The sequence below is a fragment of the Salmo salar genome, chromosome 27 (genome assembly GCF_965601325.2).
Source record: "Salmo salar chromosome 27, fSalSal1, whole genome shotgun sequence".
Lineage (NCBI taxonomy): Eukaryota > Metazoa > Chordata > Actinopteri > Salmoniformes > Salmonidae > Salmo > Salmo salar.
This window is the reverse complement of record NC_138317.1, coordinates 3,077,519-3,149,607: the sequence shown is the minus strand read 5'-3', so window position 1 is coordinate 3,149,607 and position 72,089 is coordinate 3,077,519. Positions and strand designations below refer to the sequence as shown.

At 43.8% G+C, this 72,089-nt stretch overlaps 2 protein-coding genes across 2 annotated transcripts; both read left to right on the top strand.

Annotated features, from left to right (window-relative positions):
- Positions 1 to 41,908: 41,908 nt before the first annotated feature.
- LOC145864352 (adhesion G protein-coupled receptor B1) lies at positions 41,909 to 50,335 on the top strand. Its single transcript, XM_082970064.1, has 12 exons — positions 41,909 to 42,812; positions 43,702 to 43,851; positions 43,988 to 44,086; positions 44,296 to 44,466; positions 44,742 to 44,906; positions 46,755 to 46,919; positions 47,079 to 47,243; positions 47,396 to 47,497; positions 47,645 to 47,751; positions 48,062 to 48,256; positions 48,441 to 48,509; positions 50,174 to 50,335. Exons 1-12 carry the CDS (start codon positions 42,095 to 42,097, stop codon positions 50,333 to 50,335), a joined length of 2,268 nt encoding a protein of 755 aa, XP_082826190.1. The 5' UTR covers positions 41,909 to 42,094.
- A 4,517-nt stretch (positions 50,336 to 54,852) lies between these two features.
- LOC106588194 (adhesion G protein-coupled receptor B1) lies at positions 54,853 to 64,497 on the top strand. Its single transcript, XM_014176942.3, has 13 exons — positions 54,853 to 54,979; positions 58,347 to 58,450; positions 58,569 to 58,671; positions 58,821 to 58,971; positions 59,257 to 59,326; positions 59,451 to 59,517; positions 59,721 to 59,978; positions 60,097 to 60,195; positions 60,318 to 60,354; positions 60,654 to 61,318; positions 61,562 to 61,669; positions 62,010 to 62,060; positions 62,426 to 64,497. Exons 1-13 carry the CDS (start codon positions 54,977 to 54,979, stop codon positions 62,621 to 62,623), a joined length of 1,914 nt encoding a protein of 637 aa, XP_014032417.3. The 5' UTR covers positions 54,853 to 54,976; the 3' UTR covers positions 62,624 to 64,497.
- Positions 64,498 to 72,089: the final 7,592 nt, after the last annotated feature.

The following is a 72,089-nucleotide window of genomic DNA, read 5'->3' as shown; positions in this document are numbered from 1 at the left end:
CCTGTCCGGGGGTATCATCGGATGGGGCCACAGTGTCTTCTGATCCCTCCTGTCTCAGCCTCCAGTATTTATGCTGCAGTAGTTTATGTGTCGGGGGGCTAGGGTCAGTCTGTTACATCTGGAGTATTTCTCTTGTCTTATCCGGTGTCCTGTGTGTATTTAAATATGCTCTCTCTAATTCTCTCTTTCTCTCTTTCTGTCTTTCTCTCGGAGGACCTGAGCCCTAGGACCATGCCTCAGGACTACCTGGTATGATGACTCCTTGCTGTCCCCAGTCCACCTGGCCGTGCTGCTGCTCCAGTTTCAACTGTTCTGCCTGCGGCTATGGAACCCTGACCTGTTCACCGGACGTGCTTGTTGCACCCTCGACAACTACTATGATTATTATTATTTGACCATGCTGGTCATTTATGAACATTTTAACATTTTAACATTTTGACCATGTTCTGTTTTAATATCCACCCTGCACAGCCAGAAGAGGACTGGCCACCCCTCATAGCCTGGTTCCTCTCTAGGTTTCTTCCTAGGTTTTCGGCCTTTCTAGGGAGTTTTTCCTAGGGAGTTTTTCCTAGCCACCGTGCTTCTTTCACATGCTTTGCTTGCTGTTTGGGGTTTTAGGCTGGGTTTCTGTACAGCACTTTGAGAATATCAGCTGATGTACGAAGGGCTATATAAAAATAAATTTGATTTGATTTGATAAGCAGAATTTAGCACAGTTTAGCTTTATAGTTATTTTACTCACTCAAAATGCTATCTTGTGTTACATCATGGATACTCCTAGAGTCTTCCTTGAGTGCACATGTGTCCAATAATAACTGATGAACATGATGTAGCACTTATCTGCTTTAAACTATTCACTTTACTTACAGTGCCTTCGGAAAGTATTCAGACCACTTGACTTTTTCCACATTTAGCTACGTTACAGCCTTATTCTAAAATTGATATTTTTTTTAATCATTCAGCAATCTACACGCAATATCCCACAATGACAAAACAAAAACAGGTTTTTAGAATTTTTTGCAAATGTATAAAAAATAAAAAACATACATACCTTATTTCCATGACTTGCCTAGTTAAATAAAGGTTAAATAAACATTGAAAATTAAATCCAAGGACCTGATGGTCACTCTGACAGAGATCTAGAGTTCCTCTGTGGAGATGGACAACCATCTCTGCAGAACTCCACCATTCAGGCCTTTATTGTAGAGTGGCCAGACAGAAGCCACTCCTCAGTAAAAGGACAGCCCGCTTGGAGTTTGCCAAATGGCACCTAAAGACTCTCAGACCATGAGAAACAAGATTCTCTGGTCTGATGAAACCAAGAATGAACTCTTTGGCCTGAATGCCAAACGTCACGTCTGGCGGAAACCTGGTACCATCCCTATGGTCAAGCATGGTGGTGGCAGCATCATGCTGTGGGATGTTTTTCAGCAGTAGGGACAGTGAGACTAGTCAGGATTGAGGCAAAGATGAACAGACCAAAGCACAGAGAGATCCTTGATGAAAACCTGCTCCAGAATGCTCAGGATCTCAGACTGGGGCGAAAGTTCACCTTCCCTAAGGACAACGACCCTAAGCACACAGCAAAGACAACGCAGGAGTGGCTTCGGGACAAGTCTCTGAATGTCCTTGAGAGGCCCAGCCAGACCTCGGACTTGAACCTGACCAAACATCTCTGGAGAGATCTGAAAATAGCTGTGCTGCAACGCTCCCCATCTAACCTGACAGAGCTTGAGAGGATCTGCAGAGAACAATGGAAGAAACTCGCCAAATACAGGTGTGCCAAGCTTATAGCATCATACCCAAGAAGACTCAATGCTGTAATCGCTGCCAAACGTGCTTCAACAAAGTTCTGAGTAAAGGGTTAGAATACTTATGTAAATGTGATATTTAATTTTTTTTATTTTGTATAAATTAGCAAAAATGTCTAAAACCCTGTTTTTGCTTTGTCATTATGGGGTATTATGTGTAGATTGACGAGGGGAAAGAAACAATTGAATCAATTTTAGAATAAGGCTGTAACATAACAAAATGTGGAAAAAGTCAATTGGTCTGAATACTTTCCGAATGCACTGTACATGTTCTAGGAACCTCTGCTGCAGAGTAAAATGGTCACTGTGTTTTATTTTTCCTCCGTTTTTTTGGCTTTGCAACAGGCTTGTGAATAACATCTTTGCAGCCATTTTAATAGATTAGTCCAATAGCATTATCATGTTGCTCAGTAAGAGGTTCATACATAGGCTAGACAAATAATTTCCCCTTTCCATAGTGGGCTTTTAAAGAGAGTTCCCCATTGATTCCGTTCATTCTGCTTTCCATTTCATCCTACCTGTTCCACAAATGGAAAAAGCCATCCACTCAGACAAGGCTATGTCAGGCATCGTATTGTCAGATCAAGTTTTATCTATCTACCATCCACGCAAGTCCTAAAATTACACATCTCAATACGATGGCCAAGATTAAGTAGCTGAACTCATGCATAAGATACTAAATAAAGGGGCTGCTATGTTTATTCATGCTATTTATGGACCAACTGAGGACCATCTTTATTGGACAGCATAGCAACAACAAATTAGAAGAGCACATTGTTGGATAAAACCACAACTCAGATACTACTGCTTGTCATCACAGTTACATTTAATTTGATCTACTGTATCACTGTAGATAACTCATTTACTGCTTATTTCCATCTGGATGTCATGGGCAGGATTGGCCCAAAACTTTCAAAATGTACTTATTGATTTTGCTTCAAGCCAAGTTCTGTCACATAATGGAATACATTTGCAAAAAACTATTAGACAGAACATAGAGAGAAAGAGAAGGGTATTTTTCTTGTGGCCATTTGTTGTTGCCTGTGAAGGGAAATAGAGTCAGTCAAATTATTAAAACAGAAACAACCAGGCTCTCTGCATTTTGTTTTGTATGCTCCAAAAATGAGTCGATTAGTCATTAGCCAACAGCATATTTAATTTAAAATAATACTTTGGTAATTGCCGACAGGTATAATGAATGATAAATGCATAATGATACATAATGATACTACATAGAGAGACATAACATTATAAGGCATTATAAAGGCTCATAAACACTGTGTGAAAAACATTAGGAACAGCTTCCTAATATTGAGTTTCACCCCATTTTGCCCTCAGAACAGCCTCAATTCGTCAGGGCATGGACTCTACAAGGTGTCAAAAGCGTTCCACAGAGAAGCTGGCCCATGTTGACTGCAATGTTGTCAAGTTGGCTGGATGTCCTTTGGGTGGTGGGCCATTCTTGATGCACACGGGAAACTGCTGAGCGTGAAACTCAGTAGCATTGCAGTTCTTGACACACTCAAACCGGTGTGCCTGGCATCTAATACCATACCCCGTTCAAAGGCACTTACATCTTTTGCCTTGCCCATTCACCCTCTGAACGGCACACATACACAATCCATATCGCAATTGTCTCAAGGCTTAAAGAGTGGATTTAACAAGTGACATCAATAAGGGATCATAGCTTTCACCTGGATTCACCTGGTCAATCTGTCATGTTTTGTCCAGTGTATATTCAAGTAATAAAGCAAGCATTACACAAATCAAATCAAAATCAAATCAAATTTATTTAGAAAGCCCTTCTTACACCAGCTGATATTTCAAAGTGCTGTACAGAAACCCAGCCTAAAACCCCAAACAGCAAGCAATGCAGGTGTTCGAAGCACACCTGTCAGAAGCATTAACAATATTTATTTTCATGTCTTTCACTAAAGGAATGGAAAGTATTTACGAAGGAAAGATGGTCTTTATGTCAAAGGAAGAAAATTAAAGAAATGTTGATAGAAATGTGGAACACAAGAAACAACCTTGCGAGAATTGACCTTGTGGAAGACAGGAAAGGACCTAGTCCATTAGAGCTCAGATTACCTTCACAGGCTTTCATTGCACTGAGTGTGACTAAGCAAACGGAAGCTGCAGCCCTTGAAAGGGTTTCCCCGTTGGGGAGGGTGTGCTATCCTTACACCTTTACACCTTTGAAGGGGATTGTGAGAAAAGGTATAGCCATACAGCACATTACTGAGGAGCATTACCCCCATGCTTTGTTCTCATAATGCCCACACGTGTAAATGATTATTCCTGTTTCTCACATGGTCTGCAATTTGCCTAGTTTCAGAGACTACAGCTGATGAGACCATTCAGACTGACTTTTAGCTCTATCCTCCATTATGGTCGCCCTGTGGTGAGCTAATGGCTCCTTCACAGCCGTGTGCTCTGCTGCAGGGTATTTCCTGATGATGATGATGGGGCTTCTCCTGGAACCTGAATGTGTGATGTCACACAGGAAGATGACATCAGCGGGAGATTCCTGGAAGACTGCCACCCTGACTCTCCCTCACACTCCTCCGCACAGACTGCAGCAGCATGATGGAGTGTGTGCCCACTGCTGAAGCTCTCTTTCATGTAGATATATGGATTCCCTCGCTCTCGCTCTTTCTTTGTCTTTCTTTCTCTCATCATCATACAAACACACATTCCTCTGGAGCTTGGGAGACTCTCTTTTATAATACACACTCACGTGTGCACGTGCGCACACACACACATAGCTCCAGATAAAGCATTTGATCCTACCCCCTCTGAAAAAAAGGTAACCCCTTTGTAACATCTGTGCTCCTGGCATGCCCCACAGTCTGGCCCGCATCATCTCTCTTCTCTCTTACTCCATCCCCTCTACACATACAGAGCCCTCTGTGCTCTCATGAGTGTGCCCACATAGGGCACACTCATGAAGGAAAACCCGCACAAGAATTCTGTTATAGTTAGAACACATCCATGACAAATTGCACAACAAATAGGAAAACACCTCATGATAGAAAAAAGAGAGAATGGAGGAGGGTGTGAAAAAGAAATAGAATTTGTGAGGAGGATATACTGCGAGACCGGATGTGCCTTTTAAATGCATTCAGCTCCTCCACAGAACTACTGTTGAATAGAAAATGACTCTGCGTGTGGGATTTCCTGTGGATCCTCTTTGACTTGGTGTTTCAGATCGATTGGGAAGCAGGAAAATACTGGAATTGTGTGGAATGTAGAACGCAAATTCCAGATCGTGGTTACATCCCAAATGGCACCCTATTCCCTATATGGTGCACTACTTTTGATCAGTGCCCTCTGGTAAAAAGCAGTGCACTGTCTAAGGAATAGGGTACAATTTAGGATGCAGACAATGTCATGGTCATACATAGCCTTACAAATGTTATCTAAGTGAGTCTAGTAAGCACAAGTTGATTGAAGGTAGACACACTCCTTCAGTGCTTTCATAATGTTTTTGTCTTAATCTATTTTAACAAACAGAACAAATTAGCCTAACTGACACACACTGCTACCATTGCATTATTTTTCTCATGGCCAAAGCAGAATCGTAAGGTTCTTGCGCAACATGTCTGTAGTAGTAAAAGTCACTTGCCCCATAAATAATAATAATTATTCATAATAATGATTTGGATTTACATAAATAGAAATCTTAAGCTTTTGGGTAACATCATGTTGGATAAAGTGATGCAATCTACCTCTATTCTTTTATCCAGCAAAAACCACAATGACACAGATCGTACAAACAGATTTAATTGGATAAATCCAATAAAAAGTGAGTGGAATTGCATAACAGAAATGTAAAAGGACACTATTCATCTACCACTCAAAACATAAATGATCCTATTCGCTATTCCATCATGACCGTCATCATGGGTCTTTTAGGGCCTGAGGTTTCAACAGAAGTATAATGAAAAGGATTGTTTGTTTTGAGTGATACATTTCTCATCATAACCAGCAGAGACTATAGGAACCCCCACAACTGATGCTGTGTATCTCTGAATGCTACTTATATTTTCCTGAGGGAAGTTTGCAAGGGAATAAGGACATTACCTTTATTGATTGATCTATATCTTGAGAGAATGCCTTCTAACCATGGTATAGTGCCGACAGGGCTTGTACATGGCAATAGTGTAGAAGGCAAAAGACAGAGAAATAGTAATTATTATTATGTTGCTATATTTCATTCTGTCGCTATATAGTTCCCGGTCTCCATGGGAACGTAGGAACCTGTGTTTCAACGGAGTCAGAGGGAGTACTTCGGGTGTCCATGGCAACCTCTGGGGATTGAATTTAAAGGAGGTGGGTGGGTTGGACATGGAAGCAAACTTATGATGCAAGGTCAGGCAGTAGAAAAAGGAAGTTTCGATGGTGCGCTGTGGATGAGTAATTACTGTGGGAAACGTATTCCTCACGTTGAACACAAGACCATTAAAGCAGTAACTTCAACCTCCGTCATACTGCTGATGGCATTGCATGTAGTACGCTGTAGTATTAATCTACTGTAGAGAAGCTAGCTAGTTATTGGATAGAGCCCTCATCGCCTCCTCAGAGGCTAATGGTGAATGTAGTACACAGTCCAGGAGATTCACAAGGGGCTTCGAGGGTCATCAAAACATTATGCACAAAATTCAAAGATCACACAATATTATATACATTCAGATATAGCTGGCACTAACCACGTTTCCATCCGTTTTTTGTGTGAGTAAAGTCATACAGTGTAAAGAAAAATCAAGACAGCTGTGATGGAAACAGGAAGTTCCGGTACAATTTTATAAATGCCGACAGATAATTTTTTCATTCAACATGGTGGGATCTTTTTGCATCTGTCAAATGAATTATGTGAGAAATGGCGGTGGAGACCCCTTTATGCGTAAATATTGATATAATAACCATCATATCAAAGTAAATTGGGTTCAGGCAATGATATGGTGTGTAGTCCTCCCACTACGACTCAGGAAACCATGCAGTTTATTAGGCTGTTTATTAGGCAGTTTATTAGATTAAGGAAGTTATGTACAGTGATGAGCTTGATGCTCCTTTCCAATAAATATTGAGGGTCTTATTCTGGGGACATGATGATCGATGCTTGACTGCCATTTGACCCGCTAACAAATCTTGCTCTTACCCATAATAATGTCATCATGTAGACTAGCCTAGCCACATAGCCTACCTGCACTGTATCTGTGAGATGTTGGCTAGAGTGCAGGTGCCAGGACCAGAGTAGGGACATTTGCTACTTAACACAACAGTTTGTGATAAAACTATCAGTAGAGTTGAAAATGCCATGGAAACACATTGAACTTTACATTCTTATTCGGTGCAAGAAAACTTAAGCACTACATTATCATTCACTGATTTTTATCCGCAACAAGTCCGTTTGGTGGAAACTCACCACAGGTGGGAAAATGTGTATATTTACATAATCTAGATTTTTGGTTTTATTTGCATGAAAATCTGTCGCCAAATGAATGAAAACCTAGCTAATGATAACTCATTATATCATACTGTGACTTCATTGCAAAGACTGCTAGGCTACATCCAATCTAGTTGAAAAGTGGATTGTGTCACAATCTCTAAATGTAAAGACATGAGACACCTCGTCATTTTTGTAGACATGAGAGTGCAGGAGCAATTGCTTACTACCTGTAGCCTAAACGACTTTAGCTAGCTAGCTATCCATCTTGGCTGACTGTGGAGCGAAATGTAACAGGTGTGACTCGTTTGCATGCTAACTAAACAAAGCATTTCTAATGGTATATTGACAGATCATGTGATCCAAACTCTGTATTTAAAGCCCCCGGCATCCCAGAAGAAGTGAATGCATTCCGGAGGCATCCCGGATCCTTTTGTGCAAAGCATTTGAAAGCTGCGTTTGGTGAAAGCACATGGTTAATGGAGTTTGTAAGAACTGTGAAAGTAGTATGGGTATCTGCCTGCTGGACTGCACTGTCTTTCTGTGCCCCTTTTTGTTTGGTTCATGTTGGTTTGTTCTTTGTGATTTTAAATAGAATAGTTTTTTTAAATTAAAATAAATAGAATGGAAAGAAACTCCTACTAAGAACTGGAATGATGTTGTGCATTGACAATTTTAGTTCAAATATTGAGAACCGCTCGTGGACAATGCCATGTTTACAAAATGCTTTTTTTTTTTACTTTCCCTTTGTTGTCTCCCTCTGCTTCACTCATCTTGCTCAACCCAGATCTAGAACCTGTCCATTTTCCACCTTGTGACAGAAACAGAAATGTATTTACAGTTGACTATAGTTACAGTAAAGCTCTTTGCTTGCACGCATAAAGCGATTTCCAAAACTGAAAATGTGTCTCTTCTGTTTTTTGTTTTTTTGTTTGTGACGTCTCCACTTCGAAAGTTACTCTCAGATTGTTTCACACCGTTGAACCTTTAAGGGGTGATTAAAAAACAAAAACATTATGTAATCCCCCTTGGCCTTCTGCAGGTCAACAAGATCGAAAGATCCAAGATATTATAGATAGATCATTGTCTTCCATCATTTCATAACAGTCAAACAATTTCAGAAGGTGAAGTATTTCAAAGACTACAAAACAACAATGGTAATGTCCCAAATGTCACTCTATTCCCTACATAGTGCACTACTTTTGACCAGAGCCCTATGGGGAGTTAGGTGCCATTGGGGATGCAGCCCCTGATATTCCTTATGGAAGACTTGTCTGACTGTATAAACAGGGACTGTGTTTTTTCACTGTCAGTTCTCAAGAGTCATTGGTGCTCCAGCTGATTCGGTTGACTCAGAGACTTATCATGAATTATCATCTGTGTTATCGCTGCATGTGTTTTCTTCATTAGCTTCTGTTTAGCCAGGCTGGATTTGTTTTTTTGTCCTCACAGGACAGTGACAGTGTTTAACGTCACACATTAAGGAACCACTAAATGTATCTGTTTTTACAGATAGTGTTAATATGAAAAGAACATCTGTATCATAGAATTGACAAACCATGGTTTATAAATGGAATGTACCGCTATGGTTTCGGAAACAGGGAATTTTATGTCTAATCCTTCTATATCCCTGACAGTTTGCAAACTCACAAAATAAGGCCCTAATGTTGGGCAAGTAACTTATCTACTATCTTATGTCACAAAAAGACATCCCTCAATTAAACCACTACTGAGGGTCTATTCCAATGAACAACTGTGTGTAAGGCCTGACACAAATTTCTAGCATATTAGGCTAAACGAAACAAGGACCACCTGTATTCAGTCAAACAAAATAATGGTCATTGATTTTCCTTCGAAACATCCCAAAGGAAAACGAATCGTGAATCCAGTGCAGAAATAAACAACTCCATTATGATTGAAAATGTGTGCCTCGCACCAAGCCGAAAGTCACGAAGTAGTGAGGGTGTGGGCACCGAGGCGTCAGCTCATTAGATGTTTTTGATACTAACACCACGACCTATAATACCTGGGCACAATGGCAACAATCTACAGGTAATCTTGGCACAAAGACTCAGTGTTCACCAAGGGCTGCCCTTTAGGGGGCTATGTCCTCCTCAACCCAGCTTAATTTCTTGCTCTCATTCACATTTGGAATACATGAAATTACCAGAGTGCTTCGTGCACTTTGGTCTCATTGGCTCTGCACTGACTCTGTACAAAGGCAACTGGTAAAACTGCAGGGAGAGATGTAGTGAACTGGACACTTGGTTCAGGTTACTTTGACCATATACGTTTTTATTAAAGTGGTCAGTTTTTAGATATGAAAAAAATGTATTATCACAAACCAAACACCCACCAAAATGCCTGGAGAAAATCATTATTGTGAGCATGTATTTATGTTGACATTTGAACCCTAATTGTTTTGTATTTCTTTATTTTGTGAATTAAATATTATCTTGTGCCTGACAGTTTGCTGTGTCAACATCAAAATGTGAATTTGCATTTGGGAGAAAGCAGCCAGCTGAGAGCCAGGAGGATCATGGGAGGTTATGCTGCTAAGCTGTCTCCAACTGTTCAACTTTCTCTCAGTCAAACCAATCACTCTTGTGTGTGTGTGTGTGTGTGTGTGTGTGTGTGTGTGTGTGTGTGTGTGTGTGTGTGTGTGTGTGTGTGTGTGTGTGTGTGTGTGTGTGTGTGTGTGTGTGTGTGTGTGTGTGTGTGTGTGTGTGTGTGTGTGTGTGTACGTGTGCGAGAGAGAGAGAGAGAGAGAGAGAGAGAGAGAGAGAGAGAGAGAGAGAGAGAGAGAGAGAGAGAGTGAGAGGGCCTGGTCATATCAGCATAATAAAAAAAATGTGAATTATAGTAATAAAAAATAAAACAATTATCTGCTCAAGACCCCCCATCCTCTGCTTGAGGCCCCCTCATAATAATAAGCTTTTCTACCTTGACAGAGTTCCCGTGCGTTGTTTCATGCAATATGATTGCAAACGTGACTTTCATTTAAAGTCGGTTCTGTCAAAGTGGAGGGAAGGAGGACTTCCAGATAGATGGGGAGGCACTCACTCTCATTGCCATGATGACCCAGGACCATTACCGAGTGAAATTGGGCATCAACTGAGACCTGGGTTGCACAGTAAGTCCACAGGTCATACATTTTTTTTTTCAAAAACATATTTTCCAATTGATCTGATCTCTCCCCTTCTCCATTTCCTCCCTGCCTCTTTCTCCTTCTCTCTCTGCAGATTGTTCAGATGCAGGATGATGTCATCATGTTTGTGTTCCTCTCTGATGAGGTCACTGCCAACATGACCCTGGTGGAGCCTGTCAGCCAAGAGTTTGTCCAGGACCTATTCATAGGTTGCACTTCCGTTACTCGGTCGTGTAATGCCACTGTTATGAACATTCTCAAGCCGCCCTCTGTCGGCGGCACCATAGTGGGTCCCTAAACTGGTGACAAGCTCAGTCATTCTGGACGGAGGCTAACTACAGTTTAGTCTAAATTACACACAAAATTACGCCTGGAAATACGATGACATTGCTAAAGTAGTCAAATCTTTAGTAGGAAATAACTTTGCCAGCATTAACATGTTGTCTACTTTAGACAGATGTTGTCATTAGCTAGCAAACTTCGTCCAAAATAGCTAGCAATGCCAACGTTAGCTAGCTTAAATCTTGTGGCCTCCCCAATCTTAGCTAGCTTGCTAACATTATACTTAATCTAAAGTCAAAAGGTTTTCCTACAAATATTTGCCTCCTTTTTAATGTCATTGTATTTCCAAACCACTGTAATGCACTTGCGATGAAATCTTCATCAGCGCTCACTGACGATGCATTGAGTAAAATGCTCAGTTGGGCATCAGTTCAAAACGAACGTTCAAAAATATTGTGACGAAACATGCCACCCATGAATCCATGACCCTTTAGCCTGTGCAGGTGGCCCTCACACTGCCTGCACAGAGTTCAGCTACTCCACTGACCTGCTGCCTCTGTACACTGACTGGGTTGAGTACTCATTCATCCCACCTCCTCCTGTCTTTGAGTTACTGTCTCCCTCCTCCACTACCCCTCTATTCTCAACCCTTAGGACCAATAAAACAAAACTTTAGAGTAAAGTAACTATTATAAAACAAAATTACGAGGGAAAATTGTAATGAATCAATGCATTCACTCCATTCCAGCCATTATTATAGATTTTGTTTTTCTTGACAAGTGACTTGTGACTCGACTTGACTTGATCTTAGAATGCACAACTTGGACTTGACTCAAGTCTCAATTTGAGACTTGGACCTTGTGACTTGTGACTCGACTTGACTTGATCTTAGAATGCACAACTTGGACTTGACTCAAGTCTCAACTTGAGACTTGGACCTTGTGACTTGTGACTCGATTTGACTTGATCTTAGAATGCACAACTTGGACTTGACTCAAGTCTCAACTTGAGACTTGGACCTTGTGACTTGAGACTCACTCGTGACTCGATGAATAGTGACTTGGTCCCACCTCTGACAGGAATACAAAACACAATCATAGACAACAAACACATTATTCTGTAAATAGGTCCTCAATCAGCAGTCTGAATTACCCTAGAGCAGGGATATTCAACTAGATTGAGCCGCGGAAGATTTTTTTTCTTGAGAGGATGGTCAGGGGGCTGGAACATAATTACAAATAATTTGTAGACTGCAAATTGGCAGCAAGAAGCTCAAACAGATATAATATTTGACTAAAACATAATCATTTTAAACCTTGCTTGCATTTGTATACAATCACATACACTGAGTGTAGAAAACATTAGGAACACCTGCTCTTTCCATGACATAGACCTACCAGGTGAATCCAGGTAAAAACTACGATGCCTTATTGATGTCACCTGTTAAACCCACTTCAATCAGTGTAGATGAAAGGGAGGAGATAGGTTAAAGAAGGATTCTTAAACCATGAGACAATTGAGACATTGATTGTGTATATGTGCCATTCAGAGAGTGAATGGGTAAGACAAAAGATGCCTTTGAATGGGGTATGGTAGTAGATGCTAGACACACCGGTTTGAGTGTGTCAAGAACTGCAACGCTGCTGGGTTTTTTCACGCTCAACAGCTTCCCGTGTGTATCAAGAATGGTCCACCACCCAAAGAACATCCAGCCAACTTAACACAACTGTGGGAAACAGAATCAAATGGTCCAGCATCCCTGTGGAACGGTTTCGACACCTTCTAGTCCATGCATTAACGAATTGAGGCTGATCTGATGGCAAAAGGGGGTGCAACTCAATTTTAGGAAAGTGTTCGTACAGTCTATATTATGCGTGGGAACGCTTTGGAACATATTTAAACAAATAATGTAAATCACTTGGAGCTGATTTGCTGGTGTTTTTACAGTCTTTTATGTCCAACAATTCAAAAAAGAAATACGAACTTGGGGGGCAAATACTAGCCAGTTGGGGAACCCTGCCTTAGAGGTACCAAAACATCACATTTTTGAGAATTTGGGAGATTATTACACAGGTAAGGTGCTAAACACTGATTTACCTTACGCAAGACCGAAATAATTTCCAGAGATAGCTATCCCTGTGACTCGTCTGTCTAAAGGTTATAAATTATGTTAGGTACAGCGGGAAATGTTGTAAAAGTGATTTATATACTGAACAATAATATAAATGCAACATGCAAGAATTTCAACGTTTTGTCACGTCCTGACCAGTAATAGGGGTTATTTGTTGTTATAGTTTGGTCAGGACGTGGCAGGGGGTGTTTGTTTCATGTGGTTTGGGCTATGTATTTAGGTAGAGGGGTGTTTGGTTTATGTGGTCCGGGGTTTGTTAGTCTATGTTCTATGTTAGTATTTTTCTATGTTCTATCTAGTCTTTTGTATTTCTATGTTGAGTTAATTGGGGTTGGACCTTCAATTGGAGGCAGCTGGTTATTGTTGTCTCTGATTGAGGGTCCTATAATTAGGAGTTTGTTTTTGTGGGAGATTGTGCTTGTTTAGCTATGTGCCTGACAAGACTGTCCAGTTCGTTTGTGTTTTGTATACGTTTACTGTGTTTTCCGTCTTCACCAAATAAAAAGAAGATGAGTATATATATTTTCCCGCTGCGTCTTGGTCTTTACCCTACGACACCCGTGACACGTTTTTTACTGAGTTACAGTTCATATAAGGAAATCAGTCAATTTACATAAATTCTTTAGGCCAAATCTATAGATTTCACATGACTGGGTAGCGGTGCAGCCATGGGTAGGCCAAGGAGGGCATCGGCCTACCTACTTGAGAGGCAAGCCCACCCACTTGGGAGCCAGGCTGAGCCAATCAGAATGAGTTTTTTCCCAACAAAAGGGCTTTCTTACAGACAGAAATACTCCTCAGTTTCATCAGCTGTCCAGGTGGCTGATCTCAGACGATCCCGCAAGTAAAGAAGCTATATGTGGAGGTCCTGGGCTGGCGTTGTTACACGTGGTCTGTGGATGTGCTGTTGGAGGCGGCTTATGGTAGAGAAATTAACATTAAATCTATGGCAACAGTTCTGGTGGATATTCTTGCAGTCGGCATGCCAATTGCACACTCCCTCAAAATTTGACACAACTGTGGGATTATGTGGTGTGACAAAACTGAACATTTTAGAGGATATTTTATTGTTCCCAGCACAAGGTGCACCTGTCTAATGATCATGCTGTTTAATCAGCTTCTTGATATGCCACACCTGTCAGGTGGAGGGATTGTCTTGGGAGAAATGCTCACTAACAGGGATGTAACAAATGTAAACAAATAGTGCCTTATTGCAAACAGGATGCATATTTTGGAATATTTTTATTCCATATAGGCTTCCTGTCATTTAGATTGGTATTGTGGCGTAACTACAATGTTGATCCATCCTCAGTTTTCTCCTATCACAGACATTAAACTCTGTAACTGTTTTAAATGGATGAGACTGACATTATTACAAAAATTATCCTATTTACACTCTGCAGTCAATTTTGACACTAGAATAAATATTTCTGACTAATATCGATGCCCCATAGGCTGCTTTCTATCAGAGAAGTTGTTTATTGCCTTCAGTTGCCCTTTAAAAGAGTTTATCATCTATCCAGATGCCCAGATATTTATAAGCATGGAAACGATCAATGTGGAAATCATCCAATATGCTTAAATCGTTAGTCATTTTTGTACAATCTAAAAAACAACATATAATTTACCCACATTCAATACAAATTTAAGGTGAATAAGGTTTTTCTGTAAAACAATGAAAGCAGACTATAGTTTAGATAAAGCCTGGTCCACCGTGGGGCAATAACATGCACAACAGTGTCATCTGCATACAGCTACAGGTATATATATTTTATACAGTCAAACCAATATCGTTAATGTATACACTAAAAAGAACTGGACCCCTGTATGACAATGAGTGATGAGTGATCAACAGTATCGAAGGCCTTTGATAGATCTACGAAGAGTGTAGCACAATGTTGCCTTTTATTCATACAGTTAACCACATCGTCAATAATCAGGGATGCAGCAGAGATTATTTTATTTACTTTTCTTTATTTAACCAGGCAAGTCAGTTAAGAACAAATTCTTATTTACGATAACGGCCTACCCCAGCCAAACAATAACCCGGACGACACGGGGCCAATTGTGCGCCGCCCTATGGGACTCCCAATCACGGCCGGTTGTGATACAGCCTGGAATCAACCCAGGGTCTGTAGTGACGCCTCTAGCACTGAGACGCAGTGCCTTAGACCACTTGCGCCACTCGGGAGCCTATGACCTGGTGTATAACCAGACTGATGAACATACAGAATACATTTCATGGATAAGAAAGATCTTAGCTAAAAATTAATCAAGGATAATAATAGTTTTGATTGGCAAGAATAAATCCTAACGTGTATTCAATAGGCACGACCGAGAATGTTTTGTTTCACTCCAGAATCTTGTGCAGAACAGGGCCTTAGGTGTCAACATATTCATCTCAAAGTGTCATCCACAGACATGGAATTTCCTGATGCCTTCCTATCTACATTTACATTTTAGTCATTTAGGAGACGCTCTTATCCACAGCCACTTACAGTTAGTGCATTCATCTTAAGATAGCTAGGTGGGACAAGCACATATCACAGATATTGAAAGTACATTTTTACTCAATAAAGTAGAGTCAGAGCTGGGGGGGGGGTCAAGTGCTGGTTCAGGTTTATTTTATTTTATTTATTTTGTTGTGGGGGGGGGTCGAGGTGAGGAGGAGGATTATTTAAGATAATGTTTTAAGAGGTAGGGTTTCAGATGTATCTATGTTCCACACCTCCATGTATGATGATGGCTATCCAATAATAGAATCACAAGCCTCATAAAGTAGTAGGTGGCTCCTTGTGACGTTGTGTCCATGATGACTCCTTATTGTGCTGTGCATTTGGAATCATTAAACATGAGGCTTAGAGGAGTGGGGGATCTGTCCGTTACAGGCCAACTGAAAGGCGCTTCCATGATGCTTTGCCAATGGCATTGAAGGAGGAAGCCTTATGGTGCCCGGTGTCTGACAGTGTCTTGCCTGGTTCCCTGGTTGCTTGGACAGTCTCCATGCAGCCTGCCAGTCGGATGCCACAGAGAGGAGTGTAAAGTGATGGGTGTGATGCGTCACAGCAGTGGGCTGAGATGATCAGGGGCCTGCATGGTAAGGGGCCTGGGCCCAGTGGCGTGGGTGTGAGACGGCGAGGAAGCGCTAACTTAATCAGTGACTCCCCGCTGTGTCATTTCATCATCACCGATGGCTTCGCAGTGTTCTCTCCTTCGTCACAGAACGTCTGGGCACCGGGACAACTCACCGCCGGAGACTTTCACACACAGTCTCACAGCAGGGACGTTGTTATTTTCAGCTCAATTTAGGATATTTCCATTGAGCAGAGAGCAACAAAAAAAACACAAAAAACAACGCTAAGACATGAATGGTGGAGATGGAAGGAGAAAATTAGGAATGTGTTTTCATGTTTATTTATTTGATTTATATACAAGGAAAAGGCTGCTAATATTGGGGGGCCACACTGCATGGAGTGTGAAGAACAATTTTTCATAATTTCGTAAATTACACTTAAAGCTTAAAGGCCCAGTGCGGTCAAAAACTTGATTGAATTGTATTTTATATACTGTACATTTCCAAACTATGAGGTTGGAAAAATACTATGAAATTGTGAAAATTGTGATAATGCCTTTTTAGTTTAAGAGATGCTTGAAAAGACTGTCTGAAATTGCAGTACGTTTTGGTGGGAAGGAGTTTTGAACTGTCTGGTGACATCACCGGTAAATTGGTCAGGGCAGCTTGTTTTCAGTTTTCCCCTCCCCACTCAGACCACTCACAGACAGTCCTAGCTAAATTCTTGCAAGATTCTTGCATGAGAAATTCCTGGAAGCTGAAAATGTCCCAGTACTTCCATGGCAAGCATATTCATAGATATCATCCTGACCAATTTGCCCTCGAAATACCCCTCTGCTGTCTTCAACCAGGATCTCAGTGATCACTGCCTCGTTGCCTGCGTCCGTAATGGGTCCGCGGTCAAATGACCTCCCCACATCACTGTCAAACGCTCCCTAAAACATTTCAGTGAGCAGGCCTTTCTAATCGACCTGGCCTGGGTATCCTGGAAGGATATTGACCTCATCCTTTCAGTAGAGGATGCCTGGTTGCTCTTTAAAAGTGCTTTCCTCACCATCTTAAATAAGCATGCCCATTAAAAAATTTTTGAACTAAGAACAGATATAGCCCTTGGTTCACCCCAGACTTGACTGCCCTTGACCAGCACAAAAATATCTTGTGGCGTACTGCATTAGCATCGAATAGCCCCCGCGATATGCTATTTTTCAGGGAATTCAGGAACCAATATACACAGTCAATTAGGAAAGCTAAGGCTAGCTTTTTGAAAGAGAAATTTGCATCCTGTAGCACTAATTCCAAACCGTTTTGGGACACTGTAATGTCCATGGAGAATAAGAGCACCTCCTCCCAGCTGCCCACTGCACTGAGGCTAGGAAACACTGTGACCACCGATAAATCTACAATAATCGATCATTTCAATAAGAATTTTTCTACGGCTTGCCATGCTTTCCACCTGGCTACCCCTACCCCGATCAACAGCTCTGCACCCCCCCGCAGAAACTTGCCAAAATCCACCCGCTTCTCATTCACCCAAATCCAGACAGCTGATGTTCTGAAAGAGCTGCAAATTCTGGATCCCTACAAAGTAGCTGGGCTAGAGACAATCTGGACCCTCTCTTCCTAAAATGATGCGCCAAAATTGTTGCAACCCCTATTACCAGCCTATTCAACCACTCTTTCGTATCGTCTGAGATCCCCAAAGATTGGAAAGTTGCCGCGGTCATCTCTCTCTTCAAAGGGGAGACACTCTAGACCCAAACTGTTATAGACATATATCCATCCTGCCCTGCCTTTCTAAAATCTTCAAAAGCCAAGTTAACAAACAGATCACCGACCATTTCGAATCCCATCTTACCTTCTCCACTATGCAGTCTGGTTTCCGAGCTGGTCATGAGTGCACCTCAGCCATGCTCAAGGTCCTAAATGATATCATAACCACCATTGAGGAGAGACAGTACTGTGCAGCCGTCTTCATCAACCTGGCCAAGGCTTTCGACTCTGTCAATCACCGCATTCTTATCGGCAGACTCAATAGCCTTGGTTTCTCAAATGACTGCCTCGCCTGGTTCACCAACTACTTCTCAGATAGAGTTCAGTGTGTCAAATCGGAGGGCCTGTTGTCCGCACCTCTGGCAGTGTCTATGGGGGTGCCACAGGGTTCAATTCTCGGGCCAACTCTTTTTTCTGTATAAATCAATGATGTTGCTCCTGCTGCTGGTGATTCTCTGATCCACCTCTATGCAGACATCACCATTTTGTATACATCTGGCCCTTCTTTGGACACTGTCTTAGCAAACCTCAGCTTCCTATTTCGCAACCAAGCCTCCTTCACTAATGCTGCCAAACATACCCTCGTAAAACTGACTATCCTACCAATCCTTGACTTCGACAATGTCATTTACAAAATGGTCTCCAACACTCTACTCAGCAAATTGGATGTAGTCTATCACAGTGCCATATGTTTTGTCACCAAAGCCCCATATATTACCCACCACTGTGACTTGTATGCTCTCATTGGCTGGCCCTGCTACATATTTGTCACCAAACCCACTGGCTCCAGGTCATCTATAAGTCTTTGCTAGGTAAAGCCCCGCCTTATCTCAACTCACTGGTCACCATAGCAACACCCACCCGTAGCACAGGCTCCAGCAGGTATATTTCACTGGTCATCCCCAAAGCCAACACTTCTTTGGCCGCCTTTCCTTCCAGTTCTCTGCTGCCAATGATTGGAACGAATTGCAAAAATCACTGAAACTGGAGACTTATATCTCCCTCTCTAACTTTAAGCATCAGCTGTCAGAGCAACTTACCGATCACTGTACCTGTACACAACCCGTCTGTAAATACCACACCCAACTACCTCATCCCCATATTGTTATCTATTTATTTATTATTTTTTTTCCCCTTGCACATCATCATCTGCACATCTATCATCCCAGTGTTAATGCTAAATTGTAATTATTTTGCCTCTATGGCCTATTTATTACCTTACGTCCCTAATCTTACTACATTTGCACACGCTGTACATAGATGTTTCTATTGTGTTATTGACTGTAAGTTTGTTTATCCCATGTGTAACTCTGTGTTGTTGTTTTTGTCGCACTGCTTTGCTTTATCTTGGCCAGGTCGCAGTTGTAAATGAGAACTTGTTCTCAACTGACCTACCTGGTTAAATAAAGGTGAAATAAAATAATTTAAAAAATACTGACAAAGCGAAAACAGGTTTTCAGAATATTTTACAAATTCATAATATTTTTTAAACAGAAATACCTTATTTACATAAGTATTTAGACCCTTTGCTATGAGACTCGAAATTGAGCTCAGGTGCAGCCTGTTTCCATTGATCATCCTTGAGATGTTTCTACAACCTGTGGTAAATTCAGTTGATTGGACATGATTTGGAAAGGCACACCTGTCTATATAAGGTCCCACAGTTGACAGTGCATGTCAGAGCAAAAATCAAGCCATGAGGTCGAAGGAATTACCCGTAGAGGGGAAGGGTACCAAATCTGGGGAAGGATCTGGGGAAGGGTAGCATTGAAGGTCCCCAAAAACACAGTGGGCTTCATCATTCTTAAATGGAAGAAGTTTGGAACCACCAAGACACTTCCTAGAGCTGGCCTAACAGATGGAAGGCTCTCCAGAGGGTAGTGAGGTCTGCACAACGCATCACCGGGTGCAAACTACCTGCCCTCCAGGACACCTACACCACCCGATGTCACAGGAAGGCCAAAAACATCATCAAGGACAGCAACCACCGAGCCACTGCCTGTTCACCCCGCTAACATCCAGAAGGCGAGGTCAGTACAGGTGCATCAAAGCTGGAACCGAGAGACTGAAAAACAGCTTCTATCTCAAGGCCATCAGACTGTTAAACAGCCATCACTAACATTGAGTGGCTGCTGCCAACATACTGACTCAACTCAAGCCACTTTAATAATGGGAAAATTGATGTAATCATTTTATCACTTGCCACTTTATATTATTTATATTAGATAATGTTTACATAACCTACATTATTCATCTCATATGTATATACTGTACACAATACCATCTACTGCATCTTGCCATCTTGATGTAATTAGATGTATCACTAGTCACTTTAAGCAATGCCACTTTATATAATGTTTTCATAACCTACATTACTCATCTCATATGTATATACTGTACTCTATACCATCTACTGCATCTTGCCATCCTGATGTAATGTATCACTAGCCACCTTAAACAATGCTGCTTTATATGTTTTCATACCCTAAAATACTCATCTCATATGTATATACTGTACTCCATACCATCTATTACATCTTGCCTATGCCGTTCGGGCCATCACTCATTTATACATTTTTATGTACATATTCGTATTCATTCCTTTACACTTGTGTGTACAAGGTAGTTGTTGTGGAATTGGTAGATTACTTGTTAGATATTACTGCATGGTCGGAACTAGAAGCACAAGCATTTCGCTACACTTGGATTAACACCTGCTAACCATGTGTATGTGACAAATAAATTTGATTTTGATTTGATCTCTGCAGCACTCCACAAATCAGGTCTTTATGGTAGAGTGGCTAGACAGAAGCCATTCCTCAGTAAAAGGCACATGACAGCCCACTTGGAGTTTGTCAAAAGGCACCTAAAGGACTGTCAGACCATGGGAAACAAGATTCTCTGGTCTGATGAAACCAAGATTGAACTCTTTGGCCTGAATGCAAAGTGTTACGTCTGGAGGAAACCTGGCACCATCCCTACGGTGAAGTATGGTAGTGGCAGCATCATGCTGTGGGGATGTTTTTCAGCAGCAGGGACTGGGAGACCAGTCAGAATCAAGGGAAAGATGAACGGAGCAAAGTACAGAGATCCTTGATGAAAACCTGCTCCAGAATGCTCAGGACCTCAGACTGAGGTGAAGGTTCACCTTCCAACAGGACAATGACCCTAAGCACACAGCCAAGAGCATGAGTGACTTCGGAGACAGCTAGACCCCAGACTTGAACTCCGATCAAACATCTCTGGAGAGAGCCGAAAATAGCTGTGCATCAACGCTCCCCATCCAACCTGACAGAGCTTGAGAGGGTCTGCAGAGAAGAATGGGAGAAACTCCCCAAATAGAGGTGTGCCAAGCTTGTAACGTCATACCCAAGAAGACTCAAGGCAGTACTCGCTGCCAAAGGTGCTTCAACAAAGTTCTGAGTAAAGGGTCTGAATACTAATGTAAATGTGATATTTCATTTTTTGGGGGCAAACATTTCTAAAACACTTTGTATACAGTAAGACTTTTTGCAATTACATTTACATTTGATACTCAAGTATATTTAAAATCAAATACTTTTAGACTTTTACTCCAGTAGTATTTTACTGGGTGACTTTCACTTTTACTTGAGTCATTTTCTATTAAGGTATCTTTACTTTTACTCAAGTTTGACGTTTGTGTACTTATTCCACCACTGTGCCTTAGATACGGATAACGTGATTGGCAGACGTGATCAGCAGAGATAGCAGAATGGATAGTACACAAGTTTTGATTGATTTACAGTTTAGTACTCAGCAAGGTTTGCCTGTCCAACTAGCAAACATAAAAGTATTTTGAAAATCTAGAACTGACATTGCCAACAAACGGAAATGTGCTCAGAATAAATAAATATACACAAAATGTAAAAACCAGCTCCTCCATCGACTGTGATTGATCATCTCGAAAACTAAAGCAGATCGTCCACCACCTAACACTAACATTTACATTTATTGGTAAAGAGTTTGTTTACTATTTTCCCTCTACATTATGGGGTCAATCATTAGGGTCCAACCGTGTCAGCAAGCTATGCCAATTATGTTTATTAAGAGTTAGGCAGCACAAGGTCATTGCACTACTACCGTAATACGAATATCATGTTCTAATTATTAAGATGTAATTATTAATTAAAAATGGTTTAATAATAATATTCTTAACTTATTAAGAAGTCCTCTTATCTTAATAACAACTTATTAACTTTTTATACATTTGGTAGTTTGGGAGGCAATGTTGTTTTGCTTCTATTTCTGTTTTCCAGTTTTATTACCTGACCTTTCCAGACCCATAGAAATACATCTTCTGAGGTTATTTTCATTCACAGATTGAGTCTCTTCAATACATGAGGGAAATGTGTTGCTTTTATAGAATCCTACAGTTTTTTTTACCATCTTCCTCAATGTGCCGTTTCTCACAGATCCACAATTTTGACAAACACATTGAAAGTTCTCTTTCACAGTGTTACTTTCCTCACTTATTTTGGTGTACACCTGTTACATAATTTATTTTGCCACAGTTCCTGCTTTCACTTCAATGACCAATGGAGAAATTGCCATGTGGTTGGATTACCTACCTATAACTTTAACACCTCTGTAGCATAATCAGTCAAGTCACATTCCTGAAAGATATGATGACATGGTGCATTTGGAATACATTATCAGTTGATGGAACACGTTAGTACTTCAGGCAGCCTTGAAAGATGTATCTATATAAAATGGGGATATCACTTGTCAATGTTGTTTATGAATGGAAAAGTAGTGCTTGCTTGCCAAGTCTAATGTATTTAACCTCCATTACTGTCAATCCAATGTTATTCTTCTAATTCATTACTTCCTACATTTAAAAAGTATATGTCAGCATCCCAAATGGCTCCCGATTCCCTATATAGAGCCCCATGGGTCCTGGTCAAAAGTAGAGCACTATATTGGAAATAGGGTACCATTTGGGAGGCAGCCTATGTCAGATTGGTTCATGTTGCTGTAGCCACCCTGACAGAGTGTATAATAATGTTATTTCCTTTCAGAGCAGTCACAGCCAGTCAAAAAGCAGTTTGAATTGAACTCTGACTCCTTCACAATGAGATGTGATGTATTCTGATGGCTGGGATGTCTAATGAATCACAAAAAAATGATACAGGAGAGACTGTATAATATGCTATTTTCTGCGTCCCAAACGGCACCTTATTAATTGTATAGGGCTCTGGTCAAAATGATTGCACTTAATAGGGAATAAGGTGCCATTTGGGACAAAACCCATTGTGTCAAGTGCCTCAGGGAAAAATCGGGAAAGTTCTCTGTGACAGCAGAGTGATCCAATTAAGATAAGTCTGTGCATGTCTAGTCTATACATGAGCGTGCACACACTCACGCGCACACACACACACGCTGAAATACACTCAGCATCTTTATGTGAGTAGTACCACCTCTAATAGTACCATCATGTCCTCTGAGTGAATTCAGCGCACATTGACTCATAACGATACGTCTTAATTAGATCTCTTGGCACATTGGATACTGATTAATCGAATATTATTAAAGAGGAAACATCCATAACATATTACATTGTCCTCAGGATGTTCTCCCTGCTGAGATAATAGAGTGAACCTATCATTAGATTGGTTACGTATATGCCAGATTATGAAGGCTCTCCTCATTTCATTTGGTTGTTGCACGTCATACAGTATAGCCTGATATTGATATATTTATACACAAATAAACATGAGCTGTTTTTAGCCTGCTTCTTATCCGCCAGCTATACACCATCCATATAACTGTTTCTCTCTGGCCTCCTTATGATTTAAGCATACAAAGACCAAGATGCATCTATAGTTGAGCACACCAGATTTTTCATTTGAATGTATTTATTCCCCACTGAGTTTGTGATCAAAAAGGAGAGCAAAAAAATCCTCTCCTCACAGGTCTGCTAATCCAGAGAAGTGTCTGCTTGTGCGTGTGAAATACTTTCTACAAGAACAAATTGCACTGTTTTCACAAAGCCCCTCTCTCTATGTTTGTAAATGGGAGAGAGGTTTTTTGGGCTATCCAGTTGTGCAAAGGTACTTTTTGAGTAAAGGTTGTTGACTCAAAGAAACAATCTCCTAACTTCCGTAAACACAGCATTCTTTATCAACCTCAAACACTGTGTACTTGGTCAACTTTAGAAATGATTTTGTAATAAAGCGTACACAAGTAGAATACAAATACAGTATCCGAGCATATCCTCCCATCAATGTTTCTCTCATGACATCACAGTGAGCCCCTTGCAGAACTGATCAAAGAAGGTCCTTGAGACGACTGGAAATAAGAAGTACTAATAAACAAGAGTCACCCTTGAGAAAGAGCTGTGGTTTCAAATGAAAAATTGTGGGGAAGAGAAGAGAAAGAGCCCCAGTATTCATCTGCGCATTTGCTAGTCTCCACATCAAAACTCTGGCAAAAAAATGGACTTCCTGCCAGCCCAAATATGGGCAGCCATCGATGAGGTGTGCAACCAATGACTCATCAGCTAGCCACCTACGTACACTAGCCTAACATGAGATATAGATGGAAAGAGATAGAAAGATAGAGACATAAAAAATGAGAAAGAATATGTACCACTGCACCGGTTGAAAAAGCAACCTTGTGCAAAGATGTTGACCCGCAAACCAACCCGCATGTTAGGTTGCATCAATAGATCTGACAGGAGAGACAAAGCTTCAGAGGGAAATGCACCGTTTCTGCAGACTGTGATAAGTCCTTTGTTCCATTGTAGGCAGTGAGTTGAAGTACACTATATAAACAAAAGTGTGTGGACACCCCTTCAAATTAGTGGATTCGACTATTTCAGCCACACCCGTTGCTGACAGGTGTATAAAATTGAGCTCACAGCCATGCAATCTCCATAGACAAACATTGGCAGTAGAATGGCCTTACTGAAGAGTTCAGTGACTTTCAACATGGCACCATCATAGGATGCCACCTTTCCAACAAGTCAGTTCATAAAATGTCTGCCCTGCTAGAGCTGCCCCGGTCAACTGTAAGTACTGTTATTGTGAAGTGGAAACGTCAACTCAGCCGCGGAGTGGTAGGCCACACAAGCTCACAGAGTTCCAAACTGCCTCTGGAGGCAGCATCAGTACAAGAACTGTTCATCGGGAGCTTCATGAAATGGGTTTCTGAGAAGCCGCACACAAGCCTAAGATCACTATGCTCAATGCCAAGCATCGGCTGGAGTGGTGTAAAGCTGTCCGCCATTGGTCTCTGGAGCAGTGGAAACACATTCTCTTCGCTTCACCATCTGGCAGTCCGACAGACAAATCTCAGTTTGGCGAAGGCTAGAAGAACGCTACCTACCCCAATGCATAGTGCCAACTATAAAGTTTGGTGGAGGAGAAATGGTGGTCTGGGGCTGTTTTTCATTGTTCGGGCTAGGCCTCTTAGTTCCAGTGAAGGAAAATCTTAATGCTATGTACAGTGACATTCTGGACGATTCTGTGCTTCCAACTTTGTCGCAACATTTTGGGGAAGGCCCTTTCCTGTTTCAGCATAACCATGCCCTCGTGCACAAAGCGAGGTCTATACAGAAATGTTTTGTAGAGATCGGTGTGGAAGAACTTGACCAGCCTGCAGAGAGCCCTGAACTCAACCCCATCGAAACACCTTTGGTTTGGGATGAATTGCAACGCAAACTGCCTGACCTCACTAATGCTCTTGTGGCTGAATGGAAGCAAATCCCTGCAGCAATGTTCCAACATCTAGTGGAAAGCCTTCCCAAAATAGCAGCATATTAACACCCAAGATTTTGGAATGTTCGACGAGCAGGTGTCCACATACTTTTGGTCATGTAGTATATATGTTGTGAGCACTGGTGTGTGGAGCCCGCCTACACTGATTGTTCTACAATTGGTCCCTGATACATCAATATTATGCAGAGAACTTGACTGCATTTGTTTGTTCACAGGAGAAGTATTGTGAGAGGACAAATCCGAGACGCCGCCTATGATTGAAAGTAAAGGAAGTCATAGCTAGACAATACAAATGCTGATCAATCTGCACAAAACCACCCAGCTCATACAGTAGTTTATCATTGTTAACCACGTTAGATGGTGACATCAATCAACACCATGGCCATGGATGTTTTGACATCTCTGTATTCGATGCCGAGTCATACGCCTTCCCTGTAGCTCAGTTGGTAGAGCATGGTGTTTGCCATGCCAGGGTTGTGGGTTCGATTCCCACGGGGGGCCAGCGCAGAAAAAAAAAAATGTATGAAATGTATCCATTCACTACTGTAAGTCGCTCGGGATAAGAGTGTCTGCTAAATGACTAAAATGTAAATGTAATACGCAACTCAATATGAGATACATACAGGGCACTCTCATTGACTCATCTATTTCAGAGTTATATCAATTTTAATATGCATGGAAAGTAAATATATGAGAGAAGCTGGCTAGCTAAAAAAATATATTTATACAAAATGTTATTGCAAACCCATTGCTTCAATGTGGGCACCATTGAATTGCTATTAGATAGTGCAGCATCTTTATGTAGTCAGCACTACTAATTCCTGACAGAACAGGTTACCTCACTATCTGACCCCTGTTATGGATTGGCCTTCCTTTCCAACTCATCACTGCATAATCGTGAAGGCCTAATGATTCATATCGTATTAGGTCTGTCTCCCTAAAGGTGTTATGACATTATCAGTTTACCTCCCTCCCTGCAAAACAAGGGTTCCTCAGTATACCGTCCATCCAAATTATAATGCCTCTCTGGTACTGCTGTTGTTATAGTTGATCCAGAGACGAACAGCAGGCTGGTGTCTTGCAGATTTAAACAGGGTTTGCTTTGTTGGCAGGGTCCATGGCAGCAACGTCCTGTTGATCATCACTGATACTAACACAAACACAAGGACCCTGTTGTGTCCACATCGACTCAGCGCAGTACTGAGGCCCCATAGGTTACCAATTGGAAAGTGATATTGACAGACTGCATTGCCACACTAGGTATCTTACCACCTGTAAAAGTCATTAATTGAGCTGGCCCATGTGGTTATTATATGGTTATGAAGTAAACCATGCTGCTGCGGCCTATTATGCTGTAGACATGGTATGGAGTTTGTAGACCCTGCTGGATATTGCATTAGCCAGAGTCAATTTGCTACAATCAATCACCTGTTGTCATTTCAAACGGCAAAGTCTTTCAGCCCAAATGCTCAACGCTACATGTCATATTGATCCTAATTCACAGGCATTATCTAACCAACGTTGACATTCAGTGGAACCAATCGTTACTTGAGCCCTTGGACAATGGCCCATAGTTCACCATGACTTCTAGATGAACACCAATGGGGTCATTGATCCAAGCCATTGGCTGTGTCCCAAATGGTATCATTTTCCCATTATAGTGCACAAATTTTGCTCAGGGCCCATAGGGCTCTGGTCAAAAGAAGTGCACTATGTAGGGAATAGGTAGCCAATTGAAACACACACCATGAGACTCCAGCACTGCCCAGCCCTTGGCTGTCACTCACTTGGCAATCATCAAAATAGGGAGAACAACACAGATGAGGAGTGAAGGGAAGGTATATGGAGAGAAAGTATCAGAGATGTCTGGGGATGAGAGGAGGTGAGAGCTGGCGTCTGGGTGAGGAAAAAGCAGTGAGACTGTTCCTGTTTGAACTCCAGGAAGAGTAGCGGCTGCCTTGGCAACAGCTAATGGAGATCCTAATAAATACTAAATACTGTGTCTGCATGGGCACACTCTGGTGGTTTGTAGTAGGTCTATTATGTAATTGAGAATGACAGGCACATGTATTGTATTCTCTCTTGAACTGTATTCTATTACACTCTGTACAAAATGATAAAAAGTATTTTACAAACTCCCATTTTTTACAGTCTGCAAGCAATCAATATATTGGCTTAGTTTAGGTATTTAAGGTTTTGTTCTTATCTTACAACAAAGAGGGTAAACTTTCTTCTAAATGACAGTGCTCCTTGCAGTGACCTTAACTTCTTTCCTTCACTTCTTGTTCTGCACTCCTGTCCCTCTGCGAAGGCCTTATCTTTAAGTAGGTAGACCAGGGCATTCTGTCCCCACTAAGGATACCCAGGAATAAACCCACCCCTATTACAAAGACAGAGAAAGAGATGAGTTACATAGACAGGTCATGGGGCACCCCATCATCGTGTGGGAGAAAGATGGACACTGGTCCCCATAATGGTTAAAGAGGATTGTTCTGTGTGTACAGGAAAGTAAGGGTATGGATCTACCGTACAGGGGGGTATTTTAACTATAAAGAACTTCAGAGGAAACCAGATACGGAATGAGAGGTCATTAAAGTCTATAGGAAATTGAGACCTTGGGCTAGATTCAATAAGACTAACCTTTAACCGGTGACCTTTAACACCCGCATAGCTGATGTTTCGGTGGTGTCGGAGATGGAACTGCGTTGGAGCCGTCAAATCGGTGAGCAAATTGTCTTGTGATCATTGTCACGAAGACACACCCGCCCCACTCGCGTTAGAAGTTCAGAACAAGAGAGTGTAGGCTATATAGGAACAATGACACTCAAATAGAAAAATCATTCAACCAAATAATGAAGATTTCTATCATCCTAACCGAGCTGTATATTACATCTCACATTCCAGTGTTCAAAATTGTAAACAAGGCTGCATGGGATTTCTCTTAAAGCGACACCGTGCAGCCAATGGCAATGTCCGCTTTAGGTATAATGCCTATGACACGTACAAAATTACCGCCATAAGGATGTTGGCTAAAGCAGATCTGATTGAATCGAGCCTTAGAGTCAGAAACACCTTCCGTTTCTGTTTGTTTTATAACTGGTCTCTAATATTTTGTCATCTAAAACCATCTGTTAATCCCTTCTTCCTGTGTGGGTCTGGGCAGTTTACTCAGACAGCAAACAACACTGCGGGCCAGTAATATAGCCCAGAACTGCTTCGAATGTGAGATATGAACACTAATTAAATTATTGAGACCCTTCCCTTTTTCCACATTTTGTTATGTTACAGCCTTATTATAAATTGGATTAAATTTAAAAAATGTCCTCATCAATCGACAAAAACAGATACCTTATTTATGTGTTCAGACTCTTTGTTATGAGCTCAGGTGCATTCCATTGAGCATCCTTGAGATATTTCTACAACTTGATTGGAGTCCACCTGCGGTAAATTCAATTGATTGGACATGATTTGGAAAAGCACACACCTGTCTATATAAGGTCCTACAGTTCACAGTGCATGTCAGAGCAAAAACCAAGCGATAAGGTCAAAGGAATTGTCTGTACAGGTCCGAGACAGGACTGAAGGTCCCCATTGAAGGTCTCCAAGAGCACACTGGCCTCCATCATCCTTAAATGGAAGAAGTTTGTTACCACCAAGACTCTTCTTAGAGCTGGCCGCCTGGCCGAACTGAGCAATCGGGGGAGAAGGGCATTGGTCAGGGAGGTTCCTCTGTGGAGATGGGAGAACCTTCCAGAAGGACAACCATCTCTGCAGCAGTCTACCAATCAGGCCTTTATGGTAGAGTGGCCAGACGGAAGCCACTTCTCAGTAAAAGGCAAATGACAGCCTGCTTGGAGTTTGCCGGAAGGCACCTAAAGGACTCTCAGACCATGAGAAACGAGTTTCTCTGGTCTGATGGAACCAAGACTTAACTCTTGTCCTGAATACCAAGCGTCATGTCTGGAAGAAACCTGGCGCTGTCACACCCTGATCTATTTCACCTGTTTTTGTGCTTGTCTCCAACCCCCTCCAGGTGTTGCCCATCTTCCCCATTATCCCCACTGTATTTATACCTGTGTTCTCTGTTTGTCTGTTGCCAGGTAAAAGCCTACCAGCGTTTACCCCTTGTTCTTGTCTTTTTCTAGTTCCTGTTTCCCAGTTTTGACCATTCTGCCTGCCCTGACACTGAGCCTGCCATTCTTTACCTTGTCACACCACCCTGAATTATTGACCTCTGCCTGCCCTGACCCCGAGACTGCCTGCCATTCTGTACCTTATGGACTCTGATCTAGATTACTGACCTTTGCCTGCCCTTGACCTGTCATTTTGCCTGCCCCCTGTTCTGGTAATAAACTTTTGTTACTTCGATACTGTCTGCATCTGGGTCTTCTCCTGAAATGTGATAGGCACCATCCCTACGGTGAAGCATGGTGCTGGCAGCATCATGCTGTGGGGATGTTTTTCAGCGGCAGGGACTGGGAGACGAGTCAGGATTGAGGGAAAGATGATCCTTGATGAAAACCTGCTTCAGAGCGCTCAGGACCTCCGACTGGGGTGAAAGGTTCACCTTCCAAAAAGGACAACGACCTTAAGCACACAGCCAAGACAACACAGGAGTGGCTTCGGGACAAGTCTCCGAATGTCCTTGAGTGGCCCAGCCAGAGCCCGGACTTGAACCCGATCGAACATCACTGGAGAGACCTGAAAATCGCTGTGCAATGACGCTCCCCATCCAACCTGACAGAGCTTGAGAGGATCTGCAGAGAAGAATGTGAGAAACTCCCCAAGTACAGGTGTGCCAAGCTTGTAGCGTCATACCCAAGAAGACTTGAGGCTGTAATCGCTGTAAATCGCCAAATGGTATGTGTAACCTTGTATAAGTGGTGTGGATTCAGGCCATAATAATTTTGCTGTCGGTTTGCAAATAACGCCATGGCTATTGCGAATATTTGACAATGGCACAGACAGGTAGGCAGTTCTACCCCCACACTATTGTTTTCTGCACTTGATATTGATATTTAATACATACAACAACTAATTAGGCCAAGCTTAATCCCTATGATTATTGGGATATCAAGACTGTTGTATGGACTCCTGCCACAATGTAAGCAAATCACATTCCTCATGGGAAATCGCATTATATCCCACTTGAATCCATTCTGAAAATCCTACGTTTTTCCCATTGCTGCTCCCCCTTTATTCTTTCACAAACAATTATATATTCATACATTTCAGCGCTGCTAGGAATGGTTTAACAACAATCGGAACAGTTGTGTAGCATTTATAGAGCAAAAGCACATCTCAGTCAACTGTAGGGGATGTTGAGGGGTCACCAGCAGGTCATGCTAATTTGTTGTCTGTTGTCCTGGCGGTGTATTGACCTGTTTCTGGGATATATCCTCTTGTAATTTTTACTTGGGGAATAGGTGCCATACACAGGGGGCAGAGAAGTACAGGTACCAATTAATACAACAGTGAAATAGCCTTTACTCTGACCTCGTGCATGCATTCGTGTGTGCTTCTCACACACTTCTCACACACACCAAACAACAGGGGGTTTACACTTGCAGATGATACACTTGTTGTAGCCTCCATTGCAGATGTTGCACTTGTTGTAACCTCCATTGCATATGATACACTTGTTGTAGCCTCCATTGCAGATGTTGCTGTAATGAATACTCAGGGAGAAAATGGTGTAGATTCAAGCGCAGAGTGCGGCAGGTGTTTATTTCGCCTTCACAGAAGGCAGGAATCATGGTTACTGTCACGTCCTGACCAGTATAAGGGTTAATTGTTATGGTAGTTTGGTCAGGACGTGGCAGAGGGTATTTGTTTTATGTGGTTCGGGGTGGTGTGTTTGTTGAAGGGCGTTTGATTTATTATTTCCGGGTTTTGGTTTATGTTCTATGTTTAGGTATTTCTATGTTTAGTCGAGTGAGTGTATTTCTATGTTAGGTTAATGGAGGGGTTAGGACTCTCAATTGGAGGCAGGTGCTTCCTCGTTGCCTCTGATTGAGAGTCCTATATATGGGTAATTGTTTGGTGTAGGTTTTGTGGGAGATTGTTTCTTATCTAGCATGTGTGAGCATGAGAAGACTGTTCGTTGATCGTGAGTTTGTTTTTGTTATTTTGGTGTTCATTTTGGAGTTTAATAAATGTTCAAGATGAGCAACCACATACCTGCTGCATTTTGGTCCTCCTTTCCCAACGACAACCGTTACAGTTAGGCAATGTTCATACACAGATAGGCAAACAGGCAGGTGAATCAAAACAGGGACTGAAGGCTATAGCTGGTTCTCACAAACGAGCTAGGAAAAGGCTTAGTAGAGTCAAAATGAACAATACCTCACAAAGGCGCAAACAGTATGAACTGAACTAAATAAGGAGCTGATGAGACCAGGTGAGTAACTAACACAGGTGAAATCAATGAACAAAAATGAAAGACAGGGCTACGTTGAAGAACACAAAGAAACAGGGCTACATTCAAGAGCACAACGAAACAGAACACAAGTTTGACTAAGAAAAATAAATACAGAACATTACAGTTGCACTTGTAGCCTCCATTGCAGGAGACAATGCAGAGATTAAGCCTGGTGCTGAGAGATACAGTATAAAAGCAAGCGCTGCACACCTAGAAGGTTGTGACAAGTACTGTGACTGACAGTTCATTTAGACATACATTGCAAACACTAAGTTAAAAGAATGTACCTATGGAGACGCATGTTTATTTATTTATTGACCCCTATTTTACCAGGTAAGATGACTGAAAACATGTTCTATTTTACAGCAACGACCTGCATGGGGAATAGTTACGGGGGAAGAGGTGATGAATGAGCCATTTGGAAACTCGGGATGATTAGGTGGCCATGATGGTATGGACACCAGGGTTAACAACCCTACTCTTACAATAAGTGCCATGGGATCTTCAGTGACCACAGAGAGATAGGACACCCGTTTTAACATCCCATCTGAAAGATGGCACACTATGCAGGGCAATGTCATCTTCACTGCCCTGGGGCATTGGGATCTTCTTAGACCAGAGGGAGGAGTACCCCCTACTGGACCTCCAACAACACTTCCAGCAGCATCTGGTCTCACATGATCCAGGGACCAACCAGGACCGACCTTGCTTAGCTTCAGAGACAAGCTTGCAGCGGGATGCATGCAGGGTGGTATCATGATGAATAATGTTGCTCATGCTGATGATAAAGGTAGTAGTAATAGTAGTAGTAGTAGTTGCAGCAGCAGTAGTAGTAGCAGTAGAAGTAGTAGTAGTAGTAGTAGAAGTAGTAGTAGCAGTAGTAGTAACAAGTAGTAGTAGTAGTAGTTGTAGCAGTAGTAGTAGTTGTAGCAGTAGTAGTAGCAGTAGCAGCAGTAGCAGTAGCAGTAGTAGAAGTAGCAGTAGTAGCAGTAACAGTAGTAGTAGCAGTAGTAGTCATAGTAGTAGTAGTAACAGTAGTGGTAGCAGTAGCAGTAGCAGTAATAGTAGCAGTAGCAGTAGTAGCAGTAACAGTAGCAGTAGTAGTGGCAGTAGTAGCAGTAACAGTAGTAGTAGCAGTAGTCATAGCAGTAGTAGTAACAGTAGTAGTAGTAGTAACAGTAGTAGTAGCAGTAACAGTAGTAGTAGCAGTAACAGTAGCAGTAGTAGTCGTAGCAGTAGTAGTAGAAGTAGCAGTAGTAGCAGTAACAGTAGTAGTAGCAGTAGTAGTTTTAGTTGTACTAGTAGTAACAGTAGTAGTAGCAGTAGCAGGAACAGTAGTAGTAGCCGTAGCAGTAACAGTAGTAATAGTAGCAGTAGTAGCAGTAGTAGCAGTAGCAGTAACAGTAGTAGCAGTAACAATAGTAGCAGCAGTAACAGTAGTAGTAGCAGTAGTAGTTTTAGTTGTACTAGTAGTAACAGTAGTAGTAGCAGTAGCAGGAACAGTAGTAGTAGCCGTAGCAGTAACAGTAGTAATAGCAGTAGCAGTAGTAGTCATAGCTGTCGTTGTAGCAGTAGTAGCAGTAACAGTAGTAGTAGCAGTAGCAGTAGTAGTAGTAGTAGTAGCAGTAGTAGCAGTAACAGTAGTAGTAGTAGCAGTAGCAGTAGCAGTAACAGTAGTAGCAGTAACAATAGTAGCAGCAGTAGTAGCAGTTACAGTAGTAGTAGCAGTAGCAGTAGTAGCAGTAGTAGTAGCAGTCATATCAGTAGCAGTAGTCGTAGCAGTAGTAGTAGCAATAGTAGAAGTAGCAGTAGTAGCAGTAACAGTAGCAGTAGTAGCAGCAGTAGTAGCAGTAACAGTAGTAGTAGCAGTAGCAGTAGTAGCAGTTACAGTAGCAGTAGTAGCAGTAGTAGTAGCAGTAGCAGTAGTAGCAGCAGTAGTAGCAGTAGTCGTAGCAGCAGTAGTAGTAGCAATAGTAGAAGTAGCAGTAGTAACAGTAACAGTAGCAGTAGTAGCAGCAGTAGTAGTAGTAGCAGTAGTAGTAGCAGTAGCAGCAGTAGTAGCAGTAGCAGTAGTAGCAGTAGCAGTAGCAGTAGTAGCAGTAGTAGTCGTAGCAGTAGCAGTAGTAGCAGTAGTAGCAGTAACAGTAGTAGTAGCAGTAGTAGTCGTAGCAGTACTGGTAGTAACAGTAGTAGTAGCAGGAACAGTAGTAGTAGCCGTAGCAGTAACAGTAGTAATAGCAGTAGCAGTAGTAGTCGTAGTAGTAGTAGTAGTAGTAGTAGTAGCAGTAACAGTAGTAGTAGCAGTAACAGTAGTTGTAGCAGTAATACTCGTAGCAGTACTAGTAGTAGCAGTAGCTGTAACAGTAGTAGTAGCAGTAACAGTAGTAGTAGCAGTAGTAGTCGTAGCTGTAGTCATAGCAGTAGTAGCAGTAAAAGTAGCAGCAGTAGCAGTAGTCGTAGCAGTAGCAGTAGTCGTAGCTGTAGCAGAAGTAGTAACATTAGTAGTAGTAGCAGCAGTAACAGTAGTAGATGAAGCACTATTTAGTTTAACAGTACTAGTACTGTACTATTATATTGTAGTAACCGTAGTTACCCACAGACCCAGATTCTTGTAAATATTAACATGTATACATGCAGTATATTCTTTCTATATAATATTAGCACATTGTTACATTGTAGTGCATGGTATGTGTAGCTTTCTATTGTCAATGATGCAGGGGTTCCTTCTGTTTGGGCACAACGCTGACTCTGCTACTGGGTGCAAATGCTTCAAGCAGCCTCTGAAATAGCATAGTGAAAGGCTGGCCAGGACCATGTAAAATGGCTTGTGCGGAGGCAGCAGTGGATGCAATGGTGGTGATTCCTCACAACTTTTCCTCCCACCGCTATGGGCATTTGTGTACATACCAGTATCAGTAGGCTACATTCACCTTAAATTACGTTAGGGCATACAGAGTATTGGGTGGTCAAATATTGAGATCAGTTATAGATTAGTTTAGATTAGTGCAATGTGTCCCCCTTTCACCCTTAAAAATGTATAGGAATATTACTACTAAAACCTCATACAAGCACTTATGAGTTGCAAATCCATAGGTCACAGAAGGTTTTTCTAGATCCTACCAGTATGCCAGTTGGATGGTTAGTTTTTTTGCTGCTGTCTGGCATGTACTCCTCTGCCTTCTCAGATCCTAATTAACAGTGTTAGAGCTCTCCACAGTTTTCCTCTGTCTGTCCTATTGGCCTATCGTCAGCGGCTTTTTGTCCCAAATGGAACCATATTCAATACATAGTGTACTACTTTTGATCAGAGCCTTGTCAAAAGTAGTGCACTGTATAGGGAATAGGGTGCCATTTGGCACCCATCCCTGTCTCACATTGGGGGTTTTCCTGAACAGCGGGTGAACCCCACTCTCCACTGCTGAGTGTCTAATAACTGATCTGATTAGACAATTAGTGGAGTTGACTTGGTATCTTCAGGAGTTCTGTACATTTATGTAACGCAATTTGGGCTTTATCCCAAATGGCACCCTATCCCCTATATAATGCTGTACTTTTGACCAGAGCCCACTGGGGCACATGGAGATATCAAGTCAAGTCTGGGCCCTGGTCAAAAATAGTGCACTATAATATAGGGAATAGTGTGCCATTTGGGATGCACCCTTGGTATCCCCACATGATCTGTAAATGAATGTACCTTCAGTGACAGATAAGTAACAAGATAGCTCCTCCATACTGCTTAAACGTTCACACGTGTTGTTATTGCATAGTAAAATAGTAATACATGTGTTATTATACAATTATCAGTTGAATCTAATGCCCAGGCTACGTGCACGCAGAAGCATGATTCTCACTGTAACAGCATACCTCTATGTCGCTGCCTGCATGCCACTTAAATGACCTTAAGTGGCATTTCAGACCTCATAAAGGATGTCAGCGCAGCAGCGTTCAGATGCCCTGACTCAACTCCACTTTGTCACAAGTGAGTCGGTTGTAGTGAGTGGGGTCGCCACCGCCACTAGTGAGTAACGTCTACGCGTCATTACTGTATGTTTGTCTCTTTCGCCAGTTATGCGGGATCCCACCCATGTCACATACTCTACCACATTATGACTTACATAGTACACGTGGGCTTGAAGCCCCCAATCTTCTATGACTATTTACTTCTCCCGTATGAGCATTCAGCCACGTGTCTGTCCTTTTATGGACCTCATCATGTTGTCATTGACAAACGGGGAGGATCAGTTAGGAGCTACAACTCGTGTTGCTTGTTGTTTATATAATGTTGAGTCATGTTGTCCGAGTTTTTGATCCAAATCATGCACAACCGCCCCCTTGTAGATAGGCCTGCCTATAACGCAGTTAGAGCCAAGAAATCCAGGAACTTGACGCCCCTATCGGTGCTCTCCCTCCCTGCAGCACTGGGAGGAACGCGCGCGTTCCGAACGCCCATACATAGCGACCTACTCCCCAGAGGTGGGGAAGTGTGTTGGCTGCTGCAGCAGCATATTTTCATTCCTTCCGGAATTGCTTCAGTCTAGCCCCTACGACAACTTTTGATTGACGTGTCACGTGTTTCAGATTTCGCTGCGTCAATTCAGGATCGTTGGAAAGTTATGCACTTACTATTTGATTACACATAATGTTGAACTGGGGTTGGGCAAGCCAAGGGTCATGCATGCAAAGGTTTTATTTTCACTGCAGCCGTTATCCCCTAACTAAAGCTTTTATTCAACTCATCCCACTAAACGTCAGTTGCCAAACACCTAGCAGCTGATCTGTCAATATAAGCTTTATGTGCTTGCACCTGTAGCCCATAACCATATAATTTACCCAAATGATAATGATTTTTTTAATCATCAAGGTAATGATTTTAGTTATCCCATCTTATGCCCTATAGGCTACTTCATAATTTTGCAGATATGGTGCGTGACATAATATTATGTTCACTTGAGGCGCTTATAGCATTGTTTCCCATGATAGTCTATATGTCTACTGTAAACTATGTAGACAACAGCTCCCCTTTTCGGTGCCCATGCTCATGCGTCCATCTCTGCGTAGATTACTGATTACATCGTCTTTCTCTCTCCCTTTCCTGTCCCTTCCGCCCTCCCTCTACACACTCATACGCACACATACATACTTCTCCCCCGCGCTCCCCCCACCTTCACGCTGGCTCATTCACTTCCATGTGTTATCCACGCGGAGATTCCGACTCAGAGCAGGGGGGGCGGGGTAGGATAAATACTACTGAGAAGAGGCCACAAGGCACACTGAGACTGAAACCCACTTGCAGTGCAAGAACCACAAGCAGGACTCCGAAGCCGGGAGTAAAAGTACCAACAATATATTGGAGCTCGTAAAGGAAAGACAAGAACACATATTCTGCTTTCAGGACTTTTTGGAGCTCCAATATACAATCAATTCGAAATGTGGCTATAGTCAGTTTATCTGGATATAGCAACCAAGAAAAGTTGGTAGTACACTCTTTGGAGTTTGGTCAGAGTCGTTTTATTTGACATTTGCTTGTGGAAGTGGACACTGCTCTAGAACAGTCGGGTCTGGACTTGCCATTTACAGTTTCTGCTGTCGCCCCATGCTGAACGTTTTGGCCCGAACATTCTTCGATGACAACATGAAGACTTCGAAAGTTGCTTCCTGAATCCAGCTCGAGGAATTGTGGACCTTTGGATGGAGAGTGTGCACTAATAGAACGTTCTTAAGGTACGGTAGTAGCCTATTTATTCTATTGGTTGATTCCTTTTACGTGTTTTGTTGCTTTGACAGTTCAATCTTGTGCTTGGTCGACAGTGCTTGGTGAAATAGTTTGTATTCCATGTACATGTTTATTTTTGTCTTGATGTGTTTACATGGAAGCTTATGTGAGGAAACCTGCTAGACTTTGGGAGAGTTGAGGTACTGGAATGTCAGCATCAGTTTAGTCAGTGCAGCGCCGGGCGTATTGAGACTCAGTCGCTGTACATGGTGCAGAACAAAAACCTGACTCGGTCGCTGTCCATGGTGCTGAACAAGGAAAGTCGGGTTCAGTCTAAAGCTCTGTCAGTCTTTCCGTTTGTCTGCCATCGTCTTATTGGTGCAATATTGTGACTTCAGAACACATTATTGCAGCAACCTGCACATTGGATTCATGATTAGCCCTACGACAACACGGCACAACATGAGGAGCTTTATGCATGTGAAACAAGCATGCAAATGAAAATCATTTCAACAGGTCTTACACGTATTGCTCCATGTCCTTTAAAGGTATTTTGTAGGAGCCAGGAACTATCATTCCACCTTGTGAATAGCCGTCCAGATCCATTTGGGCAGCTCGGTTCTGAACGGTATATGTTGCATTATATAATCCCAAAAGATCTTCCACATATCAATGATATCTTGCAATTACTTTACCCTTGGAGATACTGTATCAACTTGATGACTCCATTGTACGTTTTCACTCAGCCGGGCAATATTTCTCAATGTCCCTGCGCACCACATTTCATTTCACATAGTGTTACTTTACAGACATGGACACCGACAGAAGTCATAAGAAACCGTGTGCAACGAGCTTGTCAATTGGAAGTGATTTTGATGACAGTGATGAAGTTGTATCATGTTTATTATGAATGTCAGACATAAACATTTGTGCCGTGGGAGTGGTGATATATTGTCACATGGGAAAGCAGCAGAAAGGTACATTCATCAACAGGTTGCTCTACCAAGGTTTCTCAGTGGTGGTTCCTTTTAAAGGTTCAATATGTCCAACTGTCATGGTCATACCCTGCTGAACTCTGATCAATCTCGGGAATTTGATTTGAGTTAATAGGTTCTTATCAGACATTATCATTTGATAATGCAGCATTTGCTATTGCTTGAATAAAGACTAGCACACAGTGTATAGCAAGGATTTCATGGTTACCATTTCAGTTTTTGTTTATTCAATGACTATGAAACTAGAAAAAGACTTCATAATCATCAAACAGTGTCTACTGGCTTTGATGACCTTCCTAATGCATGATGTCAGTGCATGTTGTTTTGGCATGACTCAGCGTTCATGTAATGCTTTGGAACTTAAGACACATAGAAGACCTGTTTTCAAATCAAGATGTTAATTTGCTAACTGGCTGCCTGCTGGCATTGTACAGCATTCACCTCCAAAAGTGCATTTGGAAAACACACACACACACACGTTTGCCACAGAAACTGAACTGACTCTCACCATAGGTCTCCAAAACAAAGGGGGACTTTTAGATGCAGTAATGCTTTATAATGTGAATAATGAAGATACATGTCTTGAAGTGCTAAAAACAAGTCAGCTCTCATAGAAAGACACAGAGGGGGTACACTTGGATGGAAACAGGCATATTTGAAGGTTGCCAGAAGCTTAGTGACATTTAGTGTGGGAGAGAGCCTTTCTAGTGGGTCTAAGAGATCATGTAGTCCTGGGCGGTGTTGATTATCCTCATCAGCGCCCTTTTTCTTGTGGTGTCACATGAATTTGTAAAACGAGAGTCAAACGGCCACAGAGTTTAAGGATGGCGCCCTGCATGTGCCTGCCTTGGCTTGCACATGGCACGCAATTGAAAAGATACAGCGTGAGCCATTTCATTAACTTGATGGCACCGAGAGCAAAGGCTTTTTGCTTCCTTCAAGTTTTTACTTTTGTCATGAAAGTCAGCAGAAAGAGAGCAATCTTACAGAGAAAGGAAAAATGGGGACAGGAAGTAAAACTGACCTTCCCTCCCACGTTCCGCTCACCATTCCCCCACTCCTCCCCTAGGGCTTCTATCACAGATGGTTCAGTTGCAGCTTGCTTTCTCTTATCTTTCCCTTCTTCAACCTCTGCATAAAAAGATACAAAGTGATAGAAGATTTGGGGATTTGTTGGCCACCTGCGGCAGCTGTGTCCTTCATTTGCTGCATGTTATCTTTTCAGAAGAACCAAGGAGATGTCCCTGTGTTAAAACAGTTCATATACAGATTACATGCAGTGCAGAGCTGAGCAAATAACAATGTATTGTCTGTGTGGCTATATACTATGACTAGAACCTGTTTAGAGTAGTCAGGGCTTGATAGCCACAGGTAAATACACTGTCAACAGATCTATGATTGCCTTCAAAACAGACACATACAAAGGGTAATGGTTTCTATGGCAGCAATAGAACTCCCAACACCCCCCCCCCACACACACACACACCTGCACACACACCCTTACTTTCTCACAGCGCTCCATTTTCATTAGTCATGCAAACAAATGGCCCTTCTGCCTTAAAGCACTTCTTCTATCTCTGCAGATCTCCTGTGAAGTCTTGAATCATTGTACAACTTCAACATGTTGTACACAGTCCTAAGTGCGCATCCCCAGAGAGAAACAGGAGTGTTTTCCACTGGGCTGTTAGTGCTGTTGGATACACGGTGTTATGCAAAGCACATCATCATCTCTGATGAAAAGTGGCACTTGAAAACTGTGCATCACAGCACAAACAGAGAGCACCTAATGGTAATTTAGCCCTTTCCCGTCTTCTCAATTTTACAACAATATGCAGCCAAAAATGTATAACAGCTGTTTCCATAACTACCAACTGCTTACGCCTAGGTTGCCTGCTTTTGCAGCAATGTTGTCAGCAGCAAGATAGAGCGAGAGAAGGGGAGCAGAGAGGGACTGTAAATGTGACAGCCGGACATTTTTCCTTTCTCTCCTCAGTTTTCGCCTCACTAGAAGCCCATTCATGGAGCTTCCGGCTGGTATCTGGGAGGCAGAGGGAGGAGAGAGAGCGAGAGACATACTCCCACACAAAGCATAGGTCTCCCTCAGAGGGAGGGTAATCGAAAGGAGGCTTTTGCAGAGCGAGACGGACAGGGAAAGGAATGATAGGGTCTAGCTTTGAAGGATGCAGGTGCACCACTACTGAGAAAACAAGGGGAGGAGGAGGCCTTGCTGAAGTTTTGCAAGCATTTCAAGTTTTTTGGTATATCATTCTTCACCTGGTTATACCTCTTGTTCCTCAACACACCCAATAACATAGCCAAGACTTTGAGCCCCCTTAGAGACTTACTTATAATATTTGAATATTCATGAATTACTCAGCATCATTTGGTGGATTAATCATGTTTCAGGGCTTCTTTGGGCGTTTAATCTCTAGCACAGGAAGACTGGGCTGCCATAGTGACACATGGCAGGAAGAATAGCCTTACGCTGCATGCATGAGAAAGTTGTTGCTGAGCAACAGTCTTCTTCTCTCCTTATTCCCTCCTAAGCCCCCAAAACGCCCCAAACCCAGGTCGCCATAACACCTAGACATTGTGCAAACTCATCAAATATAAGGTGCCACATGAAGAGTCCAGCACAGGGACATTGATCTTGTGTGCTCTTTGCTGCTGGGCCAGATATGGTTATTCATATACGTGACTTGACAGATACATATGTAGGATTTTAATTGGAGCCAGTTTGCTACAGAAGGAAAATAACATTGCAGCAACAGGAAATGTGAATTATTATGTGGAGAGTATAAGTGACTCTAAGCGTTGTCTGTGGTTCCCAATGGCAACGCGCTGGCACAGACGTCAGCCTGACGCACACTGTTTAGCGTTTAGTGGCACATTCTCGTGTGTGGGAGGAAACAGTTAGAGAGAGGGAGAGATTGAGAGAGAGAGCAGAGGCTAGCCCGCTGCAAAGGACTGTAATTGCAGGTCCACACACTGTTATTATACTCTGGACCCTCAGTTAATTTGTTCACTGGAGAGATCTGATGCTGAACAGAAATGCACAGTAATGCTAATCACAGGCTCAATACTCAAGTGGGGATAAATGTAATCAGAGGGCTGGGATTTTTTTTCATTTCACCTTTATTTATACAGGTATGTCAATTAAGTAAATGAAGACCAAATATGTATTAACAATGACAACATGTGCAGGTTGCAATGTGTATAATCATCATATGAAAATCAAATATTAGTTAGTTCTGAAAAATTCCTGAATTCACCATTGGTCCGAGGTTCGTATTGGTAGGTGCCGATCAGAGAATTGTTACACTTAGTGACCTGTCATGTTTCGTTTTTTTGTCTCCCCTTTATCCAACAGACACATCATTGACACATGACTGTCTGTCTGTCCCACTGAAGCCTTTGAGCCCCATCCAATTCCTCAGAGACTAAATCAACAAGGTCCAAGAAACTGAAGTCACATCACAACAAATTGCATAAATAGAGGAGAGAGAAAAGAGTGAAATCAATTTTGTGTCCCCTCGAAACATCCTCTCAAAGCGACCACACAATGACGTGGTCACTTCCCCAGTCCGGGCCCTTAGGGGCCCTTTTGGCCCTCCTTTTCCTCGGTTTGACTTCCAGCGTCCCTTCCGGCCCGGCCTCTGATACCTGCGCCACCCTGGAGCAGAGCCGCTTCTTCGGACTGTTCTCTTCGACCGCCAACCTGCCCTCCACACCGTGCTCCTGGACCCTGCAGAACCCAGACCCTCGCCGCTACACCGTCTACATGAAGATCACCAAGCCCACCGACTCCTGCCTGCCCCGCCAGGTCAAGACATTCCAGTTCGACTCCTTCATCGAGACCTCTCGCACCTACCTGGGTATGGAGAGCTTTGATGAAGTCGTCAGATTGTGCGACGCTTCAACATCTGTAACCTACCTGGAGTCCAGCAAGCAGTTCCTGCAGCTCCGCAAGGTGGCGCCAAGACACGGCCTGGAGATTGTGGAGGGAGAGAGCAGCGATGAGTTCAAGGCCGAGTTCCTGGTGGTGGGCAAGAGGAACCCCAGTATGCCAGCCTGTCAGAAGCTGTGCCAGTGGCTGGAGAATTGCTTGTCCACCAGCACCCATCTCAACCCCTGCGGCATCATGAACACCCCCTGCCAGTGCTGGGAGACCCCCGTCAGGAAGCCCGGCGGCTGCTACCGTGGAGGCGTCTACCTGGAGAAGTGCATCCCAACCCCCCGAGACACTGGACGTGACATTGTACGCGACGCCGAGATCATAAGTGAGTAGAGTTACCATCATTTAATCTGTTTATTGTGTTATGCTCAATGTCCATGACTCCACATGTTTGTTTTTAAGAGTGTAGAGTCTAGACTAGATCTCTGTCTGGCTGATTGGAGACACGTTCCCTTGGAAGCACAATCTCCTCAAGCTGATTCCAACTCATCAACCCTACCTCACTCTCCATGTGGTTGAGATGCCCCCCCTCCCCCCTTTGCTGATATAGAGAATGTGGGGTTCTGATGAAGATGTGCTTTTTGCTCCCCCAGTATCATAAGGCGTAAATGAGCTGTGTTTATTAAGAGACTGTGGGGCTCCATAAGGGCTAAATGGTCAGATAGCTCCCGCTGCACGTGTTAGCTCGCCTTTTTGTTTTCTTGGATGGCAGACATGTTTACTGGCTCTTTGCTGAGGGATTGAGGGATGCGAGAGATACACACACAGCGTACACAAAGCCCTCACAGTTAGCTTGCGCAGGAAATCGAAGCCAAGCACTTGCAGTAACCGTAGCAACGCGCCAGCCTTGCACACCATGCTTTCCAGGGTGCTGGAAAGCAAACAATCATTTCAAATTATTTTTTTTAATCTGGTATGGCTTCTCACAAAGAGCTGTCCTTGTGCATTTCTCAGCTCCCTGACATGCACACTAATTACCCGTTTCCGTTTTTTACATTGAAATCCTTAAGAAAACTTTACCTGAATAATCAATTTACATTCTTACTGAACTGTAGCAATTTCAATATGTCCGTTTCTGCGCTGTAGAATGAGTTCAGGTCCTTCAGACTATTGACTCCACATCTACGAACCAGTGTCATCCTCAGTAATTATGTCTCTGGACTTGTGTGTCATATATCATGTATGCAATGTGCCTCTTCTCTTCTCTCCCGCAGAGGGCTGGAGTGGGTGGGGCCGCTGGTCTGAGTGCAGTATGGAGTGCGGGGGTGGAGTCCAGGTGCGCAGCCGAGCCTGTCAGCCAGAGGATAGTGTGTGTGAAGGCGTGGTCGAAGAGGGGCGGGCCTGCAACCCTCAGCCCTGCATTGGTGAGTCTACCTGTCAATCTAGCTGTCCGTCTGTTTTCTTGTCAGCCTGTAATGCCCAACCTACTGTCTGTCTTTGTGCTGATCTGTTTGGAAGCAGCTTGAGTTTCAGCTCACTAACCATCCTTTACCTCCACAGGTCAAGTGCGCAGCCGTAGCCAAGCCCTGGCTTCCATCGTAGGCCTGAAAAGAGACAACGCTGATGTTCCTATCACTGGACTTGTGGCCCCTCAAACAGGTGAGACTTAAATTCTAGGAGAAAAAAATCCAGTTTTAGGAATAGTTGGAGAGGTGTTTACAATTGCATAATAACCAGTATAATATTGTCAAATTTAAGATACCGGTAGACCATTTGCAGTATTCGATGTATAGCTTAGATCTACCATATAACAAGTGTTATGGCCGCCAGACCTTCAGCGCTGACTCTTTGACCCCTGACCTTTGTAGTGGACGCTGCTGCGGTTGCAGATGAGTGGTCCCCCTGGAGTGTGTGTTCAGTGAGCTGTGGAGAGGGCTGGCAGGCCCGCACCCGTTTCTGTGTTACATCCTCCTACAGCACCCAATGCACCGGCCCCCTCCGCGAGAACCGCCCCTGCAACAACACCATGGTCTGCCCCGGTAAGTGGTGGCTCATTTCCTGGGGCGTGTTTAGGGTGGTGTTTATTGTGTGCATGTGTGTGTGCTCCTCTAGATAGGTTGGCAACTATGGTAAAGATCACAACTCCACCTAGTGGATAGCTCATGAAATTGTCCCCTCCCTGAACAGTCAACACCCAAAGACACTACAACTCGGTTACTTACAATGAATTCATATTTATTTTGCGGGCAAATAAACCATAACTGTAAAAATGTATGTTTGGTGACATGGGCTGAATTTTTCCGCTTGTTTTCAGTTGATGGAGCTTGGGACGAGTGGTCCCCATGGAGCCTGTGCTCGTCCACCTGCGGCCGTGGTTACCGTGACCGCACCCGCACCTGCAAGCAGCCCCAGAATGGAGGAAAACCCTGCAAGGGACCCATCAAACAGACTAAGTTCTGCAACATCGCAGTCTGCCCAGGTTAGCCTTATTACTTACTTAATTACGATGTGTGCCATTTAGCAGACTATTTTATCCAAAGCAACTTACAACAAGTGAGTGCATACATTTAAGTATACGTGACCCTAGCAGGAATTGTTCTCACAACCCTAGCGCCATGTTCTTACCAACTCAGCCACACAGGACCACTTACTTACTCATCTTAATGAGCATATCTTTGTCAATGGGTTAGCCTTAAACATCCTCACTGACCCCTGTGGGAAGAACTCTGACTGACTAAGATACTTTCACTTTCAAGGCTTCTCTCTTCCCTCCTTCCTTTCTACCCATCCTACCCATTCTGACTATTGGTGGTTATCTGGGGAGTCAAATATTAGTTTGGCATCACAACTGACGTACTGTATCTGCAGAACAAATGCCTGCAGGGCTTAGTCATGGGCTGTACAGGCAGTGAGTAATATACTCCTCACTCACACACACACACACAAACATGTCGGAGCTTCAGTTCTCTCTCTGTTGATACATACACACCGCCCACTGACAGTGAGGTGGGTTAGTCCTCTTCTCTCTCACCTACGTACATAAATATTTAGTCCGTCTGGTACTTAGATGTTTTTGTAGATATTACAACAATGGCTTTTAATTTGCAATTCCTTTATTCCCTTAGCAAATAACTGATTTTCTGAGTTGGTTCATTTAATGTGCCAGGCCATGTAGTTTTATACTGCGGACAGCTGATGGCAATATGCTCCACCAAAAGATGGCCGCTGTAAATGACTATCATAACTTTGGGAAAATCTCATTTTTAAAGGGAATATATATTTCACCTGAAATTGAAGGGGTTTTGAGGACAAATCATCTTTAATAGTCTATTCGACCCAATAAGAAAACACTTACTTTGGCTTCCAAAATAAATATTTGGGAATAGCCAGGAAATCTAAAATGTCATTAACCTTTTTTGTCTCTTTATCCATTATTATGATTTATTTCATTTCTGACAAATTGTCTTTCCCTTTGGAAAACTGTTATCTTAGAAATGAAGTTCAGGAAATTCAAATATTACTTTAATTTACTTTTTCAAACTGCCTGTCATGTATTTTCATCAGGCCAATTTTCCTCCTTGCCTAACCAAGAATAGACAAAGAGGACAGTGCTTAGAGCAGAATTAAAAGTAAAGTGTTGCACTGAACCAAGTCCCCCATCCATTCCCGTTAGAACAAAATAAAAAAAGGTTCCTGCTCACCCGTGTAGGCTGAAGGGCTAACTTAATGAGGTGGAACTCTGTGAGCGATGGAATCCGATGTCCTCCAGAGACTCCTGAATTAGGCCTGCCACCCTGTGTTGGGAAACATTGACTGCGTCCTAAATGGCACCCTGTTCCCTATATAGTGCATTACTTTTGACCAGGGCCCATAGGATAGCTATAGGGCTTTGGTAAAAAGTTGTGCACTATTTAGGGAATAGGGTGCCATTTGGGACGCATGTATTAGAAAAATAGGCCCATCATCTTTCTTCCTATATAATACATTGTAGTAGGCCTATGTTGACCTGCATTGAGCGAGCAGCCATTTTTCTCCCTTAAAATACACTACACTTGATCAGGCTCTTATGCGCAAACAACTGGTGGTTTTGTGAGTCGTTTGAGGAAGGCAATTGGCATGGGAGCCTTTTAGAGTTAAAGACACCTGCAGTGGTGCATGAAGGACAAAACAGAACAAAACAGAACAGAGTTTGGGCCTTCACTGCTACTCAGTCTCAAAGTAGGACATGTTAAAATGTTATTAGCATCTTTGTGCCATGATGATTACTATAATGGCCCGAGGTTTGATGGTGTCCCAATTCTCCATCTTCCTCTCTGGTTCCCTCTAGTGGACGGTGCCTGGAACGAATGGTCTGGTTGGACCACCTGCTCCACCTCTTGCTCCAATGGCACCAAGCAGAGGACACGTGAATGCAACGGACCGTCCTACGGAGGTTCGGAGTGCCGTGGTGACTGGCGTGAGACCAATAACTGTTTCCTGAAAGATTGCCCAGGTAGATAGCTTGCAACACCAAGTTTGAAACGGAAACCTCTTTTGTCATAATAACTCTTCAAGTAACCAGTTTCAGGGGTAGTCTATGGGTGAAAGGCCACTGCCTACTGGTCAGTCTGTTCAGGGTCAAGGGGTAACATTGTGTTTTGTCTCTCTCTAGTTGATGGACGCTGGTTATCATGGAGCTCATGGGGAAGCTGCAGTAAGACCTGTGGTGGAGGAAGCCAGCAGAGACAGAGGATGTGTGAAGGACCTTACTTCAGTGGAGAGACTTGCCCTGGAGAGAGAGGAGAGCTGAGACGCTGCAACGAGAAAAGATGCCCAGGTCAGTGAGTCAAAACAAACATGGCTGATATACAATTCAGTGGTTCAACACAAAACAGTAGTATTCAAATACAACTTGACCAGAGAAAACCGATAAATACTTTGATTCAATGCACCAAAATATGTAACCAAGTCTCCGTCTCTTCTTTTCAGAACCCCATGAGATCTGTCAGGAGGAGACCGATGGTGATGTTGTGTGGAAGAGAACCCCAGCAGGAGATATGGCTGCAGTGACCTGCCCTACAGACTCCACCGGTACAGTACATTAACACATGGAGCACATTATTTTTTATAATACATACATCTACTTCACTTGAATATACATGTACTTCACATGTTTAAGTAATGTAATCCTCCCTGTGTAAGATCATGCTGACCTCCAGTACTCCGTTGTATACACAGGTATGGTCTTGCGCCGATGCACCCTTGGCGCTGTAGGCCTTGCTTATTGGGAGAACCCGACCCATATCAAGTGCATCTCCAAGAACTACCAGGACATTTCCTTGTTGGTAAGTTGACTACGCCAGAAAGGAGTGTCTTGAGATGTATCCTCCAACAAACCTGCTAGTTATGATCATCTGTTGTTGGATCACACAATTAGTAGTCAAACCTCACAACTTTGTAGACGTTGCCCTTAAAGTCATAAATACAAACCCTTAAAGATGGGGCTCATTACAATGATGGATACCTAATATGATGATAGTTCAAAACACATCTCCACAGCCTATGATTTCCCAGCGGTGTGCTCAAGCTACCAGTACACCAACTAGAGTATCAATGGCCTAGTGTGACCTCTCTACTTACCCTCCCTTCCCATAGGCCCAGCATGGTGTTGATAAGGCTCAGAAGGGCCTGATGGCTGATGGGATTTCTGAGGTGATCTCCCGACTGAGGGCCACCTCTGATGAGGGGACCAAGTACAGCGGAGACCTGTTGTCCATCATGGATGTGCTCAGGAACACCACTGAGATCTACAAGGGAGTCGGATACAGCCTGAGCAATGCTGATGTGGAGGTCAGTCAGAAATACTGTGTTGCTTTTGAATTAAGCATTGAAAATAAAATTGTAATGTGTATTGTCACTCACACAGAGTAAGCTATTCATCTTTGCCATGTGTATGCCCTCACACTCCTCCAGCAAAGTATGATTTGGGCTTTATCAAGTCTAACACCTATCGCTCATATCTCCTTCTCTACAGAACTATGCCCAGACAATCAGCAACTTACTGAAGGAGGAACATCATGACAAATGGGAGGAGGCACAGCTGGTGAGTGACAAGGTCTGACAGCAGTGTATTTATGCAATGCAACATATGAATAGGTGTGAGTGGATGTTTGTATGACTGTGTAACTGAGAAAAAGAGTGGAGGAGAACTTTTTTCTTCCTTTGTCAGGTTTTTGCAACTGTGTGAGGGATGGAGTGGAGGAGAAAGTTTGGTCTGTGTTGTTGTCACTGTTGTTAGTGTGAGAGCGAATGGGGGGAAAGTTTGGTCTGTGTTGTTGTCACTGTTGTAAGTGTGAGAGCGAATGGGGGGAAAGTTTGGTCTGTGTTGTTGTAAGTGTGAGAGAGAATGGGGGGAAAGTTTGGTCTGTGTTGTTGTAAGTGTGAGAGAGAATGGGGGGAAAGTGGTAGCTGGTGGTACCTCATTATCACCCCCCCCCCCCCCCCCTCAAAAAAAACATTCAGTTCCCTACTAAAGAATAGACACCATAGGAAGAGCAGGACACTCAGAAACATTTTTGAATATTGATTAAAAAGGAATAGAACATGAGTCATATCAATCCGCAAGCCCTTGACTACCCTCACACCATCCTATACTGAAGATAGTGTTAGGAGCAGGTTTCCCATAAACAAGGATAGCACACCACCATACTATTTAACTCATGTGTGTCTCACATGAACCATTACGAATAAGGGATAAGTAGAAATCCATGGAACTTGTTTTTAGCATCTTATGCTCTGAATCAGACGTGCCTCTCATGAATTTGAATGAATCCTCTTGCCGTTTTTATCTCATATTTATCATAACATTTTGCAATATGTTGATTTTGATACTTGAAAGATGAAAACCCTGTTCAAGTTAACTGTGGCCCCCAGCCTCGTGGATAGGATTACGCAGGTTGTTATCTACATGGCTAGTGAAAGGTAATACATATATTAGTATGGATAACTCAAGTCACTAATCAAAAGGGCCAAATTTCAGGGAACAAAAATGTGCATGTCAAATTGAAGATGAACTGATTATGAACTAGCAGTGTTTCAGTCAGGAGAGAGTTAACGCTCGGGGCAGAGAGAAAGAGCGAGGCAGGCAGGGAGAATCTCAACGCCCACTCTCCAATCTGTGCATCTCCATACCAACCCACAGACCACGGGTGTTGTCAAGAAGGGACACATACACAGACACTGTACATTGTGCAATATGTATCACACAGATGTACACACACCTTTCGCCCACATTGCAATTGTTCTGCGTCAGAGAGACGTAAGAGCCCTCCCTCCCTTCCACAGCAGCCTGCTGCCTGATGCCCATGTATGGCCCTCCGGAAGTTAGGAGGCTCCGCTGTGGATGATAGTGCTTTTCACTGCTCAGGGACATTAGTATTGTAAAAGAATGAAATGAAGTATGAAAGGCATTACATATACAGTGCGGTATAAGGCCTATACATTCATTGTTTCTCTGTATGCACAGCTTAGATAAACAATGCTAATACCCTCTATGAAAAACGAATAGTGTCCCAGCCGGCAAAACTGGCGTTGTAATATTGACGCAATTTCAACCAGATATCAACCAGTTCTGGTTGTAATGACGTTAACTCAACCAACTTCAAACAATCCCTGGATGTTTAGGATTTCTTTTATATTCATTTACGGTCTCCCCTCCTCCCTTATTCCTTCTCTCTCTCTCCCTCCCTCCACCGGTCTCTCCTCTAGATGGGCACTAACATCAAGGAGTTCTTGCAGCTCGTCGAGGACTTTGTGGACATGATCGGTATGCAGATGAAGGACTTCCAAGACATTTATGAAGTCACAGAGAATTTAGGTGAGCTACAAATTTTCCCTGCCAGCTGTTCTCTGCTCTTACCCCCAAGATAATTATGATTTGTCTTTGCCTTTATCCAGCCACAGAGTGCATCAATCTTAATCATGTCACTAGAGAAGTTCTAGATTAGTGGGAAAAATGCAACTGTTATCACTATGACATTTTGGCAGGCCCATTAGTAGCTATCCATCTTTAAGATAGCACAGAACCATAGCATTGAAATATGTAAAAAAAAATCTAATCAACAAAACAAATGCACATGCTTCGAAGATAGTAAAAAGTAGAAAACAAGTGTAGAATAACAGTGAAATGCTTACTTACGGGTCCCTTTCCAACAATATAGATTTAAAGATTTTAAAATGTATATATAGAAATAGTGACACAAGGAATAAATACAAAGTGAATAACGAATAAAAAGTAAAGATACAAATAACATGGCTATATACAGGGTGCACCGAGTCGATGTGCAGGGGTACGAGGTAATGTTTAGCTGGACGCAAAGATGCAAAGCTTAACCCCATCCTGCAAGTTACCAAATATGTGGGAAGAAGCTAGTAGCAGATTGGGTTTTACATAAACTCTCAGAAAAAACACACTGTCCAAACTGTAGAACTCACGCTTATTTTTCTCATTGCGTCAGCAATTTCTTGCCATGTCGTCTTGGCTATAGCAAAGGTGACATTCACAATCGCAGTTCACACAGGATTCAGCAGCAACTCCTCCAGACAGTTAAAGACGTGACGCATGAAGCCATAGCTGTCCTCCGCTTGTTCAGGGTTCAATGAATTGATTCTTCACTTACCAGACCCTAGCGGAGTCCATGTATCCTGTACACAACATGTATTCCAGGAACCCTCTTTGACACAACATCTTATATCTCCTTTTCTCCTCTCCAGTGTTGAGCATCCATAAGCGCCCCACAACCATGACCACCGACTTCACCTTCCCAGTGAAAGGATGGAGAGGCATGATGGACTGGGTCAGGACCTCAGAGGAGAAGATCACTGTCTCCCGTGACGCTCTGTCCATCGACCAGTCTGGTGAGAATGGCATACATACTGTAGTTAAAGAGTGTACATTCACAACCACGGACGCATACACAGCTAATCTGCATATATAAATGACGTGCATGTATTATTTGTTTAAGGAAACAGATAGAAGACAGTAAAACAAACAGTTCTACCAACTCAAAAAGTCTCAAAAGCTCTTGTCTGTTCCTGTTGACGTCTGCCATTTTCTTCTTTCCTAGTGAGACAGCGGAATAATGATAATAATTGTGGGTTTTGTCTGTTACAGAGGGCACCACTGCATTTGTGACCGGGATCATTCTCTACAGAAACCTCAGCTCTATCTTGTCCTTCCAAAGGTAGCATTTCTTACTGAATGACTGATACTGCTCACTTTTACAGTGCCTTCTAGATATACAGTACCTTGAGGAAGGTAGACTGTCCTCAATTGAAACCTAAATGGGGCTAGGACTCAGTGACTTACAGACATATGGTTACTCACGGTAAAAAACAACAATATGCAAATCATTTTAGAATTCCCCTGAAGTAGCCAGCCATTGATTGCCATTGAATCAACTACCGGAATTAAATCTACAGTACTTTTACAAAACTGTTCTTTATTTGACCAAATGTCCTGTCTCTTATCCCTTCAGTAACAGCACCGTCCTCAACTCCAAGGTAGTCACAGTTATGGTCAAGCCCACCCCAGGCCTGCTGTCCCCCCCAGTGGAAATCGAGTTCCCCCACCAACATAATGTAAGTTTCCCCTGGATAATGGCTCTTCAGAACTACAAGTTTTTAACAAGCATCCAACATTTGACATTTCCTGTACACTTGCAGTGCCACAAAAACTTTTTCAATCGTTTTGATCTTTAAACCACAAACTTCAGAGTTATATATTAAGTTGCATAAATAAACCTGCGCCATTATGGTAATGAGGAGTGGCGTGAAAGTTAGCGTGAAAGAAACGCGTGATGGTGGTTAGCACCATGCTGTTGCATCTCACACATATGGTGGTAGATGGAGGACTCCAACTGTGCTTCAATTGTGCACCATACGCATTTCCTTTTTCTTAGATCCTTACCCCGCCTCTTCTCTTTTTCCAGGACACCATAAATGAAACTTGCATCTCTTGGGATGAGAGTGAAACGTAAGTGGTGACTAATGTTGTTTACATCCCGTTTGTGTATTTCCATTCAAAATGTCCATATTTTCATCATTTTCTCAACCCATTTGGGGACAGTTGATTATTCCTGCCAGCTCAAAGATCCATTCACTCCTGCTTCTATCATTTTATATGACCATTCACCCTTTAGCTATATAAGTCACTGTGATGCAGTAGTGTTGCATCTCTTGTAATGTCAATCATCTCTACTAGCAGGGACAGAGCGTCAATAGACCATGTTGACATGACCCATCTCTCTGGGCTTTATTGGTAGCAGCCTCTCTCATCCCCAGAGCCCCCTGTGACACCTTTCACTGATCAACAAGTCATCTGGATCCATTCATACCACACTAACTAGAGAGGGACACAACACAGAGGCAACATTGATGTAAAGTTTCATTCTAATCATCCAAAGACAATGGCAACTCTTCTTCTCCCATCTCTCCCATTGTCATGGTGTCCTTTTAAAGGTTAACAGAGGTTAAAAGGAAGTGAAACATGAATGTTTAAAAAAAAATGTAGATGCATTTTAATGCATTATGAACACCCCCTGACATTCTGTTTACCCCCAGCTCTGGATCTATCACCGTGGGGCTTAGGGTGCATGCATCCTAAATAGCACTCTATTCCCTATAGAGCACACAAATTTTGACCAGAGCTCCATAGGGACTATTTTGGAGGCAGCCAGCCATACATTTACATTTAGATTTGTACACTTGTGGATCACAGATAAACACTGCAATGCATTCAACTGAGGCCCTATCCACATCCGAATCCCTTCCCACCTGAGAAAAGCAGCCCAAGTCGAAAGAGAGAACAAGAAAAAGAGGAAGAGGAGAAAATGTAATTAGCTCATACACTTTCAGAAGGGAGGGGGTACGTGCCTCCAGCTAAATTAGATTAATTTTGGACAGCGGATGTGATTAATGCCTAGATGGAGGGAGGAGAGGGGGGAATGGTAGAGGGAGAGAGGGAGAAGCCCTGGATCAGAGTTTGGGTCAATGTTTACTCTGTGGAGCAGCACTTGTTTGGTTTTGAGGCAGGCACATGGGGGAGATGCCATTATTCTACATGTCAATCCACGCCCAACTGTCTATGCTATGCTATAGACACACAGATTGAGGCCTAGCGCTAAGCTAGAATAGTCTAGACTAGAGTCAGTGTCCACCTCTCAGTGAGATGCTATTAGCATTAGATATTAGACATAAGACTCATTCCAAGCTAACCTACTCTGTCTGATCCCCATTCGAAGCTACACAGTCAGATATTTACAGTTAAACAAACCTTTCCGAGGAACAATGCCGCCTAGTCTACCCTCTACTTCACCTTACAACTTCTAAGGATTTTGTCACAGAATATATGTGATGCACTTGTGTATCATCCCTCATTCTTCCATGATGAGGAAAAGGGATTGATGCTGTCGGGAGATTGCTGATTACAATGTATTTTATTGGTCATTGTTGACAAGACTTTGCCCTTTGTCTCAATACCTAAAACTGGATATTCTTGGATGAAAATCCATAGTGGCCATCTTAACTGAGAGTTAACATCATACACCGTAGATATTCAAAAGGTTTAGAGAAGACCCTATGGCAGTCATATAGAGGGCATGTGGTGAAGTGATTCCCATGCCATAAGGCCATGCATGGTTTAGCAGAAGGGCACAAATGAAATCCATTCTCATCCACAGAAATCCACTCATATTTCTTATTTTACTCATACATTTGAGAAAGTCTGCTGGAGTATATTGACGATGGGCTTGTTGGGGTTCTCCAGTGTCCACCATCTCATATATACTACTGCTTCTGAAAGATAGTCAAAGAATATCAATTAGCCAGATCATTTTTTATGTTTTTGGTATAGCATTAGCAACAATAAAGTGTTCATCCCACAGCAGAGCCACCATTTCAGGTGTTAGAACTACAATTACAGAATGAGACATAGTCACTCATTATAACAAAACAGTTTTTCTTGTGAAAACAACAGGTTTATTCTTATATCATTGCAGTGTAATAAGAACTTAGATATGGATCAAACTCACACACATATCACATATCATATCAATCACGTATTAAAAATATACATTCTCATGGTAGAGTATAGCACTTGCAACACCAGGGTTGTGGGTTCGATTCCCACGGGGACCAGTATGAAAAATGTATGCACTCACTACTTATGCAAAATGACTAAAATGTAAAATGTACATTTCAAATAACATGAAAAACTGAAAGACCTGTGATTTGCTACTACAAATGTTCTGGGCATATTTTATGTGGTCTTATTATATTCTACAGTGACAGCTGTTTGGGATGTAGAGGATGATTTGAATCATTTCTCAGAAAAATGTTTCCTCACTCATACATAACCCGCTGTTCTCTTTCACTCTCGCCCTGTGCAGTTCTTCGCTGCTTGGATCTTGGTCTGCGCGTAGCTGCAGAGTGGTCGCAGTTGATTCATTCAGAACCAACTGCGTGTGTGACAGGCTCTCCACCTTCGCCATTTTAGCGCGTCTAAACCCTGATATGGTAAGTGATGCGTCTATTTACCATGGGTTTCTTTAATGTTAATATTCGTTTTGTGTGTGTGATGATAGAATGAAATGTAAACATAGGCGTTGTTTTTCGAATGACTCGGTTTCGCGCTGCCAGCTTCCTCGTCTTTGTCTAGGTGCAGGTGCCATTGACCGTAGTTTTGATAGCCTGGTGATTTTAATGATCAGATAACTGTGCAACATGTTGATATCCGATAGAAATGGCATTCAATATGTATCAAAATAACTGTCGAATAATTGTGATAATAGGCCTAGTCGTTACATTTTAAAGATGGTTTTCAATACATTTTCTTAATCAAATATGTGGAAATGACATATGCCCGTGTCCGCATTAATAATCGTAGGCAATTCTGTGTAATTATTAACAATTGAATGAAATAGATAAAATCAAGTTGAAAAACATAATGCTAAATGTTTTCATTGTAGCCTACAAATAGAGTGAATAGCTAACGTTACAGGCATCACCTGAACAATGTGTATGGTATTCAGGCACTTAGGCTTATTAATCTTATCAGAATGTGTTCTACATATCAGAAATGTGTTTCCATTTGATCAAGTTTCTTAATTCATGCATTTGGGGTATTCAAATTCATAGGGAGTTGCATTTCATAGTTTTCACAGCATGCATTGACTTGGTGGAACATATACTTTGATTAGTGTATTCATTTTATCAATATGTATAGAGCTCTATTGCGCAAAGGCAATGTATAATTTACCCCGTTTAGATTGTGCCTCCATAGCGTTCACTCTCTAGTTGCCCTGGTAACGACTTCTGTGGTGCAAGCTCATCTCTGTGATTTTTGGTAACTGAGATATTGAGGAAGAACAACCCCCACCCCCTCCCCCTATACAAACCCCCAGGTCAGAGATAATGGTTTACCCATTTGTGCAGTGCTGGTGCTGAGTTTGCTGCAATGAACAAAACCACAGTGACAATCAACAGATGGGACTTGCTATTAAAATTCAGAGAAATGCATGTGTCTCTCAGATCGCTTTAATTGCGCATACGATTATCTTCCATTCCACTGCAAATATCACATACTTAACCATGGTGGGCACAGCAGAAGCATGTCTAAGCCTATACAAAAGCACAGCCAGTCAGTATGCTTGGACTGCATGATTCTGCTGTATCCAGCGGAAGATGCTGCCAATCTGAACATAAGAGATGCAATCTGGGCTTTGTTTGTCTCTAGACCTGTTGTCATCATTTGATTTGTCTCTGTTGTCAGTCTGGAAAAGAGAGAGGCAGCTACAGCGCCCCCTGTGTTTGTGAGACAACATCAAAAACCAGCCACCCCTACCCATCCCCATAGTCAACGGCCAGCTACGCCAATCATTTTGTCCCCCACGGGCTGCATCAAGTCTCTGAAAAAATGGCAAAGATGCTGGCCAATGAGAGGCACACCTCTGGTTGTGCATTGATGGTTCCACCCACCCCACCATCTTTTGTGTACTATAGACATTTTCAATACTGTCCCTCCGCCTGCCAGCTGTATGGGAGAGGAGAGAACAGACACGACACTGCAGTGTTTCAGCTCTCATTTGATAAGGTCTGCTTCCTGGACCCTGCACCAATGAGAACGTGTCTTGGACACATGGTCAAAGAGGCAGGAGTGGCCCACCTAGTTAGTCAGTGACGATAACCTTGACCAATGGACCCCGATTAGAGCTGTGCGCACTGGGTAATCAAGCCTTATCCCAAATGAAAATGCACACTTAATAGGCACCATAAATACTTTTTTGTTGTTGTCCTGATTCTAGGTTTAGGAGAACATGGGAACATTGGGATTCTGTCAAGGGCAAACTCAAGACAGGTTGAATTACAGTTTCATTCAGTAGCCCATGTCGAAAGGCTGCATCAACCCATATAGACAGATAGATAGGGAGGAATATAGTGAAGCTAGCATACTGCTGCCACTGTTATTTTTCTCCCTGGCATTAGCAAAAGGTAGAAGCAAAAGGCAGTTCAGCACACCCCTTCGCTGTCTGCCATCTGGTTTGGAAGCCTCTGATGTAGTTGGATAGATTTCGAAACAAATTTGCTGTGCTAATTTAGTATTTGGCTGCCTTAGGCGGTGTTTGCCAGCTGTGCAGAGATATGAGGTAGGTCCACACAGAGAGCAGATAGTGACAGAGACAGCCCTCCAAGGCACTGCATTCATCCCCATTTTAGCCTCTCAGACATTATCTGCAAGGCCAAAGCCTTAACCATTTTACCTTTCAACTTCAAAGTGACGTCCCAAGGATCCCAGATAGCCAATTTATTTTCTTCCTCAGCATTTAGCTCGCTTTATAAGTGGCACAATTCCTAACCCCTATCAAAATGCCTAGTTAGACTTACGCTTATGAAGAAGGCTTCCACCTTGGGACCCTGACCATGATTCGTCCGCGTCTCATCTGCACCACGGGGATGCAGATGAATCTAAGGTGTTCAATTAACTCAACCCCCACAAAAGATATCAAAGCAGGGGGACGGTAGGCGAGGCAATAAGCCCCAGCCAGTTAGCTGGTGGGTGCGGGTGGGGGGCACTGGCTCCCTCTCATCAGTATTGGTGCCCTCGTGGGCCCCACAGGTGAGTCAGCAACAGGGCTAACAGGGGCGCGACATCCTCTCCCGTGTGCCCGCCGCCGGGAGTTCAGTGTGCCAGGGCTGTCTGAGACAAAGGTGGGCACCTCCGATGGCTCTAGCAGTGCTCTAAGCTGCTGTCAGATTAATGCAGGGGATAACAGCCCACCTGTCCACTGCAGGGAGGGGTGAGAATATACTAGGCACACACACAGACACAGTAAAAATCCCCTCATAGGAAAACACAATAGCATATAAATCTATGCAGATATCATCTTGTAAGGATGGGTGGAGATACGTAGAAGGTTACTACTGCAGCTATAGCACCGCTGTCGCACCACAATGGCAGGAGAAAATAACAGCAAGCCACCACGCTGAAACACCCAGGATATTTCTCTCTCTCACCCTCTGCTTAGTAGCGGGAGATATATGTTCTGTATCCTTCTCGCCTCATTTGCTGGTTCAAAAGCTCTATGGGGAAACGCAGTGACCTCGGCCGAGTCTCTGGCTCGCCGCTTCATCTTTCTGACACATTCACCTTGGGGTCACCTTGCCTTAGCAGTGGCCTAATTGTGCCATTCAGTTGTCTGCCTACAGGGAGCCGTCTGCTGTTCCAGATAGCGCAGCAGAGAGCCTGCCCACAAGGCTCACTGCTAGTGTGTGTGTGTGTGTGTCGTTGTTCATATTCTGGTGTTAGCCTTTTTCATGTGGGTGTGTTTGCTGGGGTGCACCGTACTAAGGGAATGCGTTGTGTTGTCTTGTCTTCTCTCTACAGAACATGGATAAGACTCTGCTTCCCTCTGTGACACTCATCGTGGGCTGTGGAGTCTCCTCTCTCACCCTTCTGCTCCTCATCATCATCTATGTCTCCGTCTGGAAGTAAGTGCCCCCTGGAAGCAAAACCGCTATTAGACATTTCAGTAATATCATATGTTTTTGTGTGAGCAACACTCTTTGTCTTCCCCACCGTCCTCACTCTCTCCATTTCGTCCTCCAGGTATATCCGCTCGGAGCGCTCAGTGATCCTCATCAACTTCTGCCTCTCCATTATCTGCTCCAATGCCCTCATTCTGGTTGGACAAACCCAGGCTCGCAACAAGGTAGGGCACAATTCTAACCAATCCCCTCTCTTCTTTTTCTTATTTTCTATGGCTTAGACTGACTTCCTGCTTTGAGGCCTTGGGGATTAGCCGCACCACTGACACCGTTTTTCTCTCACTCTCTTTCTCTCTTTCCCTCCTTTCTTCAGGTGGTGTGTGGAGTGGTGGCCGCCCTCCTTCACTTCTTCTTCCTCTCATCTTTCTGCTGGGTGCTGACGGAAGCATGGCAGTCCTACATGGCTGTCACGGGCCGTCTGCGCAACCGCATCATCCGCAAGCGTTTCCTCTGCTTGGGCTGGGGTACGTGCCCTAATACATGGCTTTCTGTCTGTCTGTCACTGTGTCTGTATTTCTGTCCAGAGAAATATAATTGCTAGAAAGGGCATCCCCATTGAAAGAGTAGATAAAGTAATTATATTTGTATTAGTCTGTTGTCACTATCTATGTGTCTGTCGTTCCTTTTCCAGACTTCACCTAATTCCAACCATCTTTGGACATTCTAACTGCATGTTTTCCTCCATTTCTGCCATTTTGTCTTCTCGTTCAATCCTAACTCTGTTCCTTCTCTCCCCCTCTCTCTTATAGGACTCCCTGCTCTGGTGGTGGCTGTGTCTGTTGGATTTACCAAGGCTAAGGGATATGGCACCGTCAACTAGTACGTTGAACCTCAATCTGTCTCTTCCTCCTCACCTCTCTCTCTTTCTTCTACCTCTCTCTCTCTCTAACTCCCTTACCCTAGCTCATGTAATAATTGTTCTTGTTCTGTCTGTTCCCTGTAGCTGCTGGCTCTCTCTGGAGGGTGGACTCCTTTACTCGTTTGTTGGACCCGCTGCTGCTGTTGTTCTGGTATATATCCCTGTATATCTAATATATATATATTTTTTTAAATCTTCAAATACTTATTAATGAATGCTTTACCATGCATTCTCTTATGACATATAGTAGTTAAACCAATGGCTAACCATTGTTAAACATACTGTTAACCACAGTTAAACCCATTGCTCACTACAATTGTCTCACTCATTGTGTCTTTAACTTATTTTGAACAGGTGAACATGGTAATTGGTATCCTGGTCTTCAACAAACTGGTGTCCAAGGACGGCATCACCGATGTCAAACTGAAGGAGCGAGCGGGAGCGTCACTGTGGAGCTCCTGTGTGATTCTGCCTCTGCTGGCCCTCACCTGGATGTCCGCTGTCCTGGCCATGACCGACCGCCGCTCCGCTCTCTTCCAGATTCTCTTCGCTGTCTTTGACTCCCTGGAAGGGTTCATAATCGTCATGGTGCACTGCATCCTGCGTAGAGAGGTAAGCACAACGTTTTCAAGTATTATTTTCCTATCTTTTGGTTTGTATTGAAGGGTGTTCTGAAAGGGTACATCAGAATGTAGCTGACTGTTTGGTCATTTTGCCACCGTTCCAATAGGTCCAAGAGGCAGTGAAATGCAGAGTTGTTGACCGTAAGGACGATGGCAATGGAGATTCTGGCAGTTCCATCCAAAATAGCCACCACACCCAGCTCATGGTGAGTGTCTTTGGTTATGCTTATGTCTTGAATGAAATCATTATGAATGATTGAATCGTGTGTTTTCAATGTAAATGTGTTAAATAAATACTAAGAAAACCTTCTCTTTGTATTTTTTGCAGTCTGATTTCGAGAAGGATGCTGAATCCAACAGACCTGGTGAGCGTCTTTCCTTTCATTACCCCTCCTAACCATTTTTCCATTCACTTACTTAAATGCCCTTTCATTCCCGAAGGGCATAGGGCCTTTATTTGTCCATTTAGAATGAAGATATTTTAGAGGCATGTTGCTACTTAAGGAAAACATTTCAGCACAGCCTTTGATTATTTCTGAATCTATTATTTACATTTGACCATCCTTTCAATCAATGTGAATCAGCAGAAATGCCCAGCATGATTGTACTGTCAGTGCACTCTCTTACCTTTTTGCCCCCACCCCTTCCCTCCTCTCTATTCTAGGTGGTATGAACTCCTCCTGTGAGGAGAAGATGCCCCTCCCTCCTCAGCTACCCCTCCCCATGAGCTCCAACTTCCACACCCTGCCCTCCCACACCACCAAGGCCCACATGCAGGCCGTGCCCGAGTACTCCAGCCACACCCTCACCCTGAAGAGGGAGAAGAGCCGGCTGCATGGCGGCATGGACCCGTCCTCCTGCGGGAAACCCATTTATGTGTGCGACGGTGAGCTCTTCCAGCAGCTGGATGCCGACCTGGCGCGTGGCCAGGCCGAGGGGAGCTGCCCCGACGGTAGTGGCTACTTGCTCCTGCCCAACACCACCTCCACCCTTCGCAAGGCCAAAGAGGACACGTCCAAGTACAACATCAGCGTGGAGCAGCTTCCACAGACCAGGCTGGTTCATCTCAGTGGGCCCTTCGCTGAACCCCAGGCCGCCTTCGGACTCAAGACGCTACCGTCCGACCGGGTCAGCGTGTCCTACTCGGAGAGGGACTCTCCCATCCAGAACATCCACAACATGTCCAGCGAGTCTCACATCACCCACAGCAGCCTGGGAGACACCTTCGACTCCATGAACTCCATGATGTCCAAGAGCGAGACCATCTCCACACTGTCCATGAGCTCCCTGGAGAGACAGAAGTCCCGTTACGCTGAATTAGATTTCGAGGTATGCATCTTTTTGTAACCAACAAAAACAAATGCTGTATTATCATGTTAATAGCACATCTATAAACTTGTAATAAACATGTAATAACGTCAAAGAGCTACATTTAAGCAAACTCAAGTGCATGTTTGTATATTAACCAATAATCTAGATAGAATTCATCAGTAGCAAAATGAAATTTGTCTAAAATGGAGTTATTTTGTGTAATTTGCTGACCTACTATTCTTTTTCCCATGTGTCCTGTAGAAGATCATGCACACAAGGAAACGTCACCAGAACATGTTCCAGGACCTCAACAGGAAATTACATCACGCTGAGAAACAAGACAGAGAGTCCCCTGCTTCAGACAGCAAGGTAAAGGATCATATAGAAATCTATTTTACAGTGTACATAAAGATTCACATAGTTATTTTATTGAAGATAAATACAGTAGAAAATAAATGGGTAGTCGCTAGGCTAGACAATGTTAACCAAAAGAGTGAGAGACCATTCCGAGCCGAGGAACATCTTTAATCAGATTCATCATGCAGAAATGCTGAGTCTTTATTTACATAAGAGTATTGTTCTTGAAGAAAACTTGACCTCAGCAAACCACATTGACCTCAGCAAACCCCTTTGACCTCAGCTGTTAATTGCATTAACAGTCTTTTAAGACAATTACTTAAACTATGCATTTTTTTCTTATTCCTTACAGTCTGTGAGATGGAGTGTGTCCTCTGGAGGAAGTGACAAAACAAACCACAGCGTGAGTCCTATTACCCATACTGGTCTAACTTTCTGAATACACCTTTTAAGGCATTTTAAATAGGGCATACTCTGCATTGCAATGCACCACTAGCCCCCAGTATAAGAGGAACTGTTAATCCACATTACACAATTATATTAGGATTTTTAAGTTACCTTAAAGGTAGTTAGTTAATGGCCAGTCGATTGACAGTTGTTGGATTAAACAAGGAATACTACAATGAATGACCATCTGTCTGCCTATCAACCAGATTCACAATTTTCATATAAATATAGGTCCAGCTTTATTGCATTGAACGTACTGAATCCAATGTGGGTCTATTGATGATACCAATACTCATGGCCTTCCACTTTTCACCTCATCAGGACAAGCAGCAGCAACAGGTGGAGAGACCCTGGGATGGGGTCCAGAGGACGCAGCATTCGCCGCCTGCCTGGGTGCGGAAGGACCTGGAGCCCCTGGCCGTGTCGCCCCTGCATATGCAGCAGGTGGAGTGGGAGAAGGCTGGAGCCACCATCTCAATGGTCAGCCAGGACATCATTGACCTGCAGACGGAGGTCTGAGAGGATGAGCCTGAGATTGTTTCTTATAGTTCAACCTCGGTCACCTATTCTATTGGTTTGGGGGAGAAGAAGAGCCACGGATCCACATGGATAGAGGAGAGGAAGCCAAGAACGAACAAGTGAAGAGAGGTGGGGGAAGAGAGAGCTGAGAGAGTTCTGAACCCAGAATCCATGTCTACAAACCCTCAACAAAAGAAAGATGGAGAGATGAAAAGAGGGAGGCTATCGTGTTGTGTCGTCAAGATTTGTTTTCCAGCAAGGACATGATGAGCAACACTTGAGAAGCAGTGTGATATTGGCTGGCCTTTAGTGTCAGATAGTGACGGATGGTTCCAAGGACTGGTTCGGGTTCTGTTTGTGGTCTGACCACAGAGGTTTCCTTTAATCTTCCGACTGGGCTCAAGAGAGGTGTGGTCGACATGGTTAACATGCGGTCAACAGGCCACTTCGACTCGTTTTAAAACAGTGGGCTTCACTCTACCCTGGAGCTCTAACCAAACCGAACATTTGTACTTTTGTGTTTGCGGCCAAGGCATCTTCCAAGTTAGCTAGGACAAGGCAAGACGAGACAACTGGACTCCCATCAGACTTGGTGTCTGACTCAACGCTGTGGTTTATGGACACACCCTTTAATTCCTGTGTTGTAGCTGTTATTTTCTCGCTTCGCCTGGAAGTGCATCTAAAGAGCTTCAAAGACTCTTCCATCAGAACTCTCTTCTTGAGACCATGATGCCTACACTGGAGACAAGGCTTGATCATGTTTACAGAGCAGAACATTATTATTATCATGTTATTATATTATTATCATTATTACCTGTATTCTGTTTTATTGTTTTAGCATCGATCTCAGTTTTCATCTTACTATCCATGAATTTACAGTTTTTGTCACTGTACTCTACATATCATTATTTGATTTGAATTGGAAACCCAAAAGGACTGCATAGCATTCGGACAGTCAGCGTGTTGGTGGGAACCCTGGTTATGCCTGTGTTCTGCCTCCGCAGCACATGACAGGCACCTGGAAGAACATCAAGCTCTGTTACAGGAAGAGCAGTGTATTCTGGGAACTGCTGAGCGGCATCATTAGGAAGTGTTGGACAAAGACCATTAGATTCCCACCTCCAGTTCACAATAAACAAGAGCCCCGCTATTGGACCTCTTTTCCATCCTGCGACACACACAGCCTTGTAGAAAGAACTCTAGATCCCAGGACTATACGCTGTGAGGCACTTGCCAACGACATGACTTCACTTCCGCTGTGCCAGCTACTAAGGACTCCAACACAACATCCTTGTGTTTTAAAACCATCAGTGTGAAACTAGTGCAATATGATGGGCGCTTGATGCTCAAGCTGGACTGATATCAGAATTATAAGGCCAGTTTTTCTTAAGATGTTTCAATACTCTTTTATAACATGTTCCTCATATTTACAGAGCATACAGATACTTTGTTGTATAACAAATATGTATTAGTAATGAAACACATTAATTCAATAGAGGTTTGCTTGTGTTCCAAGTGAAAGCGCAAGACTACAAATTATTTGGAGGTCTGTGATTAGTAGATTATTCTAATTCTAAAAAGCAGATGTTATATAGAATTAATAATAGCCTATATGAATATATCTAAAAACAGTGCTTCAGGATAACTGTTTTGACTCCATACCTCACTGTGTGGAGTAACTGAACCTCATGTCTTCTGTAATAGTGTGTTTTTGATAATCGTGTCAATATTGCACTACAGTATGTGCCAAAAATATTTCCTGTCCCCTATTTCCTTCCTAGCCATAGTGCCCCCCTCTTGTTGTAAATGTATAGTTTTGAGAGCACAAGATGAATGTGATTTTTTTCGAATAAAATAAAAACATATCTATATTACTACATGTGAGCTGTCCTTGTTGGTACCTGAAATGATGTTGGCACTGGCATGGTCTTATTTACCTGAATAAAATCAATAATTTAGCTGGATCTGGCACCCCACAACCCTTAGCCTGTATATTCACTCCCCTCTACTAGAGCATGTCGATATGGACACATGATTCTGTATATTGACTGAATTATCATGATAGCGATCAAAAGAATGATAAACGGCCCAGCTCTAACCCCTACTGCCAAAATAGTTCAACTCTATAGCTCATTTGTACATGATATTTGGAAGGTTAAGGAAGTTTTCTTTTAGTTAACCACAACACACCATTTGGTCATCTACTACTTATATCACAGACCATCATCCACCATGTTCTGTGATGGTGTTTCAAGCTGATTTAGAGCTTCATTGTAACTATTCCAAGCACCAGATCAAGTAATATCATAGAAATAGGACAATAGTGCATTAAGTAAGAGAGGGAACTAAATAAAATGGATGCAGATTTAGTTTCTCGCATAGCTTTTATAATCCTGTCAAACTACAGCCACTGGCATCAATTGGGTCTCTAAATATAGAACCAAGTCCCATGTAAAAAGACAATCTGCAAGATGATAAAAGTGCGCCGCTCCACAGCTCTATTTCCATAAGAGATGTAAGCTTTGTGCCAAGTTGATGTGACCCATTCCACAAATATGAAAATCAACACAGAAAGAAATCTACAGTATTATGTGGGAGAAGCCAAAATAGCATATTGACCTTTTTCCTTAATACAACCCAAATGTACTTTCCAGCTTTATCTATCTACAGTACTGGCACTTTATGTTGCCTCCTCTTTGATATCTAAATTCCTGAATTCTGAGTTCATGAATTTTAATTGAGCACATCTAATTCTGCTCTAAGCCATAAGAATGAATAGATTTGCATTATCCGTCTGTTGAGCACTGCTCATTTTTATGAGGTCATCTGGAGAGCAAGCTGAGCTGGTTTGGTTGCTAGCTCTCTGCTTTAGAGCCCTGTTCCATTGGCCAAATTAAAGACATGACAAATAATCCGTCTGGAGATAATGAGATTGTTGGTGATCAACTACTTGTCAAGGAATGTCCGGCTCCAACACATGATGCATCACTGAGGCCATTTGCCATTTCAAAAAGGTTCTTCTGATATTGCAACCCTCTTAAAGTAATAGGTATTCAGCCATGCATATGAGCAATTGGTTTTGGTGTAAGGACAGCAATCAGGAACTGAACCAACGACTCAGGCATTCCTAGCACCATGCTCCTACTGTACCAATTGAGTCACACAGGACCAGGTGTTGTCTCCTGTCCCTGAGACCACAACAGCAACATCAACAATGAGATCCAGATGCAGCATCGTGCTTGACATCACCATCAATGCCCCACTGCTAATAACATCCTAAAGCCCTCAGATGCCACTCCGCTGTTCCTTCCTTCCCTATATTCTTGTGCAATCCAGTATCAATTAGCACCTCACTGGCAATAACAACGGGATCCGGAGGGCTGTCACTTAATTGAAGGCTGTTACCATGGAAACTGCAGATGGTGTCCATCTATGGGCCCTGGTCAAAAGTAGTGCACTATATAGGGAAGAGGGTACCATTTGTGATGCAACCAGAGACGGCTATGGTGATGGCTCCCGGAGGCTTTTAGCGGAGCGGAGAGTGGAGGAGAGGAGACACCGCTGGTTCTTGCTGCAGGCAATCATGTTCCTGCCTAATGATTGTCAGCACTAATAATGTCATGAGATTGTCAAGTGTAAAACAGCAATGTCCTCTGAAGATGGCTCTAGTCTGTTTTGCGTATGGCTCCTTCTGGTGCTTTATATTGTCTCCCATAATCACTTCTACCTGGAGAGGCACTCTGTAGACTGTCGAGGAGAATGGAGAGGAGAATGAAAAGAGAAGAAAAGCATTAAGGGGTAGCACTTTACTGTAGGCCCCCTATGTATGCATTCATAAGACCTTTGTAACAGTTACATAAGATATTATAACATCTGACATAGCCAGTCATAAACATTATGAACAGTGGATAAAGATGTTATGAAGCTGACAGGGATGCTACAGTAAAGGGAGACCCATTATTGATGGACTCTGTAGACTTGAGAGAAGAATTCAAAAATGGAAAGCAACATTTATTAACCTCGTGTTACCCTGAATTAGAGCATTTTTCGGTGCATTTACAGTGCATTCGGAAAGTTTTCAGACCCGTTGACTTTTTCCACATTTTGTTACGTTACGGCCTTATTCTAAAATGGATGAAATAGTTTTTTTCCCCCTCATCAATCTTCACATAATACCCCATAATAAAACAGGTTTTTACACATTTTTGCTAATGTATACAAATAAAACTAAAGAAATATCACATTTACATAAGTATAAGTAGGTTGCAGAAATACTGATTTGACTCGTTTTGTTCAGATTGTTGAGCATGGCTGCATGTGGTCTATCCAAATCACAATTGCTTGATTGTTCAATTCAACATAAAAAAAGTGGTGTCCTGTAGGCTATGCCTATTGTAACAGAGTAGAGAAAGGAACAAATCATGGAGCATAGTGTCACGACTCCTACCGAAGGTAGCTCCCCTTCCTGCTCGGGTGGTGCTCGGCAGTCGTCGTCACTGGCCTACTAGCTGCCACTGATTCCCTTTTTTCCCCTTTCTGTTTATTGGTTTCACCTGTTTTGTGGTAGGCTGATTAGTTGGGTTATTTTAGCCAGTAGGCCCGCCTGCTCTGTGTGTGGGATTGTTTGTGTGTTGCTACTGTGCACGCTTGTGTCTGACGTGTTTTCGGTCGTGGGTTTTCTCCGGACTGTTTCAGTCCCCCGTGTTTGGGGCATTTGTTTTGTGTGCGCCCTGTATTTTCGTGGGGTGGCTTATGTTCGCCGTGTGTGCAAATAAAGCACTACCCTGTACTCTCTGCTTCCCGTGCCTGACTTCGCACCCACTATACCCAGAGCCTTACAGAATCCCGCACCTCGTGAATGGAGTCAGCAGGAGCAGCTGCCACCCCCCTTCCCTCGATGGAGGAATGCGTCCTCCATCATACCACCGTTCTCCATCGGATAAGATCGGCGATGGATCAGATGATGGAGAGAATGGACCGATGGGAGAGGAGTGGTCTCCTCTCTCCACCTCCGGTTCCTCCGACGAGTCCACCTCCTCCTCCCCCTGCGTCCGGCTCCAGCGCGCTTCGTCTTGCGCTCCCGAGGAAGTACGATGGAGTGGCGGCTGGGTGCCAGGGGTTTCTGCTCCAGCTCGAGCTGTACCTGGCTACCGTGAGACCTACTCCCTCGGGGGGGGGGAGAGTGTGAGTGTCCTCGTCTCCTGCCTGACGGGTCGAGCTCTGGAGTGGGCCAACGCGGTCTGGAATGGCCCAGACTCGGCGAGGGATCATTATCCAGAGTTCACCCGCCGTTTTCGGGCCGTATTCGACCACCCTCCGGAGGGCCGAGCGGCGGGTGAGTGACTATTCCATCTCAGGCAGGAGACGAGGAGCGCGCAGGACTTCGCTGTGGCCCCATCCGACCCGTCGTCGGATGGGGCCACAGTGTCTCCTGACCCCTCCTGTCTCAGCCTCCAGTATTTATGCGTCGGGGGGCTAGGGTCAGTCTGTTATATCTGGAGTATTTCTCCTGTCTTATCCGGTGTCCTGTGTGAATTTAAGTATGCTCTCTCTAATTCTCTCTTTCTCTCTTTCTCTCTCTCGGAGGACCTGAGCCCTAGGACCATGCCTCAGGACTACCTGACATGATGACTCCTTGCTGACCCCAGTCCACCTGGCCGTACTGCTGCTCCAGTTTCAACTGTTCTGCCTGCGGCTATGGAACCCTGACCTGTTCACCGGATGTGCTACCTGTCCCAGACCTGCTGTTTTCAACTCTCTAGAGACAGCAGGAGCGGTAGAGATACTCTCAATGATCGGCTATGAAAAGCCAACTGACATTTACTCTTGAGGTGCTGACTTGTTACACCCTCGACAACTGTGAATATTATTATTTGACCATGCTGGTCATTTATGAACATTTGAACATCTTGGCCATATGCTGTTATAATCTCCACCCGGCACAGCCAGAAGAGGACTGGCCACCCCTCATAGCCTGGTTCCTCTCTAGGTTTCTTCCTAGGTTTTGGGATATCAGCTGATGTAAGAAGGGCTATATAAATACATTTGATTTGATTTGATTCGCGTTGGAGTTCCGGACCTTGGCCACTGGGGCTGGGTGGAACGACCATTACCGGTGTATTCTCCGGGAGGACGTCCGCAGGGAGCTAGCGTGTCGGGACACCGCTCTCTCCCTCGACAAACTGATAGACATGTCTCTCCGGCTGGACAATCTGCTGGCTGCCCGCGGGCATTCGGAAAGGGTCCTGTCTGTTCCACCTCCTAGCACTCCCGCCCCTATTCCTATGGAGTTAGGGGGGACCGTGCCGAGCGGTACCGGAGGAGGAGGCTCCTCCAGCACCAGCTGTGGTCGGAGAGGACACACGGCCGACCGGTGCTGGAGGAGCCAGTTTGGGAGTCGAGAGGGCAGGCAGAACACTTCTCGGTCACCCCAGGTGAGTCAGCACCAAACTCACCCAGAACCCCCTGTTGGTAACATGTTTGTATTTATTTGTTTTCGTGACTTTTCTCCCTCTTCCCAGCATAAGGCGCTAGTTGATTCAGGCGCAGCTGGGAACTTTATGAATCGCGGACTCGCCATCAAGCTGGGAATTCCGCTAGTGCCGATAGATCCCCCCTTCCCCGTGCACTCCTTAGATAGCCGGCCATTAGGGTCAGGGTTGGTCAGGGAGGCCACGGTTCCACTGGACATGGTAACGCAGGGGAATCATAAGGAACGGATTAGTCTCTTCCTTATCGATTCGCCTGTGTTTCCGGTGGTGCTGGGGGTTCCCTGGCTGGCTAGACACAATCCCAGGGTTTCGTGGAGACAGGGGGTTCTCCAGGGGTGGTCAGAGGACTGTTCAGGGAGGTGTATGGGAGTTTCCATCGGTACCACATTGGTGGAGAGTCCAGACCAGGTTTCCACTGTGCACATTCCCCCTGAATATGCCGATTTGGCTATCGCTTTCTGTAAGAAGAGTGTGACTAAATTACCACCTCATTGACAGGGAGATTTATCGCACAACCTCCAGGTAAACGCTGCGCTTCCCAAGAGTCACGTGTACCCATTGCCACAGGAGGAGACGTTGTCTATGGAGACATATGTCACGGAATCTCTGGGACAGGGGTACATTCGGCCCTCCGTTTCACCCGTCTCCTCGAGTTTCTTTTTTGTGAAAAAAAAGGAGGGAGGTCTGCATCCGTGCATTGATTATAGAGGCCTAAATGCCATCACCTCTCATCGCTACGGCGGTGGAATCATTTCACGGAGTAAGGTTTTTCACAAAACTGGACCTCAGGAGCGCGTATAATCTGGTACGTATTCGGGATGGAGACGAGTGGAAAACCGCGTTTAGTACCACATCGGGTCATTATGAGTACCTCATCATGCCATATGGGTTAAATAATTCTCCAGCCGTCTTTCAATTCTTTGTAGATGAGATTCTCAGGGACCTGCACGGGCAGGGTGTGGTTGTCTATATCGATGATATTCTGATATATGCCGCCACCCGCGCCGCGCATGTGTCTCTGGTGCGCAAGGTGCTTGGTAGACTGCTGGAGCATGACCTATACGTGAAGGCTGAGAAGTGTGTGTTCTCCAAACGAGCCGTCTCCTTCCTGGGTTATCGCATTTCCACCTCGGGGGTGGTGATGGAGTGTGACCGCGTTAAGGCCGTGCGTAATTGGCCAACTCCAACCACGGTGAAGGAAGTGCCGCGGTTCTTAGGGTTTGCCAATTACTACCGGAGGTTTATCCAGGGTTTTGGCCAGGTAGCGGCCCCCATTACCTCACTGCTGAAGGGGTGGCCGGTGCGTTTGCGGTGGTCGACAGAGGCTGACAATGCCTTCAATAGGTTGAAGGCGCTGTTCACCGATGCACCCGTGTTGGCGCACCCGGACCCCTCTCTAGCATTCATAGTGGAGGTGGACGCGTCCGAGGCTGGGGTGGGTGCCGTGCTATCACAGCGCTCGGGTACGCTACTGAAACTCCGCCCCTGCACTTTCGTTTCGAAGAAGCTCGGTCCGGCAGAGCGTAACTATGATGTGGGGGACCGGGAGTTGTTAGCTGTGGTAAAGGCCCTGAAGGTGTGGAGACACTGGCTTGAGGGGGCTAGGCACCCTTTTCTCATCTGAACCGACCACCAGAATCTGGAGTATATCCGGGCAGCTAGGAGACTGAATCCGCGTCAGGCAAGGTGAGCCATGTTCTTCACCCGATTCAGGTTCACCATTTCTTATAGACCAGGCTCCCTGAACACGAAGGCCGACGCGCTGTCCTGTCTCTATGACGGAGGACCGGCCCATCGATCCTACTCCCATCATTCCAGCCTCTAGGCTGGTGGCACCGGTGGTATGGGAGGTGGACTCGGACATCGAGCGGGCGTTACAGGTGGAACCCGCGCCTCCACAGTGTCCCACGGGTCGCAAGTACGTGCCGCTTGGTGTTCGTGATCAATTGATTCGGTGGGCTCACACACTACCCTCTTCGGGTCATCCTGGTGTGGCAAGGACAGTGCGGGGTCTCAGGGGAAGTACTGTTGGCCCACCTTGGCTAGGGACGTTAGGTTCTACGTCTCTTCCTGTTCGGTATGCGCCCAGAGTAAGGCTCCTAGGCACCTTCCTAGAGGGAAGCTACAGCCCCTCCCCATTCCACAACGGCCATGGTCTCACCTGTCAGTGGACTTCCTGACCGATCTCCCCCCGTCTCAGGGGAACACTACTGTCCTGGTTGTTGTGGATCGGTTTTCTAAGTCATGCCGTCTCCTCCCATTGCCCGGTCTCCCTACGGCCCTACAGACTGCTGAGGCGCTATTTACCCACGTCTTCCGGCACTACGGGGTGCCGGAGGACATCGTCTCTGATCGAGGTCCCCAGTTCACGTCCAGGGTATGGAGGGCGTTTATGGAGCGTCTGGGGGTCTCGGTCAGCTTGACCTCCGGTTATCACCCGAGAGTAAAGGGCAGGCGGAGAGAGTGAACAAGGAGGTGGGTAGGTTTCTGCGGTCGTATTGCCAGGACAGGCCAGGGGAGTGGTCTAGGTACATTCCATGGGCGGAGTTGGCCCAGAACTCACTCCGTCACTCCTCTACGAACCTATCACCATTTCAGTGTGTCTTGGGCTACCAGCCGGTCCTGGCACCATGGCACCAGAGTCAGACCGAGGCTCCTGCGGTGGAGGAGTGGGTGCAGCGCTCCAAGGAGACCTGGAGTGCCGTCCAGGAATCCCTCAAGCAAGCCAGTGGACGGCAGAAGAGGAGTGCTGACCGCCACCGCAGCGAAGCCCCCGTGTTCGTACCGGGGGACAGGGTCTGGCTCTCGACCCGAAACCTACACCTCCGCTTGCCCTGCCGGAAGCTGGGGCCGCAGTATGTGGGGCCCTTCAAAGTCCTGAGGAGGATAAACGAGGTGTGTTATAGATTACAACTCCCTTCCTATTACCGTATTAACCCCTCGTTTCATGTGTCTCTCCTCAGGCCGGTGGTAGC

Bases quoted from the DNA above. Each gene is read 5' to 3' on its own strand.
- LOC145864352 (XM_082970064.1), top strand. From the start codon at position 42,095: ATGACGTGGTCACTTCCCCAGTCCGGGCCCTTAGGGGCCCTTTTGGCC. The intron at 43,852-43,987 runs GTGAGTCTACCT...TTACCTCCACAG, and splicing joins CAACCCTCAGCCCTGCATTG to GTCAAGTGCGCAGCCGTAGC. The intron at 44,907-46,754 runs GTTAGCCTTATT...GGTTCCCTCTAG, and splicing joins CAACATCGCAGTCTGCCCAG to TGGACGGTGCCTGGAACGAA.
- LOC106588194 (XM_014176942.3), top strand. The intron at 59,518-59,720 runs GTATATATCCCT...TATTTTGAACAG, and splicing joins CCGCTGCTGCTGTTGTTCTG to GTGAACATGGTAATTGGTAT. The intron at 60,196-60,317 runs GTGAGTGTCTTT...TATTTTTTGCAG, and splicing joins GCCACCACACCCAGCTCATG to TCTGATTTCGAGAAGGATGC.